Source organism: Pyxicephalus adspersus, chromosome 3 (genome assembly GCF_032062135.1).
Source record: "Pyxicephalus adspersus chromosome 3, UCB_Pads_2.0, whole genome shotgun sequence".
Lineage (NCBI taxonomy): Eukaryota > Metazoa > Chordata > Amphibia > Anura > Pyxicephalidae > Pyxicephalus > Pyxicephalus adspersus.
In genome coordinates, this window is record NC_092860.1 from 29051971 (window position 1) to 29124059 (window position 72089).

Sequence of the window (72089 nt, forward strand, 5' to 3'; positions counted from 1 at the left end):
ATCTGTACATTACTACATCATGAACTTGTAAATGACTAATTCCTATCATGTAGTCATCTGCACAGTAAAAAAAAAGTGTATATTTTTTGTAGGCGATCTATCAATCGCACGTGGACAAGAAAGCATGCCCCTGAGGTTGAGGAGCTGAAAAATGGTGCTGTGCAGACCTCTTCAATTAATGAAGAATTAATGGGTAATTCTCTATATATTTGTATTGCCACCTGTATATACATACTACTATTCTATAGTTATAATTCCTTTTCAACATGCTTTGTTCCAGAAACTACTCTGGAGTCAGTGCAAGCAAGCCAAAATCTTAATTTAAAAAAACTTAAATCATCTGAACTTCGGCTTGCTGATGCAAAACAGAAGATGAGAGAGCTGACACTTAATATCAAAATAAAGGAGGAGCTGATTAATGAGCTCATCAAAACAAGTGAGTTACTATTTCATTTTCCCCATGTATTATCCTTTTGTATTTCTATAGTGCTGACATGTTATGCACATCATAGCTTTTGTACATCCATATATATGGATGTTAGTCTAATAAAAACTTTCTGTCCCTACCCTCAGACAAGATCAAATATCCATAAATGTTAATTAAAAAAAAAAAAATACACACATATATATATATATATATATATATATATTATACTTGTGTGGTTATTTTAACTGCATATTGGCAAATACTGTATACGCATCTGAATTGCTCATATTGAAATGTGTGTTTGTGTCCAAATCTGTTGTTTCTTTCTATTTATCAATTTCATGTAAATTGTAAATAGAACCTTCAGTTAAAAAAAAAAGTTATGCTTTGCTGCATCGCTCAATTAAAAAATAATGTATGGTTTTGTTTTTTAATTTTTTACTAATTCCTCTGCATAGTCCCACAAATGCTGGTTGTGCCTTACAGTGGTGTTCACCAAACGCAGCTTCCTGTGATGGTGTAACAGTGACACAGCACTGCCCACCAATTTGGAGCAGAATTGTCTCCCCTGTTTGGCGTACCTGCTTTTACTAAAGTAGGATGATTTTTTTTATTGTTAAGGCTCCTTGACAGTCAATTGTCAATTAGCACCTGACTTTCTGGATTAACAGCACTGTCACAAATGAGGATTTGACCCAAGAAACGAAGGAACATTTATGAAGCTTGTTCATAACACAGTCTCTGAATTTGGAACTTGTTTAGACTTTCATTAGGGAGTCTTTAGTTGTACTATAACATATTTCTAACTAAGTCAGTTGTCATCTTGTAGTACCAAAGTGGGGACTTTAGACATGCATGTAGTCCCTGGATTACATACAAGATACAGACTGTAGGTTTTGTTAAGTTAAATTTGTATGTAAGTTGGAAAAGGTACATTATTTTAATAAATGCAGTTAGGACAGACATTTGTCTCAACATATTATTAGCTTTTACCTTTCTGTTCATGCATTGCGTGGTGTCAGTTACTGTATAAAATCCTCACGGTGAGTTAATCAAAAACAAAGCAAAAAAAAAAAAAAACACTTTATGGAGCCTAGACATTCATTAACTTCCTGGGAACGCTGTGCTTTGATATGCAAAAAGAAACAATTGCAGAGTTTGTCTTGGTCATTAAAGAGTTACAAGATGTTGCAGAAGAGCTCACCCCCATAAGATCACCCACAACCACAGCTGTGTATAGCAAAAGATTTCTTCTGCAAGTCATGCAAACTGCCCCTTACCCTTCATCAAGCCCCTGTCCTGCATACAAGTGAGCAGGGAAGCCCTGTTCCTTATGTAGGGGTTGTCTGTTTGTGGGATGTCCTTAACTATCTGTGCCTTCCAATTGATCCTACACCACCATCTTCGGTGTCTGCAGTTAGCTGTCTGTTCCTCATCATCTGAAACTGGCCTCCCTGATAATGCCAGATATTGCACGTGTGTCTTTTTTCTTCTTTAGGTAATTAATGGAAAGGTTGTAAATGTGGATTCATTTTTTAAGATATCAATAAATATCCATCAGTTCCATATGCAGAGATTTTCTTAGCTATCATTTTTACCAGTTTTTGAATGTTTCCCTCATTCTTTGTAAGACCTCACTTCAATACCCCCCTATGTAGGACCATTAACGTCAAAGTAAAGAGGCAAAAAGGCCCTTTAGATGTAATTATCTGTGCTTATGTAAATTGTTAAGTTGCATTGTGTTCCCAGGAATCAGTACATAATTACAATAATTATGTAATTTATCATTATCTAATTTTATATAACTTCCGTTCTTTAGGGGAAATTTAGTTCATGACCATGATGGCAAGGAGAATAATTTAGTATATAGTAATAGCACTTTTCAGGCCTCCTTGAGCTGTGTATAGTTTTTCTATGGGAAGAGTGTATCTGTTTTTTTAACTTCCTAGTAAGAGCTGGGAATGAGCATCAACAATAGAAGTAAAAATTTTACATTGCATTGTTTTTCCGGTTTTAATGCAATATGATTGGCTCAAAAATGTTTAGACACACGGGAAAAGATCTTTATTTTTAGCTATGTGGCTGTAATTCTCAAATTGTTATTTTTTATTTAAAAAAATGAATTAAAACTCATTTTTTTACCTGCATTTTGTTGTTTTTTTAATGTTATATTTGTATTTATTTTCGGAGAATGTTACAAAAATAAAAAAATTGTTATTCTTTATCAAACTATGATGTTGTACAAACATTGACTCTGCGGGTAGGGTAAACAAGGAAAGACGGGCATAGCTTTAGTCTTTAAAGTGGTGAGGTAGCACAATTCATGCATTTCATTGTTTAAAAGACACTGATCCATCATAAGACAGAACCTTTTGACCTCTCTATTACCTAAGTCACATTTATAGGCAATAATAATCTACTTCTTTCCTGGAGAATTTCTGAATTGCTAGTAGTTTTCATTCTGAATTTAATTTCTTTACTCAAGGCTACTTGTTGGGATTACTTTGCAGTGTGGTCATTTATCATCCAAGAGCTTCAATTATTATAACTGTAGAATTACTTTATTATTTTTTACTTGAATTTGGGGTGAAAGGTCATAAAGGAAAAGGTTGAAAAACAGATTGTCCGAAATATTTTTGAATAAGGATCTCAATGCCAGAATGGGCAGCTTGAAGAGAACAATTGATTGACGGAAGACTTTACTTTTACTGACTTTAGGTGTACCTTTAGCCAAAATGTATTTTGTTTTAGAGAATGAAAGGGCTAAAATTACACAAATGAAAATGTCATTAATGTAAAGAGGAGACCCTGTTCCTAATATTTTGTTGTCAAACCTTTAATTCTCAATGTGAATTTTGCACATGTTAAAATTTTTTTAAGTTTTTCTGAGCAAACTGCTCCAGCTGAGTCAGGTTTGAAGGGTGTCTTCTACAGACTGCATGTTTCAGTTCTTTCCGTAGGTGTTTATTATGGTCACTTCAGATAAATTATGGTTTTGATCTTAGCCTTTCTTGGGTTTTTAGCTGTGTGTTTTTGGCCATTATATTGACACAGGACAGTATTTTTGCTCTCAATAATGTTTTGATAGGTTTAGGATGTTTAGGTTTAGGATGATAGGTTTAGTTTTGAATGTTTTGATTTGAGTTTAGGTTTTCATTGTTCTTTGCACATACATAAGACACCCTTGCTGCATGCAGCAAAACACCCCCCCCCCCCCCAAAAAAAAAAACAAAAACAAAGCCTGTTCCATCTTTTCCAGTACATATGGCGTTCTTTTTTTTTGAAAACCTCAATTTTTGTGGACATAGAGCTGGTGTGAGTTTTGTCTCACCTGTCCAATGAATATTTTACCAGAAATAGTGCAGTTTGTCAATATATATTTTTGCAAATTCCAGTCTGTCGTTTTGTGTTTTTCAGTGTGGATCATTTTCTTCTTTTTACCATACTGCCACGGAAAAAGTGATGGATGGTACAATCAGAAACTGGTGAATGTTGACCTTGGCATTCAGCTTATATCTGTTTGGAAGTTTTTTTAAAGCAGAGTTAAACCCTACCTTACTCACCTGTCCCCGTTCCCTCGCAGGGTGACGCCACTTCCTATGCTCCCTCCTGGTGATTTCGGCCATCTAGATTGGCTGGGATGGGATAGTGGCCTGCACAGGGTCATTCATTCCTGGCACATGCAGAAACAGCCGGGGATACTGGTTATCCTGTCAATCAAAACTGTGGGTATCCTGACAAAGCAAACACGGTGCATGTGCACCTCAGCTTTTTTTGACAGAAACCCAGGTCGATCAGGCCCAGGTAGGAGAAATTACAGCGCTTGTCCCTTTCTGCAATAATGACCTGTCTTATCATGTATTTTTGGAACTTCCTCGTTAAATTTTATACACACGTACGATAATAGGGTGTAAATCTGACATATACACAGCAGTTCCTCTGCCATGGTAGATTGATAAATGTCACATCAACAACCACTGATCACTCCTAAAGACTTTTTTTTTTTTCTTTTTTTACTTGTTCACCTATCAAGGGCATGCAGGTTTACATGAAATTATAGCTTTTAATTTTTTCAGTTTTCAGAAGACGTAGGGCATTTTTCCAGTGAACTGTAAAGGTAGCAACAATTTTATCTACAACTGTATATCATAAGCAATATTGTTTAGTTAAAATAATTTTGAGACTTAATAAAGTAAAGCTCCCTTAAGCTCCATAGGCTCCTTTTATAATACAGTACATTTATTTTCCAATACAAATGTATTAAACTTTAATACATTTTCTAAAGACTTGTAAAAAGAAGCTTACCGCTGTATATTTTCCATCTCTAATTGAAAGCAGATTTTTTGTGCATCCTATTCACTAATAAAAAATAACACTGGGAACAATATTAGACTGCTAGCTTGCATGGCACAACCTCAAGGTACTTCCATTTTCTGTAATTCTAATAGATTAGAACACCTTTTGAGCAGGACCTCATTTCAATATATTTCCATGTATATGGTTTTCAAGGCTTCTGAGATATAATGCATGTAAGCTTGTCATTTTATTGTACGGAGCTGGAGAATATTTTCTCATTAGTAAAGTTTACAGATAATTTCCTTCAGTTTGCTCATGTGAAGTCAGCCTTTTCTATATTTTAGAAAAACCCCATGGAGACATGGATTGAACCTGCCAGTATCCACTCAAATTTGTCTTTATAATACTAATAATAATTATATAATCAATAAAATATAATAATATAATACTATTAGTAATACTCTAGTAATATTTAGGAGTCATTATATCAAGTACAAGAGGTGGGATTCATTGCATACACGATTAAATGAAGGTAACTAACAATATGGCTGAAGAGCAAGCTCCAAAATGTGCCCACAAGTGTATTATTAGTTCATCTACAAAGCCAGGATAACTCCTTCATGCCACCTGCCCTGCATCCCACCAATCAGCATTTGAAGACTGTTGCTTTCTGTTGGTGTTCCCATTGATTTGTGAATTACACAGAGATAATCCTGTATCTCCTTGTAATGGTCATGTGTGCCTTTTATTCAGTAATAGGGGAGAGTGCATACTTTACATTCTGTACAGAGACCCTTTAGCATGAGCAGAGGGATATACATACTTTGAATGCTTGTTGCTAAAATAAACATTTCAGGTAATGTAGCATCTATTACTGGCCACATTTTTTAAAAAGGTGGTTTTTAACATTATATTTAAAAATTGCCTGTGTAGCAGTTACTGTATGTAACATTTTTAATAAAGATGGAGTTTTATTAATGATTAAAATAAATACTGCGCTTGAAGATTGTAAGGACATATTATCTTTGTGTCAGGCCCTGAGGAAAGGTAGTAAATTGATGGAATTGTATGTTTACTATACAGTTGTTGTTTTTTTTCACTTTATAACTTATAGTAAGCCCAAATGGGCAAAATCTATGCCTCCTATAACTCCATACCAGGCAACACAGTGTGTGTGTGTGTGTGTGTGTGTGTGTATATATATATATATATATATATATATATATATATATATATATATATACACTATAAACTGGATCCTGGAAGCAGTGCAGTAAATGTAACATTGCTGCAGAACCTAATGATTTTAAACCTAAAACTACAGTTACTTTTTAATATAGGAAGGAATCAAAAAACAAAACGATATTTTTTTTCATACAAATGCACAAATTTATTGTAGAGATCACCAGAGACTTGAAGAACTGCACATCGGTAGCTTGTACACATACTTGACAAGAAGTACTGCAGTCCTTCAAGAGAGTCTATTACTGCTACAATGAATAAGGCTTTAACTTTGATTATGTATAATTGAACATATCCTTATAGAAACAGACAACTAACTCATTCCAAACACTCAAAGATCAAAGACAATTAAAATACATACACTAATATTAAATGTATTGTTTCTGAATATATATAAATGATCCCTCATACAGGACATCTGAATTTACTTGTCAAATATATCAACTTGTTTAGTCCAGATGTTTTAGACTTCAGGTCATTTAATAAACATCTGTTGTGGTGGCATTTTCATAAACAGTAAATTTCCCTGATGTAAGAGTCAAAAGGTAACCAATAGTAGAGAATAGTGACTTTTAAACACCCGTCTGTAAATTAGTCTTTCTGAAACATTTTACCCCAAGGAGCACATAAAATAATATAATCTCAGGGAAAGCCTGCTAAAAGTTTGCAATATAGTTTGGTCTGGAATAAAACAATCATTTTTTTGTAACGGAATACTCTTTATGAAAACCCCCACATCAAACTACCCAACACCTGGGTATGCGTGCCCACTCTTATTTTGCTAAGAATTATTTGGTAGTCCATGGCCAGAGCCACGGACCAAGTGTCCCGTATGGAATTTCGGGGTGGTGGGCGTGTTGTCTCTCTGAACACCACCTGTCCACTCTCCCAACGCAGGTCTAAGCCTGCGATGGGGTAGTGGGAGGGTTCTGGTATCATGACGTCACTCTGGGGGAAGTTTCTTCCCCTTTGAGTGACACACAGGCAGGGGTGTATTAGGGCGGGCACATTTACATAACAATCATGTGCATGCGCTTGCCATGGATAGTGCCATGCCCACTCTTTTTTGACGACTACAGCCTTGCTGCTTAGGTGCTATATACACATATGTTCCTTAGTACTTAGAAAAGCTACATTTTGCCATCAGTAACATGGTTTCTTTTGGGGGTACACTTTTATATTTTGCAGTTCCATGTGTTTTTTTTATAGCTTACAAACCGTATCCACCACTATCAAAGACACCTGCTGTTGATGAATAAGGCATTGCCCTCTGTATCATGTGCAGCGATACATGCACATAGATGTCAGTACACCATTCGTCTATGCATCACTTCCTTCCTCCAGAATTACAACATACTTTCAATTTTGTCTCCCCACCTATTTCGAGGGGGCTTCCATCCTTAAAAGCCATCATTAGAAGATGAGGGACATAGGAAAAGTCTCTACCAGTCCCATGTTGCTTTGCTCTGCAATGATGTTCCCTGTGGAAGCAGTGTCGGGTAGAATAATTTACCAGTTTCCTAGAAACCTCTGAAAGAATTCTGGTTTAAAAAACATATTGTATATCTTTATTGGTCTTCAAATTTTCTACTAGTTGACAGGCATTAAGCTAAGGTCAAAATAATTAGTGAGAGAACTGATTCAGTGTAGTGATTTATGTTTACACTGAAAAGGTTTGGAAGTCCCCTATCACCACTGAAAGGTATGGCACTCAAACCAACAAGAACGCCACCTATGCACACTGCATTGCAGCCCTTAATTTTTGGCTAGTGAGGTCATTCATCACATAAAGTATCACATAGTTTGGTAAGAGTTGGGTAAGTGTCACATTGTTTGGTAAGAGAGGACAGTAGGATGAAGAATGCCAGTAAGTACAAGTTTACATATGGAGCAGAATCCCTTTATGTAAATATACCTGTGGTTTATACAGCCATTGTCAAGTGCCCTTTATAGTATTATGGCAGGCTCTTCTATTTTCTTCTATTCATATCAATATGTAATTGCTGACTTTTGCCACAATGTCCTTCCCTGTACATTTTCTGTGGTTCATTGTATTATCTATTGATGTGATGAGCAACTTCACTCACCCGTAGCGAGGCTGGGAAGTCCTTGAATAATATGTTACAAGGATTTATTCTTTTTGGAATGGTCTTCCTCACATCCAAAATCAACTTGGTTAAGCTCTGCCAAAGTTTCTACTTATAAAGTAAACCAGTACCTACTGGCTTGCCCCATTCCATTCTCTTCTTACCAAAATAATAACCCCTTGATGAGTGATCCCCCCCAATCACTCATGCAAAGATATGCCAAGAACATAAAACCCAGAATGTTGTACTTATGTATATTATGGATCATAATGATTGGTTTTGATAATTGTGCAACACTTCAACACATCCAGATACTGAACAGTGTAACCTTTGTGTAAGGTATTGGTGCTGAGTCTGTGAACAAGAAATATTCTGTGAGGATTGCCCAGCTGGAACAAGAAGCAGAGCAGGCAAAAACAGAACTTTCTGAAGCTCAGAAACAGCTGCAAGAACTGGAGAACAAAGAGCTGAGAGATCAGGCACAGAAAGCAAAGTTGCAGAGAGACTTCCGTAAGAAGATGGAGGCTGCAAAATTAAAAATGCAGGTATGATTTTTTACATTTGTATCACTGAGCTTGTTATGTTTGCTAAAAAAAAACATTACTTTCAGCAATGTGATTATTCTTTTCAGCTTTGATTGCTTAAAATACTGATTATTAAGGTATATAAAAATCACTAAAACTTGGTGAATTTGGCCTTATTGATAACAAATTGAACCATGCTTTAGAACAGGGGTCAGCAAACTCTGGCCTTTAGGCCATATACAGCCTAGCCGATAGTTTGTTCCAGGCTAACGCCCCCTTGGCCGATCCGGCCTAATCCCGGCCAGCAACCCGCGATGTAGCCAGAACAAACTACCGGAGCCACATGCAGCTCTTGAGCCTCCGTGTGGTGGCTCCCTTCCCTATTTACCTCGTCCGGCTTTTACACTTTCACCACCGGGGTAAAGAGAGAACATTCATACATATGCATACAATGCATACGGAAGAGAGGGATTTACCTTCAGGGGGCGTTCCTGGTGGGGGCCAGAGCCATTATGGCGGCACTCGAGGGGGAGTCCGGCCTAGTGTGCTCCTGCTCACCCCAGAAATGGCCTAGTGGCCGAAAAGTTTGCTGACCTCTGCTTTAGAGAATGTCTTAAGTTGTACTTTTTGTTGTCTGGAAAAATTGAGCATTTACATTCAATGAGCACCATATGAAAGCTCCAAATGATTTTTTATCCAAAAAAAAAAAAATTGTTTTCATTTGTTTTGTTTGTTTTTATTGTGTACGCTTAGCTAGTTTTATCCGTTTTGTAAAATGTGTAGTTGTGTACGTTTAGCTAGTTTTATCCTAAGGTGGTCAAACTATTTAAAACGAGTTGGCTTTCTTCAGCTGCCTTGGACTTATATGTGACATGAATGTTTATTTTACTCCACAGGTACTACAGGACAAACAGCAAGACACAAAAAAACTTGTTAGTCTTTCTGTTCAGAATGATAAGTGTGTATCAGATCTAGAAAAAAACATTCTGAACATGAGACAGCAACAAAGTCAGCTACAGAAAAAGCTAAAAATGGAGACCGAGAAGAAAAAGAAACTAGAACTGGCAGTTCAAAAGGACCAACAGCAAATCAAGGTAAATTATGGTACAAATGCTGTGCTGACCTGAAATCTTCAGCCATTTGAGGCAGAATCAACAAGCATTTAGATGTTTGTGTGCAAGAAGCCTACACAACAGTATCAAAATGAACAAAAATAAGAAATTTCTTTTATCTCTATATATTATAAACTATAAACTATGTCTGTGGCTGCTTCTGTAAATTTTATTTTTATTTACTGATAGTAATACAGTACAGAATTTGTATCTTTAAATACGTTATTGAAATTACCTAATCTGTTGCAAACCTGGGAAGTTTTAACTGAGCACTTGCCAAAGATGTTATGTTCTATGAAAATTGTGTGTAGAAATATGAGAATAATAGAAAATATAAATAAAAAAATATGAACCTGAAAATGCTATTAGAAAAAGACTCACCTTTCAAAGTCGGGTCATACCAGTAAATGGTGCTATGGTCTCATGTAAAGTGAGTAACAAACATTTGCCTTCCTAGACTTTATTACGGTTTGTTACATACTTTACATGATGACACAATGCCATCTACTGGTGGGCAGCAATAATGCACAAAAAGATTATCTAAGAGGCAGTGTACATTAGTTTTACTGATTTTTCCTGAGAATTTGAGAGTATTAAATTTAAAAAAAATAGGGTCCTGTTTATAAGGGTGAGGGAATAACTGTTTTATCTTCAGCTTCCGATAAATTTTAGGACTTTTTTGTGCAGTTAGATTTTTGAATTCAGAAAGCAACCATGAGAAAAGAGGTTGTTGAAAGTGAAAATATCCATTTGACCTTGTATTAATGGCATTCATGCATCTGTTTTCACATTTACACCTTGAATTGAAAAAACTTTTTAAACTCAAATAAGCACACGAATGTTGTTTGACATGTTGTAGCCAAAATTCCTAACTATTGAAAATAGTCTAAATCCCTATCATAATATGTTTAGCTTTGAAAATTTTAAATATTTTTTGTTCAGGAGCTTCAATCAAAGACTGAACAGCAGCAGAAGATGCTGAAACTGAAAAATGAGGAGATTGCAGCTATTCGAAGACGGAAGAGCAGTTCCAGTATACCAGACCAGCTTCAACTAGTAAGTCTTATCACTAATTTAATTTTAACTACAATGTGCCTGTGTTTTGTTCAATAACAGTGGTCATAAAACAGTTTAGTTCAGGTTAATTTAAAGTGAAACTGCCATCACATCATAAGCCTTGTATCTTACACCCAGATGGCTCACCATATGGTATCTGCAAATGTTTTTATTACAAAATTTGCTAATTCTTTTCTGTACAAAAGGTTATTAGACACTTTCAAAGTTATGTTATAAAATACATATCACACCTTTATTAACTTTAGTTCCTTGGTTGCCATTGCAACATAACAGGATAATTTTAAATCTATTTTGGTAATTATGTATTACCAGCCAGTTTTGTAGGAATACATTTCAAAATAGGTGCATTAAAACTGTATTAATTAAACATAAAATATGCAATAAAAAACTAATAAAAATGTTTCACTTTACCTATAAAGTGAACTTTTATGAATGCAATATACATTAAAATATTTCATATTTTTATCAAGTAGAAAATGAGCTTTGAAACAATCCCTTACTGACTTCGCCTTACTGGCTGCAGAAACCCTGGAGGAATTCATCCTAAAAGTTCACAGTATAAAGTCCTTCTCTCTCTCATTTCCAGGAAAAGATGCTCAGTATTTTCATTGGGGATTGCAAGGCTTCTGTGTCACTGCTGGTAGGGAGGGGGGTTCAGAAGGTGAAATTGGCTGCTGAGAAAACAGCGGTGTTCCTGTTAGTTTTGTTAATGAATTGCTGCACAGTATCTGCAGCTACCAAGGTCAGTGAAGATTTTTTAAGGATGTTATTTCTGTGCCTGGGAATTTCCTGATTCTGTATGCACCGTATGTACAAAGACTGTATCTTCTGCTACCCTTTTGGCTAATCTTGGACTTCACCATTTTAAAATCCTGTGCCAGAACCTTAGTTCTCAATAATGGCAATCTGGATGGTTCATAATTGCTTGTTGTTGAGTAGGCAGAGGTTACATCTCTACATAGTGATTGGGGGTCGCATATAAACTATCAGAACATGTAGAATCTAAAAATTAGTGTGTGACAGCCATAGCCTATCCCAAAGCCTCATAATTTAAATGGAATGAAAAGAAAAACGTCCTTACTTTTCCTCCCATGAGTGAATCCAATTCTCTTTTATTTGTGCCTTACATTCCCTTCCTCCCAGGTACTGGATCTCATGGTTTAAGCAACCAAGCCAGTGTTGTCAATCCAGAAACCAATGGGCTGGGCTAGGTGTGGCAAACTGTTGATTGACACACTATAGGCTTTAGTATAACGATTCGAGTAATCATGCCCCCTTCCTTTGCCACTGTACACACAGGCAGAGCCTAAACGAGGGTAACAATGCTGCTTTGAATGCAGGCGTAGTCTTGTTCCCCCCTCCAACAGAAAGCTGCATTAAATCAACTGGGTTTTTTTTTTTTTAGCTTTACAAGGTGCTGTACGGTACAAGGAAAAACCATAATTCTTCATGTTTTACACAATATTGTGTTACAGTGTTCATTTTAAAGTTCTGCCTAGTATAGCATGTATTGTATTTTTGTGTAGATAATAAAAAAAAAAAACTTAACCAATATATTTCATTAGAAAATGGAAGAACAGAAGAAGTGGCTTGATGAGGAGGTTGACAAGGTATTAAAGGAACGTCAAGCACTGAGTGAACTGGAAGAAGACTTAAAGAAAAGGGAAGAGAGTGTTGCCAAGATGGAAGCCATGCTTAAAGAGAAGAGCCAACTTGAGATTAAAAAGCTGCGTTCAAGCCAGGTATCTAAGAATACCACCCGAGTTTAAATACCGTATGTCTTTTCGGAAATACTTTGTCTTATAATTATATTCAATTCTCATTCTCATTTTGCTGTTGTAGTGGGGTGTAAAGGGGTTTTCAGGCCATAGGATCAAACGGTCTCTAGGTATTCCAAGACTTTATGAAGTCAGTAGGGATATACAGTCCACTCCAAACTATTAGTAAACCAGAAGATTCTGTGCATATGATATGTTTATTTTGGACCTATTGTGAAAAGTATTGTAAAGTTTATGGTAATATGTTAGATACACAGGACCTTGAAAGCATTTTTAATATATTTTGCTATTTTTATGAAGTTATATTTATTGCTTTCACAGTTTGGTCCCCTCTGTTACTGCTGCTCCACATCCAGAAAAAAAAAACATTTCAGCCATCTTCCTTGAATTAGAGCATTTCACTTTGTTTTCTGTAGATTTAATTTATAAATGTGTTCTGTGCCTTAATCAATTTTTACAGATTTGACATATATATGAAATATAAAAAAGATACTAAGATTTTAACATAACTTAAACATAAGTGCCGAGCAGTTTATTTAGGTTGAAAATAAAAACAAAAATGATGTTGGGTATTATTCACTTTTCTAGGCATTAAACAGTGACATGCTGAGGTTGTCAATACGGCTAAATACATTAGAGAATGAACTAAAGGATAAGAGTAAGGAATTGCACAGCGGTAATACTGAAGCCCAAAGGAGAATATCTGAGGAAGTCAAAGTCCTGCAGAAGGAGCGGGATCATCTCCTACAGAGGAGAGACAGCCTAGATGAGAAACTAAAGAATGGCACAGTGCTGTCACCAGAGGTAAGCTGTACACCTAACTTTGTTTTGGCAGTCACTGTCAAATAGACAAATCCACTACTTCAAGAGTCCTAAAATACCTCATGCTAGTAATAAAACATTTGCAAATCCGAGGTATGAAGACAGTGAAGTAATATATATGGGTGACTTCGTGGGTTTTCAACAAATAGTCCTGTCAAAAACTTTAAACTGGGCACTTTAGCCAAGTAATACAAGACTTTTACAGGCTTCATAAACATATACCTGTGTCTTATAGGAGCTTACAGGTTACAAAACTACAATATTCGAAATGGTCCATAGAAATTGCTTAAAAAAAGAAAAGTATATTAGTTTATGGTTATCCAAAAGTAATGGACCTATAATGATTCAAATTACTAGCATGTGTGCAGCAAAACCGAATATGTGTTACTATGCCCACAAACATTTCTAGGTGTCTGCATGCATTGTGTATGAGAGGAGGTCTTTTTTTTTTTCTTTTCTTTTCTTTTTTTTAAATATTCTTGGAAAAAATATTTTAATTGTTTTAATATCTTACCTCAACCAACCAATAAACAGATGTGAAGCAAAAGTGCTTTCGCCTATCATGGGTTTACAACTATGTGGAAGGATTACCTTCTGTAATATTTCTGTTTACAGAGGGCCAGCACTCCAAGCTTACCGTTACATACACAACTCATTCTTTATTGGACAGCATTAAAGATAAGACAAGGCAATAGCTTAGGCAGACAGTTATGCTATCTTTTTAGCTATCCCTATTGCTATGATAATGATTGTCATGTAATAACTATTTATTTATAATTAAGGTAATCTGTAGGAATGTGTCAATATATCTTGAAAACAAAAACACATAATAATTTAAAAATATATAAACTTAAAAAAAGCCCCAAACCCACAAGAGTTTTCTTTTAGACTGTGTTAATGACATATGATTATGGCAGAGACATTAGATTGTGAGTGCCTTTTAGGGACAGTTAGTGGACCATGGACTTTTTAAAGGTCTGCGTAGTATGTTGGCACTATATAAATACAAGTTATAATATTAATAGTCCTGCGATTAAACCATTCATTTGTTTTGTAATCTGTTGACTAGGTATTCCTAAATGGGCATGTAGTTTTAAATGGACTTTAAGTATAAAAGAACCAAAAGCCTGCCTCCAAGTATCACTTTTTATGCCATACCAGCTGCCTATATAAATAAAGGGTGATCATTGTAAGCACCCATGGTTTATCCCAAACCTGTAATTTTATCTTTTCCTGGACAACTTTTTCCGCATGTATAGGTGGAAAATATAAATACCTATATATAAATTTAAAAAAAAACAAACTGCTAAATAGTACCAGTACAGCTATTGACACCATAGAATTATCAATATACAATATGTTTCATTAAAATTATCCCTCAGCACACAGTAGACAGGCTTTAGACATTTGTAGAATTCCCAACAAAAGCTGTTTTGACAGTTGTTTCTGAAAATGTAAGTGAATAAATGAATCTTCTGCACAAAGTTATAGTAGAAAATTGTTGAGTGCCTGATGTACTTTCTTCTACAGGAAGAGCACATCTTGTTCCAGTTAGAAGAGGGAATAGAAGCCTTGGAAGCAGCCATTGAGTACAAAAATGAATGTATACAGAGCCAGCAGCGAGCCTTAAAAGATTCCTCTCAGATCCTTACACAGAGTGAAAACAATGTCATTGAAAAGTTCAGCTTCTTGTCTGCTGCTGAGACGAGATCTATCCTTGTCGTGTTCTTCAGAAAGGTAGGAGTGGGTAAATGTTGCTCAATAACATTATTTAAAGCTTCTGGAAAAATAATGTTACACATTGTTTGGTAGTTTTATTTTGTATCACTATGTATTCTAAATGCATGCTGACCTATGTCTTCATTTAAATTAAATTTGAACTTTCAAACTACTAGATCCACTGGCATTAGGATGTAATGTTTGCCCAAATACTATTTTTGTTTTAACTAAAAATGTATTTTATCTAAAAGTAAATTTATCCCCATTTAATGTACAATGCTGCATAATATGTTAGTGCTATATAAACAGTGTTTAATAATATAAATGTCAGCTTTAGGATAAGCAAAGATACTATAAAAAATTTAAACCCCACCTTCCTTCTACACTATTGTTGCAGGCACTCTTGAGTGTAGAAATGTACAGTACCTTTACCGAGACTCTAAGCATTATCAAGAGTGTGTACCACAAGATAGGATGAAGTGGTTGATTTAGATTTTTTATTTGTATGAAAGGTTTGCTACAACTCGCTGAGACCTGAGGAAAGCTTACTTAAGGCTGCACACAATACTTCCATGAGAGTTTTTGGTTTCCCCCTCTGATTGTAGCTAAAAAGTACTTTGAGGGTATTAACCAAGCTACATAATGCCTTATAAATGCTTGATGCTACTTGCTTCCCTTAGACTAGCATTTACAAGTAATAATGAAAAAAAGCACACTTGTGTTTAGGGGCTAAAACTATAAAGAAGTAGAAATTTCCTAACACCATTCTATTACTAGTACTACTACCGCTATGATCACAGTGTTTTATTCAAATAGGCAAATGTAAAATAATGTCTTCATAATGTGCATGACTGGTAGTTAAAGCAAACTATGCATGATTTATGGAGTAATGTTTTTGCATAGGTTAATCCATACCACCTGGCAAAATTATAACCACTTAAAGGGGGTCCTAAAAATAAATACAAGTTAGAAAATTAAGATACCACTGCAAATATGTGATTTTGTTTTATTATTTGAGTAGGTTTTTGGCACATAGAAATTTGTTTTCGTTTTTTTACACAGGTTGTAAGCCTGCGAGAGACAGAACGGAAGCTGCAGCTGCAGTGCCAAGAGCTGTCTATGAAAGTATCAGAGCAGGAAAGTATAGTGAGAGAGTTAGAGTCTGCTTTGGAGCATCTTACACTGCAAACTGACAGGAGGATGACCCAGCAACATAAAGAGCATGAACAAAAGACGCAGCTTCTTCTACAACACTTTAAAGGTTAGATGGCTGTCATCATATATACTGCAGGTTGTTTCATCCTTCTCATCATAGGCATGTACAGCTAGTGGTATTTGTGCATTATGTTGATTGTATTATCTACATTTAGTTTTTTATGTATAAACTTCTATTTATCCCCTCTGTGGCACAAAACAATAGTCCTTACAGTTGAAAAGATGGGAGGTGATCGTGACCCTTCTGGAATATCTATGTTACAGTAAGAAAAGGGGTCAGGGGTTAGGAAGGGTTGAAGGGTTTCACATAATCAGGTCTTATAAATGAAAATCTTCCCAGCATTTAAATGTGACAAAGTGCCAGCTACACAATTATGTCTATAGGTAGTTCTTGTAGTTGTTGCATGGTATCTGAACATCTAACAACTATTTGCTCAACCCTATCTTAACCATAGTGCTAGCACCTTCAGTAATTTCACTGATAAATGCTAAACTACATACACACAAACAATAATTGTCGTTGGAAAGGATCTTTCACGATCCTTTCCAACGGCTAACAACTACACGATCCAGCACCATTCTGCTCTATGAAGAGGGGAGGGGGAGAACAACAGAGCTGCACCCTCCCCCCCTTCCCTTGCATTAGGATTGTTCGTTGTCCATCATCCATGGATCCACCAGGACGAACGCTTGGACAATGGGCGCTGTGCACTCGCCAGATTCTCATCCAATATCGGGCCTGAGCCGTTTATCAGACGAGAACCATTGGACGTGTGTATCCAGCCTAAGGCTTCAGTTTAATTAGGGTTACAGCTAGGATAGAGCTGGTGGTTGGCAGTTGTGTACTTGTCCCATAAATTCTGCCAAAACTGCCCAGGTAATGAAATCACTCAGTAACAAAGTGATAGGTGCACATCGCTGGGCAATGCAGCACAGGTACAAGAAATGTTCAGTATTTCATCTGGCTAAGCTGGTTGAAAAAAAACAAAACAAATTACAAACTTAAGCATTTCCGAAAAAAAAAATGTAATTATTTGCAAATAAATATATAATGTGTAAAGTGCCACATAAAGCACTTGTAGTTTAAGTCTAAACCATGTGAAGACCTAAACTAGGATACATATAGTAATAAATACATTGAAAGCACTCTTACTGTAGTTGTAGCTGCATTTAGGTACATAAGCCAGAGATAAAATAAATGGATGCAGGTTGGTATTCAGCAGTGCACATACCTCTATTTATTTGGGTATCAGCCTCTTACATTTTTTTGTCAATAGAATTTAGACTTGTAGAGGGAGAAGCCCAATTGTCAATCATTTCTGCTGTAGTGCTCATGCGTTAATAAGAAGCATTCAGATAGGTGGAGAACAGTGATTCTGCTGATTCTCTTTTCAGAAAGGCACAAGCTGGAGGAAGGACTGTTAACTGCCATGGACAAACATAAGGTCTTCCATCTTGCCAGGCCAGCGTGTGTGGTGTATCAGAGCTGTATAAATGTGTTCTGATGCTCTGCCTGAAACACATCCTGAATCATTGACCCAGAATATGTATAAAGCTCAGATGTTAAACTAACTGCGTCACAACTTGTCACATAATCTACATTCTTGTGTGATTGAACCTAAAGATCTGCTTTACATCTAGGCAATTATCATTTTTTACAATGAGTTTACCAATGACAGGTTACACGATCTCTAAATTTTGATCCTCTTCAAAGGGCTGCAATTTGGATTCATTAAAATGAATGTATATGCACACTACAGATACACTACTATGCAATGAATTTCATGCTCTAAAAACAATGTTGATGTATCTCTCAGCTTTAGTGATTCGGTAGATGATTTTTTATATAACTATATATATATATATATATATATATATATATATGTATGTATGTATGTATGCAACAGAAACTGCTTTGTATTTATTGCTACAGTTTATCCTTTTTTAGATAATGACAGTGGGGTCACTGCAGAAAACACCAAGGCATATGAAGCAAAAATTGAGGACCTGGAAAAGGAACTTTACTTTTATAAGACTACCAGTCGAGAATTGAGAAAGAAGCTGAGGGACCTGGTTGGAGAATCTAATATGACAGCTTCTAAAAGTAGGTTCTTTTTAATAATATTACATTGTGTTGTCCTTCAAGACATTGATGTATGAAACGATGGAAAGGACATATTTTTAACAACTGTTGCTGCTTTGCATGATTTTTCAGACTGGAGGGTGAACTACTAATAAATTATTTGCATGTCAGATTTGATAGAGACTGTTGACCCAGTAAGCATCCAATTGCCTCATGGAATCAGGAAGGATTTTGTTTCCCCTGTTGGGGCAAGTTTTTTTGCCTTTTTTCTGATCCAACTATGTTATTGTTTTTTTTATCTGGGATATGTTTATATCCCTAGTGGTTGACCTTGATGGACTTAAGTCTTTTTTTTACCTGACTTACTTTGTAACTATGAGTGCAGCATCCCTTGCTTGTTATACAGCATACATGTGATGTTGGGGAGCCTGTTTAACTCTTGTACCTTGATGTGATCACATATGTAGCTCATCCTGTAATTATATATACATAAATAGATCTTCTTTTTTTTCCTTAAGACTATAGCTCTAGTGACACGCATCAAAACAAAGATGAAGCAGCTTCAGCAACAACTAAGGAAGATAAATGGGCATCTAAGATCGAAAACAACAAAGCCAACAGAAAATCAAAGGACAATACAAATAACAGGATCCAACATAACACTTCCAGACACAGAGATCTTGCTGGAGCTGGTGAACAAGTCTCAGAAGCACATAGGCAAATTGGAAGGCACTTCTCAAATGCAGATGATTCAGACGACTTTGAAGAGTCCCAACATTTAAAGCCTCAAGGCCAGCTTCTTCCTTCAGTGACAAAAGTAGAAGTAAACAGATCACCCCTCATAGTAAATCCGGTGAAATTGTCTCGTCGGGAAGTGCGGCAGATCCCTGCGGCAGATCTCTTAACGAGACGCTCTAGCGTTAGCTCTGTGTTTGTAGATTCAATCGAACTTGCACAAAAGCCAACAGACTTTAAGGTGTAAGGGGAAAAAATGTATCCAAAATAGCACTTCTGGATTTTTGTTGTTAGGAAAGAATTGTTTAAAAGCCACTTGGCAGACCAGGAAACAACAATATGAAAGGTGCCTTTCTGACCTTTTGAAAACAAAATTTTCTTTCTTGTCACTAACCCAAAATATGTATCAAGTGAAGTTCTAGTGAAGCCAGAACTCTTGATCAGTTTCAGGTCAGTAATGGAAAGTTTTGAAGACATTGGATCAGCACATAAGCTGGGTATCTAGCTCCTTGCAAAGGTTGGACATTAAAGCAGCCCATTCCTAATATAAGTTTCCTTCAAAATTAAAAAGCCAGCACTAACTTCTAGACTACATTTTTTTGTGTTCCCACTGTGTATTTAAGATGTGTTATGTAAATTAATGTGTGTAATTATTTATGATTTGATATAGAAAACCAGCAAGTAACATGACGCTTTTTTATGTGGTACAAAATTAAAAATGCCAGCTGAAATCTCTTGTGAGCAGAGTTAAAGGGCTACTACCCCTTAAGACACTGAAGTCTACATTGATGTTACTTTCAAATGGTTGTAAATGCCCATACCATCTTTGAATTTGTTTCTGGGTATTTATACAATTTTTGGCATTTTAATCAGGAATTCAAAAAAACAAATATGCAAAAATATGAGTTCATGGAAGCCTTTATAAGCAATTGTAAATGCTTGTAAACATTTATTGGTATTTAGAAATGTTTAAAACATTTCTTTAACTTTTACAAATGTCAGATCAAAAAAAAAACTCTTTGTTGCAAATTGGCCCATTGGAATATATGGGAATTTCATATATGGATGTTTAAAGGATAAACAGACTGTGTAGACTTTGCCTTACTTACATAAAACTTAGGTAACCAAACGCATGCAAATACTGTTATGTTCAGTAAATGCTCCCAGACTTGATATAACCTGAAAAATTAAAATTTAATGTGAAGCAAGTTTCAAATTATTGTCCTTATTTTTTCTGCCTTCTAAACAATTGTTATCCACTTGACAATGTGAAAGCAATACACAATGTATGTGTGTATTATTTTAGGAGATTATAATTTCTAGACAGTAAGAGACAGTCATTCTATATTTGTGTAATTTTCAGGTTTTCAAGGAACCCCTGCTATAATTACTATATACACAACTCACAATATATTAGTGTGCTGATCAGTAGGAAGAATGCCTTTGGAGCAGTGGTTGCCAACATTTCAGACCTCGTAGACCACTAAATTCATAATTTGAAATTTACCACCAGGTCCAAAATCCAGAACCGTGTGTCACTCAAAGGGGAAGAAACTTCCCCCAGAATGATGTCATGATGCCAGAACCCACCCACTCTCCCATCGCAGGCTCAGACCTGCTTACTAAATATGCTCGGGGGGACAGTAGCGCAACTTTTGTTGTGTCCATACAGGGACATGATCAGTGAGGTCAGAAGGACCCCACCGGCGGGCACGCTAACCAGTGCCGTGGACCACCAAAATTTTTTCGGGGACTACTGGTTGGTGAGCGCTGCTCTGGAGGAACCCTGGTTGAGAAACACTGATCTTTCCACTTTGGTAGCCTTAGAGAAAACTGACTCCAGTGTTGTTCAACAGAATTTGCATGTCCAATCTACTGTGGTATTAGAAGGTTAATTTTCTCCCCTGGATTCAGTCCAACCTTTTTGGAGAAAGTTCTGTGCTGCCCTGGTTAATGTTGAAAGGAGCAGACAAAGCAACTAACCTGCAATTTGAAATGTAGAAATAGAAAAGCCAAGCAGACAGAAATATCTTGGTTTTTGGAGATCCTGATCTATCACATACAGTGTGGTTACCTGGGGGCAATCCATAAGAAGCAGCTGGTAAAGTAACCCTGTAACTTTTTTCTTTTAAACAAAATTAAGATTCATATATTTTATGCATCTTTTCTATCTGTAAAGCCTACATGGTAGACATCAAAAATCTCTAAGATTGCTGCCATTTTGGATGTGATATCCACGCCAACAGCTGTCACTCAAGTAAAAGTGTAAAATGTAAAAACAAGACCCCCCAATATTTTCAAATACAAAAAAGTGTACACCTAATTTTCCATCGGGGGTCATCTCATATGACCTGGGGGGGGGGGGGGGGGTTAATAGCAATGCATTACCAAAACCAGTTTACATACTTACATACCTGTAGATTTCTAAGGTACAGGTTAGCCATAAAATAATACATTTTCTGGATTTTTTCCTCCTGATTCTCAATCATTATGTATATCTGTTTTCTGATTGTATTTTGAACTTGCCAGCTATGTGGTATGATAAAATCATTTTAGAAGAAGCATGTATTTATGTCAACAGGAAATAAATGTTATTTTTGGAACCTAAAAGAAACAATATTATTTATGTATATATACTATCCATTGCTATCCCCCTTCAAATAGACTGCTAGACTGTGAGAAGGGGATTTTCTCATTCCTCTCTCGGACCTCACACAGAATGCTGATCTGCTTAGCAGCCTCTAAAACCTAGCAGCATTTATAGAGACCCCTTATGAGGCACCATCTAGTGGTAGCTGGCAGAATCACAACTAAACCATTAGGTTCTGCAGGTTTTGCAGTTTAGAGGAGTACCATGGGGCCTGCCAGTCCAGTTTTTTAGGACGTTTTAGTATGTAGCCCAACCAAAAGGCAGGATGTTACTAGTAGTACCTCATCTGATGGGGCACACTGGTTCATCGCTATTCTTGATAAGATAGTACTGGTAGTACCTTATCAGGGTAAAACACCTACTAGGTGTTTATTAGGCTGCGATCCACCGCCACCTCCGCCACCTCCTGTAAAGGTTAAAAATCTGGTTCTTTAAGAACCTTGCCAGCTGCCTAGAGCCATAGGAGATATACATAAACACCTCTTACTGTACTACTGTGCGAATGAATGTGGTCTGTGTGTTTCTGCCCAGACAACTACCCCATTCATTTCTTGTTCAGGTATCCCAGAGATAAAATATGATAACATTCTCCAGTGAGACTACAGGTGGTAATTAAAGTCAGTGCCTTAAGCTACGTACACACGTCAGATTTTTATCGCCCGATAATCGGCATCGGCCAATTATCGGGCGAAAATCTTCCATGTGTACAGTCGGTGTCGTCCATCATCCGGACGACCGACCTGCCGGATCCACGGATGATGGATGACAGCCGATCGTAATGAAAGGGAAGGGGAGAGCGCGCAGCAGGGTGCCGCTCCGTCGCTCTCCCCCTCCCCTCTCCATAGAGCATGAACGGTGCTGTATGTACAGCATCGTTCATGCATCTTGCAGCCCCTTGTCGTTGGAAAGGATCGTGAAAGATCCTTTCCAACGACAAAAATTGCAAGTGTGTACGCAGCTTTAGAAATAAAGCTTTTGTTTTTAAGATGTTAAAGTGGACATAGTATTAGATATATTTTTCATGTTTTATTCCTTACATGCATGCTTTGTAATGTGTCACATATTGTACCGTTGATATATATTGCTATGTATTTGATAAATTATAACTATATATGATATAATCTACATTTTGATGTGATACAACCCACAGTGCTTACCATTCCTGGGCACCTATTATCCACAGCCATGCATCCAAGCGTGGTTGGTTTTTGCAGACATTTGCAAATGCTTGTATGGGCAGCACAGTCAGTGGCTCTGAGGTTAGCACTCTGACCTTTGCAGTGCTAAGTACCAGATTCGAATCTCGGCCAGGCCACTATCTTCATGAAAGGTACCCATGTTACAAAAAAATAGGCGTTAATAATTCCTTTCAAAACAGTGTGGCTTGGGACCTTCCTAGATTGGAAATGGGACTGCAGAATAGTGTGTCCCCTCTCCGAACCATAAAAGATTCGGTGGCATCTGGCTTGACAAAGAAGAAAGGCGGCAACAAGTATGTAGCCCCTTTTGTCAAAACACAGAGCTCTGCCCTCCCCAATAGTACCAATGGCTATTGTTAGTGGAAAGCCCCTGCTTTCTATGTTACTCCTGAGTGGTGGGGGTTTGTGAACAGTAACCCTTTTAATAAGCCCCAGATATCCAACCCCACACCCTGAGGAATGAGTACAGGGGGTATGTAGTACCCTTTACCCATTCGTAAAAAGAAAGGCACTACAGAAATATAGAATAATTTTATTTGTTTCTTAATAATGTTTGCAAGCTTCAGTGATGTCTACAAAAGATCCCACAATGATCCACCCAATGCCAGATGTCCCTGCTGCACAATGACTCTGTTAAGGTTGGCAGAGCAGCTGTCATTGCATTCAGCTAATCCAGAAAGAGGGCAGCCAAAGTTAGCGGTTATCTTGACTGATTTATAGGTGATCACATGTAAAGAATAGCAGGAGATTTTCTTTTCCCCTAGATAGCAGTGGTGATCGTTTTATTGCACTGTGATCATTTTGAGGAGTTCCTGTTGTTTTTTTTTTTTTTGTACATGTATATGTACTCCCCCTCCATTAATGAACTAAAAACCTGGGGGAACCTTTGCAAATGGACTCTTCCATACAGCTCCAATCTGTTCACAAAGCTGCAGGGGATGGGATTTGCTCCTCAGGCTGGGAAGAAAGGAAACTTTAAAGGCCCTTTTCCTCATATATGTTAGTTCAGACATTGCTATGCTCTGCATTATGCCGCCTAATGCAGCAAATCAGTCCATAAGATAAAACCCTCAGTGTTTTCAATGTGCGCTGGGTGCTATATGAAATTAAGAAATACACACTGGGGCTGTTTTACTGACAGGTGACAAGATACTTACTGGAAACACTATTACTATCAGGTATTTAATGTACAGCGCTGCGTAATATGTTGGCGCTATATAAATCCTGTTTAATAATAATAAAGGTGACCGGCTTCTGATTGGCATCAGTGTTTTTTTTTTCTCCTAATAAAAGGTTCTGCTTCCTTCTTACTAGGAATGGGCAAAATTGAGAATACAGTTAGTCCCCAATTTAAGGACATCCAACATATGGTCTACTGCTAGATACCAAAGAACTGGTGCTTCCCTGCTCATTTGTGTGCAGGCTTGTAGGGGGAAGGTATGCTTTTCAGGACTTGCAGAATTAGTCTTTTGCTGTTCTACAACATCTTGTAACTCTTTAATGACCATGACAAACTCTGCAGTTGTTTCTTTTTGCATATCAAAGCACAGCTTGCTCCAGAAGTTAATGAATGTCTATGTTCCATAAAATGTGGGGGTTTTTTTTGCTTTGTTTGTGATAAACTCACAGTGAGGATATTATACAGTAACTGACACCATGCTGCCTAATATTATGTTGAGACAAATATCTGTCCTAATTGCATTTATTAAAATATCCTACCTGTTCCGACTCACATACAAATGCAACTTAAGAACAAACCTACAGTCCCTATCTCGTGTGTAACCTGGGGACTACCTGTATTGAAGTTCATGAATAGCATAATATTGTCATAATACATTGAAGACTGGCCCCTGACTTTTAACGTTCGTAGGGGGGCTCAGAACATGTGGACTCCCAAATACTTGGCTGGACAGTGAGCATGGTTCCTTCCCCTAACATTTGCACGGCACATAAAAGAAAGTGTATCATCCTCACAACCTGTCTCTAAAATGATTGTGGGGTTTTAAGGCGAAAAGGATTTCTTTAAGGAGCACTCAGCTTTCCCATCACCATAAGGAGTGTTGGGGTACAAAGTACCTCTTCCAGAAATGTGTATAAAAGACTTAAAATGCCACAAGGAAATAAAATGTATTAAAATAACTAAATAAAATGCTGGGAACACAACTTTGTGAAAATTGCTAGCTTCTCCATCCCTGCAGGCTGAATAGAGCTGTCCTTTCATTCACAGGCAGTTTGTAGGCGTTTTCCCCAATATTTAACCTATAAAAGCCCATGTTTGAAATCCCCATGCAATCCAATAGGCTAATTTACACCAGGACGTTTCCTTGCGGCACGTTTATGGCTGGGTCTACACGGACGTTTTTAAAACGGCATGCAAATGTTCCTACTGCGTTTATATGCATTCCTATGCACTTTTATTAGCGTTTTAAAGCTTGCCTTTAAAAAGCTGGAAACCGTCCATGCCATGTTTTCCTGTGTGTACATTTCAAGTGCTTTTAAATGTCAGAAAATGCGGAAAAAAGCCCCATTTATAGCAATGGAAGCGTTTACCCGCCTTTTAATTTTTCAGACGTTGCAAGCAGTGTTATAGAAAACGCTCATAAACATGCCTGAAGGAAATGTCCTGGTGTAGATTAATCCATTGCAATGCATGGGGATTTCAAACATGGGCTTTTAAAGGTAAACGCTGGGGAAAACGCCCGTGTAGACTAGGCATATGAGTGTTATCTACAACGCTGCTTGCAACGTTTAAAAAAATTAAAACGGTTTTATTTGAGGCGTTTTCCTGCGTGCATAAGCGCTCAAAATGAAAACGCGGCATAGACTCTTTCCAGCGTTTTAAAGGCAAGCTTTAAAACCTTAATAAAAGTGCGTAAAAACGCATATACATGTAGTAGGAACGTTTACACGCGTTTTTTTTCTTTTTTTAATAACGTCCGTATAGCCCCAACCTAAACCAAAAAACTGTTATTGTTCTCGTCCACTAAAATCCATTGCCTGCAACAAGCACCATCATCCTCCCTCAGCCAAGGCCCCGCCCCCTCTGCGTTCTGTCTCCAGCTAACAGAAGCCCACGGCTGGTCCAGGCAGTTCACACTGCGCGTGCTCCGGAGGACTCGGTACGGACTGCAAATCCCGGCGTCCTTTTGGATGGACACAATGAAAGCGGGGGGCGCTGTCTGTCAGAGGATTCTGGGTAATGTAGTCCGGGTTGACGCAGGTTGTACTCTTCAGCAGGAAACCTAAACACTCCGGAGTGCGGCCCTTACTGACTGTGGTGAGTACAATTACTGACAGCCGCAAGCTGAGGTGAGCGGTCTTTAATGGGTTGATGTCTGTTCTCCAAGAGGTCGCTGTATAGTGGGAAAGTGGAGAGTCTGGGCTGGGTAACAAAAGATTAGGGAAACGGGATACAAAAACACAGTCGTGCCACCAAAGTGCTTTGTGTATATTGGTAGGTGGCTGACAGCCAGGGGTAACGGCATTGTCACTACAATGGGGTCTGGATGGGAGCCAGGTGCACAGTCTGTGTAACTACAATGGAGATGGGAGCCAGGTGCACAGTATGTGTCACTACAATGGAGATGGGAGCCAGGTGCACAGTATGTGTCACTACAATGGGGTCTGGATGGGAGCCAGCTACAATGGGGTCTGGATGGGAGCCAGGTGCACAGTATGTGTCACTACAATGGAGATGGGAGCCAGGTGCACAGTATGTGTCACTACAATGGGGTGTAGATGGGAGCCAGGTGCACAGTCTGTGTCACTACAATGGAGATGGGAGCCAGGTGCACAGTCTGTGTCACTACAATGGGGTGTAGATGGGAGCCAGGTGCACAGTCTGTCACTGGGAATGTGTAGAGGTGGCAGCCAGGTTTGATGGTAATCTCATTGCAATGATATATATCCAATCTTGGCAGAGTTTGGACATTGTGATTCTGATCAGCGGTGTCCCATTGCCTGCACACACATCACATACATTTTCCTGCTTTTGTCACTCCATCTCATTCCTAATGAGGTTCCCAGATATGACAATAGCTGAAAGAAAATACAAACACCTGAAAGCCCCCAATCACAATGTATTCCAGCTGAATTTATCTTGCCCTGTTGTAAACTTGTTGTATATATCTTTATTGTGTCAGTCATTTGTGGAGTTTGTGTTCCCTCCCTTGAAGCTGTGACTTTTGTGTCCGCCATGTCTCCGTACTGACCATATGTGTGTGTGCAGCTGCTTCCAGAGACAGCTGTCAGTTCTGCACTACAGGCAGACATCGATTTGTCGGATCACTTTCCACTTTTAGTTTACATGGGCTGAGTGTACAAGTGACTCTGCATAACCAGAGCTCCTCCGACCCAGAGAGATCCACACTGTGTGCCAGGAACAGTGACAGGGACCGTGTGTATCAGACGGGGGACACATCCCATACACTGAAATCACCACATCGCCTCTGGACTGGAAGTAAAGGTGTCACTGGTACGGTGGGTTACACAGTCCATGTACTGCTGAGAGGTAGAACAAATCTACAGTTGGGTAAAACTACATCTAGAGTTACAGAATTATTAGATCTGCAGGAGGAATGGGGTGGGTAATAGTGCAGAAGGGATAATTGTGTATTCCTGTGCAGAAGGGACAATTGTGTATTCCTAGGTAGTCCCCGGGGTACATACGAGATAGGGACTAAAGGTTTGTTCTTAAGCAAGAACAAAAAAACTGCCTACATCTGGGAATACAAAGTATTGGTGATTGGTCATCTTTGAGAAAAGAAACTGAAACAGTTTGTAGTCTTTCATTTCTCCCTGTCATTGTTGTATTCAGCTCTTTCATTTGCCCTCTAGTGCCAAATATTTATTGATGCTAATAAATTAATTCCTTTTCGTGACTATTTACTTCCCAAAAGTTGAATAACATCCTTTATTTGTCCCAGCCTTAGTGCAATGTAGCAGTTAGTCAGTGTGGGATGTATGTATGTATTAATATTAATATTATTAATAAACAGAATGTATATAGCGCCAACATATTACGCAGCGCTGTACATTAAATAAGTTGCAAATGACAGACAAATACAGACAGTGACACAGGAGGAGAGGACCCTGCCCCGAAGAGCTTACAATGTTTTACAAATATTTTACCTCTTGTGTCTATTGTTACAAACATTTTCAGTTTGTAAAGTTTTCTAATGACTGCCTAGTACTACATCAGTAGTTGTTCTGTATTACAGGCAGCACAGTTAGATTTGGGCTGATTTTATTAGGTTATTAGTAGATTATTAGTTATTAATAGATTGCAGTTTCCCTTCATGGATTTTGATTGTGAAGTGACAACATCATTTTGTATTCTGCAGGGAGATTCTTTCACAATGGCTTCTGCCGTGGCAAGTTTAGTGCCCACTACTGCCTCCCGCTTTGCTCTGCTGCAAGTAGACAGTAGCAGCGATTCTGATTCGGAGAAGACTAAAGTACCACGTGGTTCTGGAAAATCACGAAGTGCATCTGGTGCAGGAGGTAAAAGCAATGCAAATGAGAAAAAGAGGGAAAAAAGGAAGAAGAAGAAAGAACAGCAACAAAGTGAGGCTAATGAGGTAATGACATCTTTGTGCTAAAATATACTTGTACCTAGGATACTCCTAATTTATCATACCGTTCAGATTTCTAATACACAGAATGAATCTACTATTTCTTGATATTATTGTCCTAGGCTGATGTGTAGTTTTCTTTTCTCCCATCATCTACAGGTAAGGTAGGGAAGGAAAATCTCCCAGATAGGACTAAACAATTCACTGGGATTTGAAAGCAGACCTATTAAGAAAAAATAGATTATTCTTTACTGTAATCCCCCCACACACAATATAAAAACCCAACCTTTTGTAATTATTTGTCTAAACTTACTTAACAATAATAATTTGGATTCAACTCTCCACCGTCTTGATTCTCAAGCAGACAGCAAGGACATGTCAGAGGTGACGTCATGGACCATCTTTTCCTGACATGTCGACAGTGGGCAGTCTTTAATTCGTGACAGAGGTGTGTTCATGTCGTGTACTGTAGCCAGTGTAATGATGCAAAGATTGCATGATGCAAAGATTAGTGTCAATGATTGTCCGGGAATACAGAAAATAGAACGAATGTATCTATCACACAGCCTAAAAGAGGATCTAAACTGGATGAAAGAAGGCAGTAGAGAAGAGGAGAGTATTACTGATGAAGCCTTGATCATTTGATGATAGAAGAACATTGTACATCATGTAATTTATTAAGTTATGTAAATAAAATGGAAAGGTTTTATTTAAGTAGCATGTTGATTAGGAAAAAGGGACTGGGGGGGGGGGGTCAAGTTTTAAACAAATTAAATTTCAGCTTCAATTAGGTCACCCAATGTTATCATTTATATTTATTGCTAGATACTTACTGTCAAATACTTTCTTAAAAGTTAAGGAATCTAGCATTTAAGAAGATTCCCCAGAAACCTTCTCATGGCACAGGTGGATCTCAACAGGAGTCTGCGTCGCACAGTATAGCTAAAGAGGCTCAGGAAGAAGACTGGCAGCAGTGGCGACAGAGGGATGAACAGGTCTGTGTCTTTTTTTTTTTTTTATGTTTTTTTTCTTCCTTTTAATTAATTACTCATTACATAGTGAGTTATCTTGAAATTGTACATTGGGTGTCACAAGGGAGCCAGACAGAAACATTCAGTACTTCATACTATTAAATGCTTGGTGTCCTCTTCTTGACTTTCTGAATGCCACTATTCATTTTGTTTTTAAAGTTTTTAAAAGCTAATACTATAAAGCAGAAGAGGAGATATAAACGCAGTTTGTTAATTTCTATGGCAAACATTGCATTCCAGACATGGAAACCTTCCAAATGGTCGTAGATAATTTTTCAGGGGGGTTGATCAGGCAATCAGAAAGCTAACATATATGTAAAGTTGAATATATTTTATTGTAAGTAGCTGATAATAGCATTTAATATTGATCAGCAGAGCCTTCTATAAAAAGGTTTCCTTTAATAAGTTCTTACTCCACAGAAATCAAATGTTATACATCTAAAGTTAAAGATGATGTGTTTCAGTTAAGCAATGTGGGTACGGTAACACAGCAGAAAGGGACATGTCTGAGCAATAAAAAAAATGCTCTATCAGCATTTTTAGTAAACTTTCTGTAATCATTTATCTATGCATCCTTGCAAGCTAATATTGCTGTATGTTTCTTGTTCCAGCTGACATCTGATATGTATGAAGCAGATCTTGAAAAAGCCTTGATACTGAGTAAGCTAGAATATGAGGAACAAAAAAAGGTATATTTTCCAAGTTGTATTTTACAATGATACATTTTTGATGTGATGTTTAACAGTTAAGATGCAAGGTAAAAAAAATCCATGTGCTTTATAGCTATCCATTATTTTGTTATTATAATTATTCTTTAAAAGAGAAAACTGAACAAATAGGGATTTGTCTGGCAATTCAAACCTCAGCTTCTGCTTGTCAAACTCATAATGACAATGTGTGATCCTGGGGTAAAATACCATAAGCAAGACTTGACAGTGAAAGAGCACGGATTCTTAAAGCAGAACGTTACTTCACAAAATATCCTATAAAGCAATTATCTTGTTCCTAATTGGTTAATCACAATTGAAACTTGCAGAATGTCCTTTAAAAGTCTATGAAATTGCAGCCTTAGAACTGCACATTCACCAAACATTTGACATCCGTGTCATACCAGAACAAGAACCAGATCCAATTCAGAGTGCAGACTGCAAGCAATGTGCTCAATGTGCATGGGAACTCCTTGTAATGTAAAGAGTGGGCATGACGAGATGGCATTGAAGATTGAAGTATGGTGCTGGATCAGAAAAAAAGGAGGCTGCACACCTTTATTTAACTGTGAACTGTGAGGTTCAGTTTTTTTGCAGCTCTGCTGATTATTAGGGATTAGCTGGTTTAGTAAGTATTCAACCAAATGTTGTCACTGTACAGTTATATATTACATGTTTCGCTATTTTTTTTTTATTTAAAATTTAATAATAAATATTGGACATATTTTGGTGAGTTATGCCTAAGAATTAAAGCCTACAATGTAAAATTAATTTCCATGCAAAAAAAATGTAACACTTTTTGCATGGAAATATGGACAGAATTAGAATGCTAGAGGGGTTAAACTAACACAAGATAAACCTTCTTTATTTAGAAACAATAAGGATTATTACAAGAACAAATTAGGAAATACACAAAAAAACAGAAATAAAAACAATACCCTGAGTAAAAAAAAAACAACTACATTACTTTATAACAACCGGGGGGGGGGGGGGTGGACAGACAGGGATGTGGTGAAAAAATGGGGCATGGGTGCAAAGCCAAATCCAATATGGTGTACATAAATCTGCTGAGAATCCATGAAGGTTCAACCCATTACTATATATGTAGGAGTAGGAACAGGACCACTAGGTCCATAATAATGCTTGTATTTAGGAGGCAGCGGTGATCAAGTGTCTGAGGAGAGATATCCTAAAGGTAGATATCCTAAAGGTAGAAGCAGTATTTGGGTATGGTGAAGCAAAAAGAAGGTCGGATCCATGGGGGCCCAGCAATCTTTGACCTTTCCTTTAAGCTCTGGAAACTTATTCTAGTAGGACTTCAGAACTGGGCAGGACAAGAACATATGAAGCAGTGGCATATGATGCCACTTGAATTGTGACATCCTCAATACTACTCTGGGTCCTGCTGGGGTCACTTTTAGAGAAACTGATAAATTGCTAAATATGGCAGTTAAGGAATATTATTTATAAGCAGCAATATTTTTTGCATTCTGCAAATCAACATAACTATAAATATTGGTATAATTTTATTTAGTATTTCTTAGTATTTCCTACTTATTTTGTTTTAGTATTATGTGCTTGTTGTGCCAAACTGCTGCCAGGAAGTTCCTATGGTGTAATGCCTAAATCACAATTAAAGCAATAATTCTCTGTACAAAATGGGGTGCTTAACATAGATTCCCATTACAGTTTGAGACCTCCGTCCTGGGATTGAAAAGCATTGCATTGACTAGGTCCTGTACACAAACTTTTGGATTGTTCCCTGTGCTGAATTAAACACAATAATGCTGTAGTCCTAATTTTCAGGATCTACATTTATGGCAGTCAATTTAGTGCACGTTCCAAAGGATAGGGCACTGAAAGTCCTCTTTGGTAAAACTGGTAACAATATTTCCAGCGTTTAGCATTGTATCAGAAGTACATCTTTAACATTTGTTCTTTTTTTTTTTGTGTAAGGAAAATGACAGTGGAGGGAATGTATCTCCTCAATCAAAAAAAGGTGGCAAAAAAGATAAACGCAAGAATCAACAAGGAAAGGACAAACCTCTTACAGTATCCCTAAAAGACTTTCAATCAGAAGGTGACTTTACCACAGAGTTTATATTCACATTATATGTTGTATGTAGTATAGGGGCGCTTGTGGACTAGATTTGAGGGCCACATACAGCCCTGAATATGATATAAACAAAGTTGTTTTCTGACTCTTTGTAAACAATTCAAAAATGTGTGCAGATCCTGGCCTTCGAGGACTGGAGTTGAGGATCACAGCTTAAAACTGTAATTTGTAAAGTGGTAAAAGAGATTATCTTTTCCACTTGGGGGTCTATAAAGCAGTGAATCTGACATTCAAGAATGTTTCAATGAATGGCAGATTCACTGCTTTCATTATTACACAGTATTTATATAGTGCCAACATATTACACAGCGCTGCACAAAGTTCGTAGTCATGTTACTAGCTGTCCCTTAAAGGGGCTCACAGTCTAATGTCCCTACCTTAGTCTAATGTCTTTCATACAGTCATACAGGTCATTTTTAGGGGGAAGCCAAATAACCTAACTGCATGTTTTTCGGAATGTGAAATGAAATCGGAGTACCCGGAGGTAACCCATGCAAATACAGGGAGAACTTGCAAACTCCTTCCAGATAGTGTTCCGGCTGAGATTTGAATCTGGGACCTAGCGCTGCAGGTGTAAGGCCAGAGTGTTAACCTCTTCATAAACATGTAATTCAAAGTAGAAAAAACAATATAATCCCTTAGAGAAAGACATGTTTTTCAGTGTTTAGAAGCAAGGGATTTACATACAGAAAACTATGGTCATTTTAGAGCCTCCAAAAAGGGCCACTATCAAAGATGAGATTTACTGTTATCAAAATTTGCAACAAATGTAACAATAAATGAATTATTGTTACAAACCAAAGTAAAAGTATACAAAATTTGCAACAAATGTAACAATAAATGAATTATTGTTACAAACCAAAGTAAAAGTATACAAAATTTGCAACAAATGTAGGTATTAGTTCGTTTCAAATTAGACTTTTTCATTTACCATTCACACCTGTCAGCAAAAAAATTAAAAGGATGAAGGGTGAAGTGAGAAATACTGACTATCTGATTCTGATGGCACCTGGCAAGGACTGAGATATCTAGCATTAATATATCTATAGAGCAGGTGTTCCTGGTGTGTCTTCTGCAGTGTTCCTGGTGTGCAATTGTTTGTAACTACCAAAAGTGGAGTAAGGGAGGGAAAAAAAGTTGAATGAGTGTATTGAGTTCCAAAATGTGTAACATCTTTACATCTTTTTCTTTTACAGAACAGCACACTAAGAAAACAGAGGCGAGTCCACCATTTTTTTTATTGTATAGATTTATACATGTATACTTTTTTATTATCTGTCATTTATTTAAGTTTAAAGTGTAGATTTAGACTATTGCTATGTGTAGACTATTGCTATATTGTGTATTATTGACACATACTTTGTTTAGTATTTTTTTTTTATTTATTTTTTTTTAGGAATTAAAGTCGCCTTCTTTGTTACCACATGATCGTGGCTTTTTTAATAAATTGGAAGATGATGTCAACAAAATACTTCTGAAAGAAAAGAGAAAAGATCAAAATACCATTTCAGACTTATCAGAAAATTTGTCTTCTCCTGATTACGGCACAGTATGTAAAATATTCTGGTTCTGACTAAAGCTGCGTACACACTTGCAATTTTTGTCGTTGGAAAAGATCTTTCACGATCCTTTCCAACGACAAGCAAGTGCACGATGCATGAACGGTGCTGTACATACAGCACCGTTCATGCTCTATGGAGAGGGTGGGGGGAAGCGACGGAGCGGCACCCTGCAGCGCGCTCTCCCCTTCCCTTTCATTAGGATCGGCTGTCGTCCATCGTCCGTGGATCCGGCAGGTCGGTCGTCCGGACGATGGACGACACCAACTGTACACACGGCAGATTTTCGCCCGATATCTGGCCGATGCATAAATCTGACGTGTGTACGTAGCTTAAGTCTGTTGTCAGCATAAAATATTAGTTTTTTTCTACTCCATTAGATTTCCCTTTTACTATTTTGGTGACAACAGTTTCACCAAACAAATGAGGGATAATGTTCACCATCAACTCCTGAAATGGGGGCTGTTAAAAAAGGAACTACTATCATTCTTTTACATTTTCATTGAGAACATTTAAATGTATCCAGGTCAATGTGTAGGGTCCTAAGCATACAATCTAAAATGAATAAATTTGTGTCATTGTCCAAATATATATGGACCTAAATGTAAATCTGCAAAAACCTTAGTTGTTTTTTTAGATATTCTATTAATTCTATCCATGTGTATAATAAATTCAGAAACTGTGAATCACTTTAGTGTTTTATCACCTAGGAACGAGTACTGAAAGACGGCAGAACAGAGTTACTTAAGTTGGAGCTAGAAAAGAAGGACACTGAGATACAACATTTAAAAAGCATCATTACTCAGTGGGAGGTATACATTGTGATGTTTATTTACATTTCATTTCAAGTTTGCAAAAGTAAAATGGTGCAAATTCAGTGTTTATCATATGCTTCTACCCAAAAAGGCAAAATACAAAGAAGTGAAAGCCAGGAATGCCCAAGTGCTGAAGATGCTGCAAGAAGGTGAAAGTAAGTGGGGAAAGGATAATTGCTTTATGTAAAAGGTATTTTCTTATGTTAATGGTGTCAGGTCAATTTTGTTTATGTTGTAAATATATATATATATATATATATATATTTTTTAATACAGAACAAATGAATCCCAAAGGATTAGGTTGGTTATGGGGACCAGCACAAAGAATGCCTCCTGGTCCTTGTTTTAATCCAACCTACAATCTGATGATTTGTATAAAGACTATACAGTGTATGGAGCTTCACTTCTCTCAGGTTTTTTCTTTTGGATTTGCCCCATTTTTCTGTCTCTGTGACAGTAGTCACTAGTACAAATGTATCTTTCTGGGACAGAGACGGTAACAATAACTTAACAAAGGGTCTCTTTCATACTACATCCACGACAAAAAAAGAATTCTCATACATTACTGTGTGTAAATTGCAGCGTATGCTATGCAGACTACAGTTGGTGAAAATTGAGTCAAGAGCTCTACCTGCTGGCTTAATACACAATATGTTTTTACCCAATTGGTAATTGTTTAACGCCCTCATTGACATGAAAATGTAAAAAATCCACAAAAAATTACATTACATAAGGTTTAGTGCTTACATAGTAAAGTAATACACAGGGACCTCCTTCCTGTGCTGTTGCTGTAATTCCTGATTCAATTTTAAACCACCTACTTTCAACTTATTTGTTTGGCTGTGGAATTTATGGAAAGTTCATATAAAAATCACTTTCTGATTGTTTTATTATCAATATTTAACACTACAGATTAACCTTTTTAAGTTAAGTAAAGCTATAAAAGGTTTTAAGTGGGTCGACAATCTGACTTTACATTGTTAAGAGTACATTAAATGTTTGCTGTTCAATACCTTCAAGTTGGCATTTGCAGGTAAGGGTTGTAACGGTTCCCTCTAGTGCAGGTATGTGAATCTTTTAGAGGACAGAGCTGAACAGAGTAAAATATTTCCACAAGGGGCTATAGTAATTGATTCCAAAATTGGCACACTGTAATTTACATAATGAGTGACATAATCTAGATCTGAACACAATGCACAAAACCTTCCAATGTATTTGCTGTGTGGGCTGTTTGGATGTCAAATAAGTCTAGTGTGCAGTGTGTTCAGTGAAGGGAAATAAGTGATAAAAACAATAAAGCTTGTTAAAGACCAGCAGAAGTCTTTGGGTGATGTACCAAAGTTAATAAGCAGCACTACTAGGTAAGGAACAGAGACTGCATACTCTGTTGTAAATATGGTTCACAATGTGTCTATAGAGCAAAATTCAAACTACACAAAAATCTTTAAAGGAATATATATTAATAATTGACAGTACTGAGAGCCATACATTCTGCAATGTCAACACATCTGCTTTTGTCACAAGCAGAGTTTAAAGTGAATATTGTTTTAATAACTGGGCAGTAATCTGACGTGAATAATGCACACATAGAGGCCTAACATAAGGCTTTACCTCTACATTTCCAAATTACATGAGTTACATAAAGAAACATTCCTCAACATTAGTGATGGGGCAGATAAAAATGATTGGAGAGGTGTCTGGTGATTTCCTTCTAACACTATTCCATGGTAACCTGAGAACTCTTAACTAAGGTTAATTGTATTTTACATTTGTACAAACCGTTATATTTGTAAGTAAAACCACACTACTGTGCTAACCAAATACACGTGTACAAAATTGGTTTTGTTTGATATTCAGTAAATATCACGAAACGTGATATCATACACACTCTATCCACTAGCTATAAGTATAAACAATACAGAGTGATATATTTACCTTTAGGGCATGGAAATCAATGTTGCCGTCTGCTACTTATTGTTGTTCTAAATGATTTAGTCTATATTTAATTGTAGCTGTGGAGTTTATCTACTTGTTTAAGATGAACAAGTTATTTTTTGTATCTTCTTGTTTTATTAGAAATATATTCCTTCATTTTCTTCCTTTTTCTCAATTCAGTGAAAGACAAAGCTGAAATCCTCTTACAAGTTGATGAATTGCTGACAATTAAAAATGAATTAACTTTACAGGTGAGTCTAGCAAAGCTACATTAGAATCTGTGTTAAAACACCAGAGTTTAAAAGTAAAAAGGCTAAAAGATCATTTAGAATAGTTTTCTTAGTTTTAGTAGCAGTTCATTGTTAATCTGTTTCATGAATCCTAAAAATCATGTAAGGAAAAAAAGCATACTTTGTATCAATGATATAAAAATGCAAAAAAAAAAAAAAATGATTAAATTGCATACCGTATTTTTCGGACCATTAGACGCTCCGGACTATAAGACGCACCAGGTTTTCCGCACGGGAAAACAAGAAAAAAAAAATTCATTTGATTTCCCCTGAGATCCAGCGTGCGGCACTTGTGCCCGCCCATGAAGGCGGGGCACTTGTGCCCGCCCATGAAGGCGGCGCCGATCGGCATTCATTAAATCAATCGGCGCTGCCTTCGTGGGCGGGCACAAGTGCCGCACGCTGGGACACAGGAACACAGAGGAGGACACTGGCTGCGGGGACCGTTGGGGATACAGGTAAGTAAAAAAATATGCATTCGGACCATAAGACGCGCCCCGATTTTCCCCCCACTTTAGGGGGAAAAAAAGTGCGTCTTATGGTCCGAAAAATACGGTACTTATCAACATTAATGTATCAGTACAGCTCTAGGAAATAAGTACATTATTCATAAATATAAAGTTCATCCAATTGCCCAGTAAGTCCCCACAGAGATGTGTTATCCAGCAATCTTCAAGTAAAAAAAAAACACCAAGAATGCACAGCATGCCTTCTTTTACTTCAAAGGACCAGCACTCTTCCTTTGTATTGGACCTATACTGTATGCAAACAACATAGTCAAACGCTTTTTAATCCATTTTAGTTAGAGCTAAATCATTCAGCTCAGTTAGAGCTGACCATCTTTCCTAGCTCTCTCCATACATTGGGGTCTCATTCTTCTCATGTTTCTATTTCCCCTGTTATATTCTTGGGAATATAAACTACCGGTAAATTATGAATCCAATATTCACTGGGTCATAGAATTATCCTTGCAGTGTAAATATTGGGGAAACTCAAGATAAGTAGTATCAGGTTTGTATTACCTGATGTGTTAAGAGCAAAGTAAAAGCCTGTAGTCATGGTTGCATTTTCATAGGAGGGGGTATACACTTTCCACAAAAGGACAGTTTTGGAGGAAAAATGACAAGAGGCATTAGTATGGCTGTGTAGCAAGTGTGAACAATATCCTCTCTTCCTCTATTTGAAAAAAACAGGAGAAGTGAAAGGCACATAATTGCATTTTCCTATATCTTGCTTTCCACTTGGCAGATCTTTCTGAGTATGCTCCAGTGATGTATGCATCTTTGAGAATGTAGCCTGCTTTGGAGCCACATATTCCTAAGTCATCATTACACAGTTTTCATGTGTAATTACATCACACAGAACTTTTCTGCAGAGACAAATTATTGTTCTGTCTGTTCTGATTTCTTTGAGGTTTTGTTTTTGTTGTTTCCTGTGTCATTGTAATTCTTCCTATTCTAGGTCACCACTCTGCATGCTGCTTTAGAGCAAGAACGATCAAAAGTAAAGAATTTACAAGCAGAGCTTGTGAAATACCAGGTATGTATGCGACAGCTCCTAATAATTATATTATATATTGACATTCAATAAGCCATAATATGTTACTATAGTAAATGGTGATTGGAGTAATATAAATGACAAAATACATTTTTGTTGCAGGGTTTCTAAAATTGCTCAAGTTTATGACAAGTTAACATATTTATAGATAGATAGATAGATTAGTTTTGGGGTGGATCCTAACTGTTGACAGAACCCCTCTATTGTCTTGTTAAATTCACCATTTTCCTATTTAGGGAATAGGAAGAAAGTAACTTAACTTTCCACTACACCAGTGGTCACCAACCTTTTCAGACCCACGGACCACTAAATTTATGGGCTCTGGACCGCACATGCTGGGAGCCATGTGTCACTCAAAGGGGAAGAAACTTCCCCCCAGAGTGACGTCATGATGCCAGAACCCACCCACTCTCCCATTGCAGATCTAAACCCGTGATGGGAGAGTGGGCTGGTTGTGTTCAGAGACATAACCTGCCCACTTCCCTGACCCTCCAATCCATACACGAGACATGGTCCGTGGCTCTGGCCGGTGCGCTTGGCCAGAGCCTCGGACCACCAAAATTTTCTTGTGGACCACCAGTTGGTGACCCCTGCACTGCAGCACACAATACATTCCTCTTTTGTTGCTCTCCCATTATTCTGATTAACTACCAGGAAATAACTGATATGGGTGAGCGTGTGTTTCCCTCCACTTCTTTTACTAGCTTATGACTGGCCAAATGCCGTCTCAAGAAAGTGGGGAAAGAGTAAAAATAAACATTAATGTTCTGACTAGTCTGCTTAGAACCTACCCAGGGCATTCTTTTCTAAGTCCCAAAATAGATTTTGGAGATAATTGCTGGTGTGAAATATGATTTTTTTGAAATCTGGATTATAGACTTTTTTTTTTTTTTCAACAGGGCGGTAAAAAAGGTAAAAGAAATTCTGAATCTGAGCATGGACGATGATAAAACATTTCACAGATGGAGAAGGAATATTTTGTAAAAAGCACTAACTTTTCTGCAGCATTGAAATACTGTTGTTCCAATGCCATACATTAGTTTTTCATGATTTAATAAAACTTATTCTTCCATAAAAGTACTTGATTTTAAATCATACTTTAATTCAAATTATAGGATATGCATTTTAAGAATATGATACAAGCTGATTTCTATCAGAAAATGAATTGGATATGCAGAGGGGGCCAACCAGGAGCTGATAGTCACCCAGGTATAGAGAATGTGTGGAAGTGTGATTTTAGTTTGAAATGAGGACACCAGGGTACAAACTAATTGTAGGTGGTAGGGGTTACAAAGACAGGGAGGAGGATCGGATCATGTCTGGGAATTGTAGTCCTGTCATATTTTGTAGCGTGTATAGTGGGGAGGAGCTCCCACAGAATGTTGTGAGGTGTTGGAGAGAGCGGATAGAGAGTGTACTGAACACAAGTGAAGATGAGCTGCCAAAGAATGTAGTGCGGAGAATAAAGGAGAGCTGCCACAGAATGTAGTACGAAGAATGGGGGAGAGCTGCTACAGAATGGAATGTAGTGCGGAGAATATGGGAGAGCTGTCACAGAATAAAGTACGAAGAATAGGGGAGAGCTGCTACGGAATGTAGTGCGGAGAATAGAGGAGAGCTGCCACAGAATGTATTGTGTAGAATAGGGGAGAGCTGCCACAGATTGTAGTGCGGAAAATGGGGGAGAGCTGCCACAGAATGTAGTGTGGAAAATAGGGGGGAGAGCTGCCACAGAATGTAGTGCAAAGAATAGGGAAGAGCTGTAACAGATTGTAGTACGAAGAATAGGGGAGAACTGCCACAGAATGTAGTGTGGAGAATAGAGGAGAGCTACCACATAATGTAGTGCGGAGAATAGGGGAGAGCTGCCACAGATTGTAGTGCGGAAAATAGGGGAGAGCTGCCACAGAATGTAGTGCGGAGAATAGAGGAGAGCTACCACAGAATGTAATGTGTAGAATAGGGGAGAGCTACCACAGAATGTAGTGCAGAAAATAGGGGAGAGCTGTCACGGAATGTAGTGCGGAAAATAGGGGGGAGAGCTGCCACAGAGGAAAAAAGGGTCACTGCAAAGAAGGCCCTCCAACTTTTCTGATCTGCATGTGTGTGTGTGTCAGTAACTCAAATTTTATGAAGTCAATGGATTAGCAAACCAGCCAGGCAGCTAACATTTTCAGAACAAGTCAGCAATGGCAGCCGTGTATCTGTTTCATCAAGGTTTACATCAGATGTTGGCAAGCCCATATGGGATTGGTTCACTAATGCCACAAATCCCTGAGGTATGGAAGCATTTGTTTTCTCTGGATTGCATCAGAGTGCCTATGGCATCACCCTTACCTTGGCACCCTGGGGGCAGCAACCAGGGTGTAAGATGAGTATATTTTCCACTATTCTAAATTTTTTTTTTCAATGTAATTCTACAGTTTTTTATGCATGGCAGGGGTCTACAGAATATGTTGACCTTACATTTCAGGTGGCTGAATACTTTTAAAAGATTTATTTTTGTTTAAATGTTTGGATCCTACCAATTTGTGCCCGACTTTTCATCTTTAGATTCAAAGGTGGATTGTAGTATCTTTGTGACTTCCAGCTTGTGAGTGTGCACATAACATTGTTTTACATTCTTCTTTACCATGGGAGGGGTGGCCTAAAAATGTGGAGGACATTTTCTGAGGTGAGAGGGGTTAAGTGGAGCATCATCTGCTGGACATAGGGTGACCTCCTAATTTATGTGGGACAGTCCCATTCAGCATAGTGCCAAATCTTTATAATTTAACCACCTACCCCCCTAATCCCCTTTTGTCCCTGATTTTTATTTTATTTCAGATTATCCGTGCTTCCACTCCTCGTCCCTTTCAGCATGTATAGTATACTCTATCATATTATACATTGCCTTTTTCTTAATAGCAGAATTTTATTAATATATTTTCTTTTTCAATGTTTAGGGGAAGGAAACATATTTTTTTTCTCTACAACACAGATCATCCAGACCAGGTGACCTGGGGTGTAATCTTTAATTCATTGATAAATAATATGTGTAGATTTGGAAGGTACAGAATACAATTTGAGAAATTGTAAGATCATACAACTGAAATTCCTTTTTCTCTTTATTTTCAAGACTTTGAGACAGGAAGTGAGTGAAATTTCCATAATACATGGAGGGCAATAAAAAAAAATAGAGCATTAACCCTCATTCTTTCCATATCGAAGAGTTTGATACACCTTATTACTTAATGGACCAAGATTAAGGGTTCACTGTGGTCCAGGTTTTACCAGGCCAGTACTGCAGTACCTGATTAACATTGCAGCCACGATTATTAGTGCTGCAGATTTTTTTTTCCAAACCAACAAAATGGCCGCCGCATTATACCAGCGACATATTTTGAGCAAGTCTTCCCGCCCCCCCAGCTCTCACGCCAGTGTTTCTGGAATGCTGTGCTGTTCTAGCAGTTTCTATGACACTGCATGCGTCATCATAGCGCGACTGCAGCTTTTTTTTTACCTGTGTATGACCACCTTTACGGGAAATAAGCTGTTGGTTTACCCGGAGCTACCGCTAGTGGTTGTACTGCCTTAGGGCACCTTATTGTAGGTCAGCTCGCAAATATTAAAAAACGACAATAGGCTACAGTGAGGAGAGGCCGGCAAGCACGGCTGTCCCATAGTGCAGTGCGGTGACGTAGCGGTGACGCTGTGGTATGAGGAAGAGCTGTTAGTGCGGCCTGAGCTGCGCCAGCACCGCCCGATAGCCCCAAGCACCTCACACATGGTGTACATAGAGCCGGCTGTATAGGAGACATCTCACCCGGGTCCTTGTCACCTCACTGTCCCCGCCATCACCTGACAGACTAAGCGACTCCTCCAACCTACCCGGCACAGTCATGTCCGACCCCCCCGCCGCCGCCGCCTCCTCCGACTCTCCCAGGATTATTAAAGTCACCGTGAAAACCCCCAAGGAGAAAGAGGAGTTCGCGGTGCCGGAGAACAGCAGCGTCAAAGAGGTGAGGATCCCTTGTGTCAGCGGTGCCAGATGTGCCTAGATTGTCAGCTCTTCGGGTCAGAGTCCTCTCCTCCTGTGTCACTGCCTGTATTTGTCATTTATAGCCCTATATATTGTACAGCTCTGCGTTATATGTTGGCGCTATATAACTCCTGTCTATTAATAATCACACCATGGTGTCACCTGGCAGACATAGGTGAAAGGAAATTCTCCCCAGTAAGTCAATGAATTTGTGTTTTGTGATGGGTTAGAGAATGGCCAAACCATTTATTATCATCGCCATTATTATGTCATCTGTGTACCATTGGGGGGATTTCCCTTCATTTCCTGACCAGCAGGCAAAACAGGAAGTGAACATAAATTGTGAGGGGATCTTAGTTGTCACCCCATCATAGGGAGGGAATAGTATATTCATCCATATCGTGTGTGAATGTGTATATAGAAAGCTCTAGTTGTGTCCTCATCATAGGGAGTGAATATGTTATTCACCCATATAGTGTGTGAATGTATATGGAAGGCTCTAGCTGTGTCCTCATCATTGGGAGGGAATATTTTATTCATCCATATATTGTGTGAATGTGTATATGGAAGGCTCTAGCTGTGTCCCCATCACATTTCCTCTCTTCCTGTTTCGGTGACAGCTCAACATGTTGGCTTTTCCCTTACTTCTCATTCCTATGACATCATTCACCAAGACAATTGGAGTGAATCTCTCTAAGCAGAGCACAGACAGCTGTAGAAACGTAGGATGGGGTCTTTTCACACTTTTATGAAGATAAAGCATTGTTGGGCTGACATGATCTCCAGATACATATTTTAGGATTGCAGTGCACAGGAACATGAGGGTGTCATCGCTCCCAGCAATGTCTGTGGACATCAGGGCAGTTGTTTGATGACAGAAAAGCATTGGGGTAAAGAGAAAGGTGGATGCTGATTGGTTGCAGTGGTGCCATGTGATCAGGGCATACGTGTACCCTTCCTATAGCTGCATTCCAGATTTTCTGGTGCCGCTCCGGGCTGCCAGATCACATGACTGCAGCCCGTCAACAGATCTATACTAAAGAGCTTTTATTAAAGTGTATGTCAGTACAAAACACAATGTCATGTGTGAGCATTTCCCTATGTTGTATATCTATACCAATCATGTACAGGGAAATACCTGCTGATCCTGCCAGAATGGTGCTCAGATTTTGTTTCCTGTTGTGGGCTGAATGTGTATTGGTTTTACTAAAATCGCAGACCAAATGTAAACAAATATGTTCATTGGTTTTTTTCTACACTTTAATTGTCAAACAATTGTTTTTCAGAATACCCATAGACAAAATTTGGTTCCTGTTAGACTTGTGTCTGTTATATTAAAAAACAACTCCAGCTAAAATGAGTGCTACTATTATAAGGAGTTACCTTCTGCAGTGTCCTCAGCAACATCCCTATTGCAGTGAATTTGTAGAAACTTCCCCAGCTTGGTGCCAGGAATGAGTAAAGCTCTGCTGTACCTCCAGAACTCTTAACTCCTATTGTGTGATACTTCCCCCACCTCCTAGATTGTAAGCTCTTTGGGGCAGGGTCCTCTCTTGTGTCACTGTCTGTATCTGTCTGTCATTTGCAAGCCCTATTTAATGTACAGCGCTGCGTAATATGTTGGCGCTACATACATCCTGTTTAATAATAATTATAATAACAAGGAGAGTGGGGGGTGCACTTTTTACTTCCTTGACCAATCACTGGGCACCTTGTCTTCTAATACTAGTGAAGTGCAGAAGGGGGTTCAAATGACAAACTTGTATCACTAAATGAGCAGAGCTTTACTTTTCACCATCTCTAATCTAGGGATGTTTCTACCACTGCACAGAGACATTGTTGAGGACATGTGTACCGGTTGAACCTGCCAAACATACATTTTGATTGTAACATCATGTTTTCAAAGCTGAAATATCGAAGAACGTTTTAGTTTTCCCAGTTATAGTCTGTAAACTACAGAGCACATCTTGCCCCTATCATTTAGCAAAAAAACAAGAGCAGAGGAGTTGTCTGGATTTTCTTTGTAAATGTTGCATAAATGTGGAATAAGATAAATTTCCATAAACCAATACATCGCTCCTCTTGTTGCAAGCACAGAGATTCACACAATACATGGTAAGAGTCCTGTACTTGGTGTTTCAGTAGCTACAGCAGTATTTTACTGTCATCTGTGGCAAATGTAAACACAAATCAAAGTGATTCTAGTGCAAGCTACAAACATTGAGATGAAATAACTGCTTAGATGTATCTGTACAGTGCAAAGATGGACAAATAAAGAATATATATATATATATATATATATATATATAAAAAACAATAACACAGATGAAAATGTCAGACAGGAATGATGGGACGTAGAACCTGATGTTTTTTTGTCCATCTTTCAGGGGCAACCATTGTACCAAGTGATTCCTTTAGCTCTCAGTGGGATTCTTCCTGAGTGGGCCGGATATGTTAGGTTTAAAGGTCCCTCTCCATTCTGCATTATTTCTTTCCATGGATGTTTCAATGCATTGCAAGACCAATCATAGTTTTGTTCTTAGTTATTTTTCAGTGTTTTGGGCTTTGTGCTCCTGTTGGAGGATTTGTTACCTGTGAATGAGATAGAACTATAGGACACTGAGCATTACATTGGTACAGAGTGTCTTGTTATTTCCTTGTTCACCGCTCGTACTTAAGACACCATATGCTAGAATCAGCAAAGCAGAGGCTAAACATACACAAGCTTCCTCCATGTTGTACAGCAGGTATGGCGTTCTTTTCTTTGTCTTATGTTTTTGTCTGTGGACATAGCGCTGACGTGAATTGCCAAAAGCTCCAGGTGTCCAATAGAAATTTTCCTAGGAGAATTGTGATTTGTCAGCATACATTTTAGCAAATTCCAGTGTAACTTTGTGTTTCTTACAGCAATAAGGTATCCCATAGTAATTTTTTCAATTAGTCCGCTCAATAAAATAGAGATGCATGGTGCAGTCAGACAGAGGAGCCTGGACCTCCTTTGGAAGTTGTCCTTGGTCTTTTGTCGGCCCTTCTCACTATCTGTCTGCTCATTCTAAGGTCAATTTTCCTTTGCGGCCACATCCAGAAAGTGTGGCTACAGTCACATGGAATTTTAATATTTGAAACTGTCGTTAAAGGAACATCAAGATAACTGGAGATGGTCATATAGCCTTTGCCTTTAACATACTAACTATAGTCTTTAGTTTTATTTCTAATTTTCTCAAACAACTCTCTCCTTTGCTTTCTCTGGTCCATGATTATTGTGGAACCGGACACCTAATGATACCAAACATCAGAATAATTGCTGTTCTTTATTTAAATAGTCTGAACAGTTATACAATTGTGAAATTTGCCCATACTGTCCAAGGCTCAGTTATAGTACACAATCAAAAATATTGGTCTGTGGTCCTAGGTTTCCCCTACTGAACATCAGTTTTACTTATGACTGTGCTGCTTTTCGAAAGATTATCTCATAGTATGGATGACATTTTTACGTAAAAGGAAATATAGGAATCCCTCTATAAGAGCCACCCACTGCAGTATAACCGAACAAAGCTTCTAATCCTTTTCAGCACCAAAATGGAAAAAAAAATTTCTGTATAGATACAGTTCCTCACTAGGATTACTAGATTCCCCTGCCATAGCTTGGTATGGAGATCAGGCATGAAAACATCAGCTTGTAGAGAACCCTTTTTTGTAGGGTAAAAATTCAGGGTTTTTTTTTTAGGTGCAACACCCCTTTTAAAAAAAAAAAAAAGGCGTAGCACCGCCCCCTAATTCTCGCCCGACTAGGCAGTCAAGACTGAATGTGTGCGCAAAGTTCCCCGGGATACCTACATCAGGCATGCCGGGAGGCTCTTAGGCGCTCCTTCCACGCATGCCTGAGCCTTTTTGTTCAAAGAAAAACCTTTTTTTTGTTTTTTTGTTTTTTTTTCATTCTGCGTCACCCAATCTGCTTAGTACCTGGGTCGCTTAACGTAGGATGAAGAACCCGGAAGATAAGACGAAGATGGTGGCGCCCAGAGCACTGGATCCGGGACGGTTGTCGAGATGACGCGGGACCAGATGCAGGGCACCTGCGGAGTGATCGGTCTGCCCTGCTAGATTTATGGTGTCTTTTTCTTTTTGTTTGTTTTTTTTTTGTTTTGTGTTTTAAGTATAGTTCCTCTTTAACCACCTGAGTGTTAAACCCGACATAGTTCGGGGTAAAAACACTTGGAAAAAGTGTTAAACCCGAACTTTTCCCAGGTGGTTAAAAATATAAACAAACGTTATATTGCAATCCGATTGTCGTACATAGTATGACAATCGGATTACAACTGTAAGAAAATACTTACCCGGTCCCCGCAGCTCCTCCGGACACGTCTTCTCTCTTCCTTCTTCTCCCGGCGAGTGCAGTGACGATCTCCGGGGTTTCCTGGTGACGTTGCTGCATGCGTCGGTGCGGGAAATTCAAATTACTTTGTATTGAACTCAGTACAAAGAAGCTGTATTGAGTCAAATACAAAGAAATCCTTATATAATATATATTTAATTGTATCATATATATATATTGTAATGTACCTGTACAGTAGCTTATATATTATACACTATTTTTTTTAAAGATTTTTTTTTTATGTTTTATAAAAAAAAAATTTAATAATAAATTTATAAAATTTTGGACATATTTTGGTGAGTTATGCGGTAATTCTGTGAATTATAAGTAATTATTGAGTAATTCGGTGAATTATAGCCTACAATCTAAAGTAAATTTCCATGCAAAAAATGAAACACTTTTTGCATGGAAGTACAGAAGTTCGGAAAGAATTAGAACACCCGGTGTTCGCATACGCGTCCCTCGGCGATTCCTGATGATGTCAGTGCATGCGCCCGTCGATGGGGGTCGTAGTGGGAAATTCAAATATTTTTTATTGGATTCAATACAAAGTCCTGTATCCAATCCAATACAAAATAATACAAAATATATTTATGTGGTTTTGTCTATAGGTATGTGACGGACACTAGGGAGGTGTTTTAGAAAAATATATTACTATACAGTATACCGAATTATTATTATTTTTTTTTTTTTTTACATGATTGTGTGTTTCAAACTTTTTTTATATTCATGATATCTACTAGACCCTTGTTCGGACATATTTCTGTAAGTTACAGGACTACAATTTAAAAAAAAAATTTCATGAAAAACAGTGTACCGCTTTTGGTACAGAAATCTAGACATCAGTGTAACGCCCAGGTGGTTATAGCTAAACTGCATTTTGTGTGAATACTAGCCCCTGCATTTTCTGAGTTTGAATACTAAAAAAAAAAGCCAAAAGTTACCAAAATATGATATTGTACAGAATATATTTGCATTCGGTGCAGGAAAGCTGTGGTCCAGGTAATGTGTTTTCTAGTGCTCCTAGCTGTTTACCAACCCCTATATTTTGTTATAGCTTTTTACCCCCGAACGTCCCAATTCCCCATCTCTCTTCTCTTATGCTGTTCCTGTTTTGTGTCCCATTTTTTAATCTATACAGGTACCCCAGGTCTCCCTTTGTGGCCTTTTTGCTATCTGTATGGGTGACATTCTTCCCACTGACCACCATGCTAATATATATGAAATATGTATTTAGTAATTATAGAAGGAGTTCCCTCATGTTGAAACATTTGAGAAAGTCTGTGATAGATGGTACCCAGCTCTATGTAGAAGCCAAGAGCAGGTTTTCAGTGAGAGACTGCCTGTCAGCTCTGCTTTCAGAGGTTCCAAGTGAAAAGGATACAAACTTACAAAAATATATAACATACAGATCTTCAGATGCTGCAGCCTCAACTTTTTCTTGCCTTGTAAAAAAAACTTTTTTTTTTTTTAGCTTTGTGTAGTAGTGAATGGTAATAACCTGTTGGGTTTTCTTTTTGATGTGTATGTCCTGCTGTTGTGATTTATCATTCCAGTCTTATCTCTAGGAAAGCACAAGAAATAATAGCTGTACAACTGAAAGTTAGGGGAATTCCCTCCTAAGCAGTTGTCCCCATTGGTAGATTTCCCCTGTATTCTTGATTCTGTGACAACTTTAAAAAGGAGAATTATTAATAAAAAAAAAGTGTTCAAATCCTACTCTCTGCTCTCATCTCAATCTGTTCTGTAGACATCAAATAATAGTACTTCAATAAATGTTACCTTTACCTTGGGAAACACAGTAGACCAAGGTATACATATAATATTTTATTTTTTACAAAATATTTTAATTAGTTTTTCAATGAAAAATGATAGTAACAGCATTGTAACATGAATTGAATGAATTGGACACAAAAAAGCGGTAATAAAGAAAATATCAGTATAGAATCAATAACACAATGGGCCCAGTATAGTACAACATAGTATAGTATAGTACAGTTACAGAATGTATTCAACAGCAATACTCTCCCCTGCCAGTCCAGATTAAGAAACTAAAAAGAAATCCGTTTTATTGTAGAGAATGTGGTGATTTAATAAACATAAATCTTACTAAACTGTCTATCGTAGTGGACTCTCATTGGCTCATACTAGCCATGGAACGATATGATACTAACAAAGGATTAGGTGATAGTTGCCCAAAAGGCGGTAGGCGTACCAGGCAGTCATTTCTAAAGTAGAAAGAACTCTTTTTCGTGTGTCAATTGGTAGGGTAGCTATATATGAGTCCCAGACTTCAAAGAAACACCTAACCCACGATTCCTTAGATAAATATAAAATATTTTTACGTTACAGTATTAAAGTTATCTTGTTTTCTTTTCAGTTCAAGGATGACATATCAAAACGCTTCAAAACCAGTACAGAGCAGCTTGTGCTGATATTTGCTGGAAAGATATTAAAGGACCAAGACACGCTTAGTCAGCATGGCATCCATGACGGACTCACTGTTCATCTTGTCATTAAAACACAGAACAGGTACATTGTTACGATTTCTCATTTCTGTGAAATTTCGATGCATTGAAAAATAACCTGTTGAATTCATTTCTACTTCTTCCCTCGATACAGACCACAAGCTTCTCCTGCTGCCACTTCTCAACCCAACAGCCCTAGCAGTCCAACATCAACTTCTACAACTTCCAGCAGCACATCTACTAGCTCATCCACCACAAGTGCTCCTTTTGGTTTAGGTAAGTTGTTGGTGCAAGGAGATCTGTCATAGGAAAAATGCATAAGCCGTCAATAGCAGATGGCTGTCAAGAGTGGCTTGGCATTGTAGTGTCCAATATACAATCAATAATTCTAGCACATTAAGATTGTAACTCTTTTTATTTGCTTGACTTTTGTTTGGTTGCTGTGACTCTGAAGTGATAAAGCAGAGCTCCAGTAAAGGCTACATAGGAATTTATCGCCCCATTTTATATATAGGAAAATGTTTTTGCTGGGGCAGTGCACTAACCACACTTCTGCAGCTGAAATCACTTGCTTTCTTTTGCCTTTATGGGTAATGCATTGCAGGGGCCAGATCTATTTTCCAAGCACTTCATTATATTATCTCCCCATTGTTTTTTTCTCCTATAGAGGGTTGGTGTATTTGTGAGTAAAAATGGGCAAAACTTTGTTAAACTATTACATATAACACAGATGAGTTTAGTAGCCTTCCTTTTAGGTGGGAATTTACATATTACAAAAAGCATGGATTATACCTCCCCCCAATCTTTTATTTTTACCTATCCTGTCCTAAGCTAACAAGTCACAAAAACTGTACTGTCCCTGGGGAAGTGGCATTGCCAACCCAGAACAACAAGTTTATTATAACTGCAGTCACTTTCCTTAAATTCATAACCATCTGTGTACTCTAGTCCTAATTTACTTTCTGTTCTTGGGTGACAATACTCATGGAGACTTCATGGATACATTACAGTTTATGAACAGTGCTAATACATAAGTCAGCTGTGGCAGGGGACACAGGAAGGAAGTTACCAGTTCACATGATTTTATATGAACACAACATGTATTTTCTTGCACTTTATCAAACCTATAACACAACACAATGTGTAACAGGCCTAAATTGACAAAATCAAATGTATTTATTGATGTTGTTATGTTGTAACTTTTGTTTTCTACTAAGTGGTAACACATTGTATTCTGTTTTCTAGGGGGACTTGGTGGTCTGGCTGGGCTCAGTAGTTTGGGTATGAATGCATCAAACTTTTCTGAGCTACAGAGCCAGATGCAGAGACAGCTTATGTCCAACCCAGAGATGATGGTTCAGATCATGGAAAACCCATTTGTACAGAGCATGTTGTCTAACCCTGACTTGATGCGGCAACTAATTATGGCCAATCCACAAATGCAGCAATTAATCCAGAGAAATCCTGAGATCAGTCACATGCTCAATAATCCAGACATAATGCGACAAGTATGTTTTTTTTTTTTTTTTGTTTTTTATGGAAGACAAAGCTGTCCTTTCATGAAATATTTACTATTTTCTTTTAGCAGAAATATTCGTTTAGTCTAAAAATACAAAAGTTAGATTTCATCTGTCATTGTAAGGGACTTGGAGCACAAATGAAGCAACTAATATTACATCTAAGCAGCAAGTTACATATCAAATCAATTTGTTGTTATATTAAACATGTATTATTACTACTTGCCACTGAAGAGATTCACCTTGGCATATGTTTTAACCAACCTCACTGAATTCAAAAATAAGAATTTGCAGGTATTCTACTTGACGTGATGAAATGTGAAACGTAGTTCAGTAACCCCTCACCTTTGGTCGGGAATGTGTCTCTATAAAGTAATATTTGCTGCAGCAGACTGCATTATTTTAATTATGTTTTTTACTATTGGATGCTTTACTGTCAGTTGTGAGCAAATATAGCAAGGCAACATATCTCCTCATTCTGAAAGTGTCTTAGAGCATTTTAGAATCAGATGTTACTATACTTTTCTTCATGACAGGGCCATTGGAGATTTTTTTTTTTTTTTTAATTATGTCCTGATGTGTGATGAAAGAGGGTGTACTTTCTTTTTCTCATGACTGGGTCATAAAGCATACCAAATATAAATAATAGATTGTCAGATATTAACGCTGAGTTGCATTTGATATGTGTATATGTTATGCAGTTCTAGGAGCTAAGCAAGATTGACTTATCTTTTATATGTTCCAAAGACCTTAGAGCTGGCTCGAAATCCAGCAATGATGCAAGAAATGATGAGGAATCAAGACCGAGCCTTGAGCAATCTGGAAAGTATCCCAGGAGGCTACAATGCGCTTCGCAGAATGTACACAGACATTCAAGAGCCAATGCTAAATGCTGCTCAAGAACAGGTATTTCTCCTAAAATCCAGAGCTAGAGTTCCAGTCCATAAAATTCATGAATTGACTAAAGTGTGGAAATGATTGTTGGTTAATCATAAGTGATATGTGTTATTTTAGTTTGGAGGCAACCCATTCGCTTCACTAATGAGCAACTCGGCAAATTCTGGAAATCAGCCATCAAGGACAGAAAACCGCGATCCCTTACCCAATCCCTGGGCTCCTCAGCCTGGGTCACCTTCATCAGCAGGTGGAGCAAACCAAACAGGCACCAACAGTGGAGGCAGCACTACCTCAACACCAGGCACCACTTTACCCAATCTGTCTTCAGGTCTGGGAGGTAAGTTCACTGATGATTTTTAATACCACATAATTGAGCATTTAAAGCAAAGCAAAGAAAATTTTTTTGGCAGAGGTCTTTAGAATTTATGTAGTTGCCGTGCTTTGACATGTACAACCTTTCTATGTTTACTTATCTGAAAAAAATCAAAAGCTGCTATGAAAATTGTTCTAATTGTAAGGTTGAATACAGATTGTTAAGATCTAATACAAATTTTAGATGTCAGTGGTAATGTCATCGAACACAAACAAGAGGGGATGGTGGGCAGAACCACACACATCAAGCAAGCAACTTATTCCTTTCATTTTTTTCTTTGTTCAGAGTTCTTTGATTCTTATTGGTGTACAACTCTATGAAGTGGGGGGGGGGGGGTCTTTAGAAGGGATCCATCTAAGATTGCTAGTGGAGCTATCCATTGATCTCCAAAAACCACATATAAATACACTGATACACGTGTAAAATTTAAACAGTACCATGTAATGTTATCTAATTAACATTTTATTAAACTTTTTTTCTTTTACAGCTGGGATGTTTAATACGCCCGGTATGCAGAGCCTGATGCAGCAAATATCTGAAAATCCCCAGTTAATGCAGAATATGTTATCTGCCCCATATATGAGAAATATGATGCAGTCTCTCAGCCAGAATCCAGAACTTGCAGCCCAGGTAAAGGAGGAAAAACGTATTTTTCTATTGATTAGACATTTCCAGAAATACAGCTTTTTGTTACTGAAAAGGTGCTGACACAGGGTTTTGATTCAATATTCAAACACACGTTGCAGTTAAAGATGTGTTAACCCAAAGCATGTCGGCTCAAGGATATAGGTTCATTGCTGTGCATTGCCATTCATTTTAAATAGCTCCTGAATTTCCATATACACTATATGAATGTGAACTGTGCATTGTGATATGTGGGATGGGATATTAGGCAAACCTTTTTTGTGTTGCAAATAAATGCCCTAAACAAACAAAAGTTAACACCCCATATACAATGTGAACAGGTCCCTAAAATTTTGCTTCAGGTGTTAGGTTTTTTTTTTTACAAAGTAGAAAAGGTTTAGAATCTTTAATCACTGTGTGTGTGTCCCTGCTAGGAAGATTAACAGTTATTTCCCATTCTAGAGGCAGAGAATCACATACCATATATACATAAATCTAAACGGATCCGAATATAAACTGTCATCCTTTTTTTTTTTTTTTTTTTTTCACAGAAAATCTGCTTTGCCTTCAGCATAAACTCAAGGCACAAAATACCTCCATCACTACTAACATTTAAAACCGTAATCTGTAGAAATACAGTGATCAAATAAATCAGTGGTGTGATATTTTGAAAACGTAAAAGTGGTAAAAAAAATAAAATAAACTCACATGGACTATGTCTGTATTTCTAAGGGCAGATTCACACCTCACTTTGAGAGAGGCAGCAGTTCCTGGTGGGAGGAAGTCTGCAAACTTACTGCAGATGTGAATTCAGTCTAGTACTTTGTACTTTTCAGTTGGGTATGATGGATCACTTGCTCTTAAATGAATTGTTATTCAGATCACTAATTTACATTCTGCAGCAGAAAATCAGGTGGACGAATGAGTATAGATTTCAGCATTTTGACAAAAGGATTGAGAATGCATATGGGGGTTCGGGAAGATAGTTTGGGGTAAATACAAAAGCAGGGGTGCCAAATCTGGCCTGCAACATTCATTTTTTTGGCCCCCAAAGGAATCCCAAATATGAATTGCAGTTGGCCTGCTGCTGCATTGAGATGCAGTGCCGCTACTACAATTCCAGTCATCACTCCTGTCTAAAGACCAGCGGCCTCTCTGCCTATGCATGGCCCTGCATTGGACTGTTTTATAGACGCCGCTACTACGATTGCCGGCATTATTTGCATCACTCACGCCTATAGACCAGCGGGCTTTCTGCCTATGCGTGGCCTTGCATTGGACTGTTTTATAAACGCAGGGAATTGTAGTAGCGGTGGTATTTCAGTTTCAAGTTTGTTCTGCTACTTTGTCTTAAGTTTTAATTTTGGCTCACTGTGTTTTTGAGTTTGACACCTCTGTTGTAGAGCACAAAACTGAAAGATTAGCACACAACTTTTTGACCCTTTGCAGCAGATCTTATTCTTTTCTATTTGAAAGATTATGTCTAGTTACTGTGAACAACATCTCTGGTTTTTTGTAAACTGCTGCATCAGATTTTGTATTAACAGTTGCTGTGCACCGTCTAACATCAAGCACATTAAAACAGCAGCTTTTTACATGCCTGTGATTTTAGCTGCTTTATCCCTTATGTCTGTACTTTGTTGAAACCACAACATAACTAATGTTTTTCTTATCAGATGTTGCAAAATAATCCTCTCTTTGCTGGAAACCCTCAACTTCAAGATCAAATGAGACAGCAGTTGCCAATTTTCCTACAACAGGTATGCGAGTAGATCATCAGGTGAAGCTTCTGTAAACATTAACATACATTGCCCTCTTCAGTGAACACTGAACCTTTGGTCTTGGTTCACTTTACATCAATGTTACCCAAGCTCTTCCCACCATGTAAAGCTACTCAGAAACTGCTACATCCGCATGTTTCTCTGGTGAATTATTAAAAAGAAAAAAAACGTGGCTGTTAGGAGGGCATAGATTTCAGTGCAGCCATTAAGGAGAAAGTTGAGCCAACGTTGTTCTGTCTTATGATTCACTCACCTCCACCATACTCCACAACAGACTAGTGAAGCCTCTCCATCCTCATTCAGATTTCTAGATTCTTTTGTCATCCTTTGATTTATATTTAACAGAAAAAAAAAATAGATGACAAATGAATTTAGTAAGCAGAACTCAAGAAGTGTGTTGACAGGACAGGATTACAAGTCATTTCCATTAATCTATATGACCCCTGCTTTTTTAATAATCAGATAAATTATGTTACGTATCTTTTTGCATTTTAAACCATATTCAGGGTCTTTTTTTATCTTTTTCTTTTTAGATGCAGAATCCAGAAACTTTGTCAGCTATGTCCAACCCCAGAGCAATGCAAGCCTTATTACAGATCCAGCAGGGACTTCAGACTTTGGCTACTGAAGCCCCTTCTCTTGTCCCAGGGTAATTCCCCTTTTTAATAGCATGTTTAATATCTGTAAGTGACCAAAACTGCATTGTCATATAGATGCTGATTTTGAAACTATACATTTTATGTTCTTGTCACACACAGCTTGGTGATGTAATAAAATGTAGCAGCGTTTCCATTGTAGCTTCTGACATACTTGGCATTTTAGTTTTTTGTAAAGGGCAGCTTAAAAGAAATATGTTGTTTCATTTTCTTTTTCATTAGATAAATAATTTAGTTTCTCTTCCTGCTGTCCCTTAGCTCTACTCCCTTTGGCGGCATAGGTGGTTCAGCCAGCCCACCTTCCACAACTGTGCCCACCCCTGGACCAACTGAGAACACAACTCCTTTGTCTGGAATCTCTGAGCCAGGGCACCAGCAGTTTATTCAGCAGATGCTGCAAGCCTTGTCAGGTGCTAATCCACAGGTAATGTTCACCATGACACAGAAACTTTGGATATTTCTGAGAATTACTAGAGAATTACATTTTCATTGGTAATGTAACAACAAAGCTAACTATTCACAAACCTTTGTAAATTTAAACTGAGCATATGATGGAACATTTCTTAAGCAGAAGGAAAAGCAGAATATCAAGGTTAGGCTTGACATTATCTGCACCCTCCCATCCCTGAAATGTACGGTTAGTAATAATTTAGTGTACACAAATTCCAAAAAATGAGGTTGAGTCAAGCATTTAGATATCAAAAATGTCTGTTCCAGCCAATTCTGTCAAATTTAAACCTCCTCCTCAACCAACTGAAGAAGCTTAGAATATTTACATATAAGATGAAGATTTCATATAACTAATGCTTCCCTTACTGTTGGTGCTGTGGATTGTTCTAGCATGCAGTTTTAAACATTACTTAACGTGTGTGTGTGTGTGTGTGTGTTTACTGACGGATAGATATTTTTAATAATGGATTCCAACCAAAAACTGTGACATCATTGAGCTCTTTTCAAATGAGATGTGTAGACTTTCCAACATCCAAGGAAGGCTGCAGACTGTTTATAGACATGACACAATTGACCAGGGTGATGTACAGAGCTGGATGAAGAAGTTTAAAATGGGGAAACCAGCACTGAAGACAAACCATGCAGCAAGGGACCATCAACTCATTACTGTCATCCATCCTTTGTCACCAGCTCAATGACGGCACATTGCTGCTGCTTGGAATTCATTATTCAGCTGCAGTAAAATAATAAGATTCTGAAACAGATGTACAGAGGACATACTTTCAATAATCATGTCTATATCTATATTGCATTGTTAACAGGTCCAGAATCCAGAAATTCGATTCCAGCCACAGCTGGAGCAGCTCAGTGCAATGGGTTTCCTAAATAGAGAAGCAAATCTACAAGCTTTAATAGCAACTGGAGGAGACATCAATGCAGCTATCGAACGACTACTGGGGTCCCAACCTTCATAGCAATCCTTCCCAATCCAGAAAAAAAATTGTAATTTATTTTTGATAATGGCTTTTAAGTCTCGATAAAACACCTGCTTTATTTCGGTTTGACTCCTGGAGTTCCTTGTCATAACAAACTAAACCTGAAGCATTTAAATCTGGATGATGTGCAGTAGTTTATCTGAAACTGTGGGAATCAAAGCTTTTATTTTTTTTTTTTTTTTGGACTTGTTGCATGTAGTACAGACCATCTACTCCCACACTGCATTGCTTGTGATTTTCCAATGAATAGCTTCTGCAGTTGGCGAACAGGTTTCAGTTAACTTTTTCATCCGTCATGGGGTATAGGCTGTGGTAGTAATTTATGTAGATTACAAACAAACAACACCGGAAGTCAAATAGATAAGGTTATAATTAGTGATACACTATCTCTCTTTGTGACTTTAGCTTGTATTTTTGCTAGCATAATGCTGTAAGATTCATACTGCTTGAGTTCATTTAGCCTTATGTTTTCCCTCCAACCTTTATATAAACATGAATCATTTTGCTGCAATTCATTGACAGTAGTTATAACTGCACACCCACGGAAAAGAAACTTGGTATATAGTTCAATGAGGAATAATAGCATTTACAACAGAATTATTGCTGGGACTATGCTCCTGCAGCAGTGGAGATCAGGAACCTGACTGTGCTCTCTGGCTAGGGGCATCAGGAGCAGAAGATTTGCTTTCAGAAGTACTAATACCTTTTAACAGGTAAACCATTGCCAATCTATGCAGCTATGTATTTAGCTGCGTGCCTGAGGTTCGGCTTTAAGGCAGTGTTGGGTAAACTACAAGCTGCAGAGTGATGAGGTTGGTAGTTTCCTGACACCTGTAGGATCCTTGTCATTAGTGATGTGTTTTGCTGAGATTTGATTTGAAATGATCTTGGCATCCTCTGTACACACTGCCAGAGATCATCATGCTTCTAAAGTGCAAGTTAGTGTTTAAACAGATAGGTGACACCACAGTCCAGTTCTGATCCATGTGGCTTGATTTTCGGTGAGAAAGTATGATATGATTTAATAATTTGTAACCACATTGTACAAATAGATAATCTTGCATTTTTATCAGTAGTCCTCTATCCTGTGCACAGGTAATAAATAAATGCCTACAATTCTTCTGTTGCTTGTTTGCTCTTCACTTTATTCTTGTTTAAATGTGGTTTCATGTTTATACAATAATATGTAATGGATCCAAATGCAGATAAATAACTTCCATTATATATTGTGAAAGGGGATGTGGCAAATGATACTATTTTTTAAAGAAGAGGAATAGTCCTTAATTTATATACAATATTGTAACTAAGGACTTCTATTTCTCAATTGTTTAGCCATACAATAAGCTGGATATCACATTTAGATTGCAGTTTATGTAATTTGGAGGCCCAGGAGCCCGGCCTGGGTGTGTATCTCCTTAAATGAACAATAATTGCCTTGGAGTTGTTGAACAAAAACCTCACAATCTAGGCAAGTGAAAGGAAACATGAGCTACTCTAAACTAGTAGATGTAAACATTGACAGAATGTAGTGTAACTCACCAAACCACTTAGTATCATAAACAATTGTGATGTATAAAATTAAAAAACAAACTTTTCTTGACATTTTTCATCCTTTGTTGCACCTCAGTGCTGCTGATCTCCTGCACCTACTTCCTATTCATTGCACTCTAGCATAAACTCTATGGCTTTTCTCAGAGCAGGTTTTCTGATGGTGACAATAATGGACAATGCCTGTGTAATATATGTGTTGAAATGGCCATTTGTACTCGCCTTCAGAGGCTTGAGTGACACGATGACAACATAGAACAGATGAGAGAGAAGGACAGAGTGTTGTTGATGAGTGTCTGATCAGGGACATTCATGCCTGGACCACCCATTTATTTTTTTTACAAAAGCTACAGATTTGAAAATATTAAATAAGTTGGGAATAATCTAATTTATTAAAGTTTATGATAATTTAGGAATTGGGATCTACATATACTTTAACCTCTTAATGCCTGATTAACAATAGATAAAAATGAAAGAAGTTAGAATGTTTTTCAATGGAGTCTTCTATTCTGACAACTGTCTACATGAGTATTTCCCCTCAATTTGCACGCTGATCCCTGCCCTAACGGAGTTCCCCCGGCGGAGAACGTACCTGTAAGTGATCAGAAGGGGATAAATTGGCACAGGGTGATCAGAAGGGGATGAATTGGCACAGAGTGATCAGAAGGGGATAAATTTCAGAATCTTTTTTTCTAGATTTTCCTCCTTTAAAATTGGGTGCGTCTTATATTCCGGAGCGTCTTATACGGCGAAAAATACGGTAAGTAAAAAAAAAACAGAAGAGAGCAGGGTTATTTTGCACAGTGAAAGTTTGTATTATAGATATCAATACATTCTGCAATTATTAACGTGTAACAAAGACAAATTTTATTCATTTGTCATACAGAACAAGTTCAACATACATAAATATACAAATTATTTTTACAAGGAGCAGTTTACAGCATGTCAAGAAATGGCTCTATCCTTGAGTGAGTTCAATGTTGGACAGTCAGGCTATCTGACTATCAGGCTTATCTGACTGTTCAACATTGAAATTGGAAATCTGACTGTAAGAAACATTGTAGTTGGGAAAAAAAATCTTTAAAAAATTGTACAGTGAGTCATGATGCCTGATTGACAACCGATTTTGGGTTTCCATGCAGGACAGATTATATAATTCAGTGTGAGTTTTAAATAGGCCAGACCTCAAATTATTTGGCTCCATCATACCGCCTAAGGAGGGGCAGCGGAGTACACTCTTTGCACTGTACTACTTAACATATAGTTGATACAAAATACTTTTTTCTTTCTAAACAGAATGTGGAAATATCCCCCACAAATGGGAATTGTAGCAGTATACCTTAAGCAGTGTCTAAATGAAAATGCATCAAGGTTGCACCTGAACTCCAGTGAATAAAACAATACTAAATCCAAAGATAAACCTTTCCTAACAGAAACATAGAGAATGAATCTTTTCTGTGGTTCATTACTTAGAATAAGTATACAGATAAAGGTTTCTGACTTGTTACTTGCTGTGTAATATAGCACCAGGTCAGCAGCCAAGCAAGTAGCTATAGCCCCCTTTATATCTCCAAGGAAATGTATGAAGAATATTTGTATAGATCTTGAGTATTGCTTGTGAATGACCATCCATAGCCCAGTGTATACTTTGGACACTAGATACTAGTAAAGTCACTCATGGTTCATTATGCTTCTATTTTTATATTTATTGCTCTAATGTAATTAAAATGTCATTTGTTCCTTGCACCGCTGTGCTGTACAGCTCCACCTCCACCAGAGGGCAGTATGTGAATACAGGCAAGAAAATCTCTACATATGTGATCTCTTTCTAGACATGTATAGTACATATACCTAATAATATTACCGGTATCATTGATTTATATACACTTTTCACAAGAACAGCAATTTATTAAATAAACGTAGGTCCTAATGGCAGAGCAATGATACAACTGTCTTTTTTTAAACCATAGCAGCACATGGTTGATTTAATAAAGGATTAGATTATTCACTTTACAAATAGGATTCAGCAATTAACTGCTTTTTTTTTTTTTTTTTTATTTACATTTCCTCATGTTAACCTTTTAGACAAAGTACAGTAAAATACCCATTTTCTGCTAGATGCTAGACTCTGCTAGTCCTGTTGTGGCCTGACAACACTGCATTTCTTTAGACTGATTTGTATAATCCCTGTCTAGTTGTATTTTTATATGATCTCTCCATAATACTGTTCTCCACAATATAGAGACTGATAATCCTGAAGTCCAATATAAAAACTAGAGGTGATAATTAGACTCCATGAGGGAGTGTGCACAGTGTGTCCAAAGTTCCCAAATCACCAGTATGCACAACTGACCCCCCCAAAAAATGACTTCATTATAGTAACTAAAAATCATAGTGATATAAAGAAGTGGATGAGGTTTTTCAGCTGCACCTGACCTTAGAAACTTTGATTTAAATTATTAAACACTAGGTTACTTTTTTTTTACCTTGGGGGAATCTTAGTCATTTTTTGACCACAAGCTTGTGGTTTATTAGTGTAATCAGTGAGCTGTAGATATACCAACAGATTTGTAGATAACAAAAACAATAAATAATAAATCAATATAAAACATACAAATTTAAACTAATTTAGCGTCAATGCTGAACAAGACATTGTAGCTGGATGAGGAAACAATTCACACATCAATGAACTTGCTGCCACATATGGGAGATTTTACTGGCATGTATTCTAGCCAGGCAAAAGGAGCAAACACACTGAACATTTACTGGCAGCTCTGAGAGGAATTCATTTGTGAACTGAACGGAGCTTGGCAGACATTTCAGAATGGTATACATAAGTGTTACCATTACATATGAGTTTATAAATGTATTATTATAAACATTTAGCATACAAAGAGTCCCAGTCATTTGTATTACAAATATACAATCTTCTGCCTATCATTGTCACAGTAACCTATAAAATGGTCTTCATTACACAGAAACAACAATTCTGTAGCAGTTTACAGAATACAAAGACCATATTAAGTAACCTGGAAAATAGCAGACTAGAAAGCTAATATATGAGAGGGTGCCAAGAAGTTCCTGGCTTTGCCCAGAAAGAAAAGAGCCAGAGTTATGAAATACCACATTTTTTCAACATATTGCCCCTGAGACTGATGCATTTGGTACAGCGTAGTTGCAGCTTTTCTAGACCGTTCTAATAAAAGTCCTTTGGTTGGGTTGCAAACCAGCTCTCAGCAGCATCTTTGACGTCAGAAATGTCCTCAAAACGTTGCCCCTTCAGGTGTTTCTTCAAATTCGGGAACAGATAATAGTCCGAAGAGGCCAGGTCAGGTGAGTAGGGGGGATGGTGGACCATTTGGAAACCCAGGGTGATCAATTTGGCAGCCACAATGTTGGACATGTGCGCAGGTGCATTGTCCTGCAAACAAAAAAGGATCCCTTTGGTCAACTTTCCACAGCGTTTAGTCCTAATTGCCTCCTTCAGCTAGTCCAGGAGGTTAGCATAATACTGTCCGGTAATACTAGAGCCCTGAGGTAGGTAGTCCACCAACAGAATACCGTCTTTGTCCCAGAAAATGGACGCCATGACCCTCTGTGGAGCCATTCCTTTGACTGTTCCTTGGTTTCAGGATCATAGATGTGGAGCCAGGTTTCATCCTCAGTCACTAACACTGTTCAAACATTTTGGCACCCACTTTGCTGAAAGCTTGCGCATGTCTGGGATAGTGGTGATAACAAACCCAACACGCTCCTGTGAGATGTTAAGTATCTGGGCTATGTTTTTTGCGGATTACTGGGTCAGTTGAGGTTGGGGGACGCCCACTGCAGGGCTCATCTTCAACGGTGAAATGCTCAGTCTTGAAACGAGATATCCAGGTTTTGACAGTGCTGTAGGAAGGACACTTCTCCCCCAGTGTTTGTGACATCTCAGTGTGAATGACTTTCGCCGACTTTCCCTGGAGAAACAAAAACTTCATGACAGCCTGTAACTCCAACGACGTGAAACTTGCTTGTGCCTCTGCCATCACAGCTTCTCACTAAAAGAAAAACCAGTTTTAAAAATCACAAACACCTGATATTTGCACAGTTACATACTAAGATATTAGGCTGTCATATGCCCCCACACTCATTTTTCTATTTCAGCTGGAAGAAGGCAAAGCCAGGAACTTCTCAGCACCCCCTCTATTATTGTACCCTAATAATAGAATGCAAAATAGAAAGATGTATGTATGAGAATTTACATACAAAACATGGTGAAAGTTGTGTTCGATCAATAATTGAAATGCTTGGCCTTTTCTTTTCCTTTCATCTAAGTATATCACATTTTTCTGTTTAAATGAAGCTCTAATGTTAGCCTGTTAATGGTTGTGGAAAAAGTCAACAATTTTGCATATACTTTTTCACATGACCATGTATTAGGAAGTTACCTCCATATTACCAGTGAGTTCTGCACTCCCTCCCCATACTTGCATGTGGGGACACACATGATATTTTCCCACAGCACAAACTGCCCCCCCCCCCAGTAATAATGCCACCAGTAAGATGCAGATCACTCAGTAGTAACAGTGTGGTTTTTGTATTGACACAAACAGCTCACTCCCAATATCTACACTACCATTACCTTCCCACTATCCATAACACCAATGAGAACTGCCCACTAGATTGCAGACTGTCTGACCCTTTCCATCAGTAAAATCTGTAATCCAGCACACGCAGCTCCTTCCTCAGTATCCACACCACCGGGAAAAGCTGCACTGAAGTACATACATATCACTATATCCTAGTATCTAAATCACCAGAGAGATCTGTACTGCACTCCCCTCTATAATTGCCTCTGTGACAAGTAGTTCATGGTACAAACTGATTTTATTCTGCAAGTTTAAAGACAACCAGTTTCCCTTTGAGGTGGTGCACAGGATTATGGGAAAAAGTTTCTCAGCCAAATTTTCTGCATTGGTATGCTGAAATAAATGAGCTAACATTAACGCAATACATTGGGCAATTGTGACAGGCAGCTAAAAGTTTTGAGTAAGGTAAAACCTGAGAAGGGTGCTAACCCCTAACTGTTCTATTGAAAACCAAAGTACATATACTCCAGTACAAACTGAGATGTTTTTTGTCCTCATAAAGAATCTTGGTTTATATTGTGGCCAATAGATGGTGTTGTGTTCTCATGTAAAGTGAGAAAGTTTGGAACACTTTACATGAGGACACAGTGCCCTCTACTGGTAGCCAACAATAATTTACAAAAGATGACTTATGACCAAGTGACCCACCATAACTGACCCAAAAGTACAATATACTTTAATTTGTAAAAAAGGGGAAAATATAACCATAATGAGCCATGTTTAAATACATTTTTTAAAAATAACACACCATGAATTTATTCACATATTTTATTGCTTTTTCTATTGATTACTCTTGAATGTTAGCAGGGATGGATGCACTTTGTGTCTTAAGTCTATACTCAAGTCAACACAGTTTACCTATTGTTAGGGTAAAAGTAGATAACTTGATTAGTTTAAAATGTGACAGTTTATATTTAAGCATATAAATTACTTATACCTTATACCACTAAATATATATATGATATCAAAGGTTGGATTTACTCAGGTAACTGCCTTATCATTCATGTATAATAAATCAGTTCTGTGAATAATGCGTTCTGTGATTTACAAAAAGCTGAATCAACAGTAAATGTGAATTGTCTTAAATGTGTTTTGCTTGTTCTATTCAAGTCAACAGTGTTATTTGTAAACGATTTCTATCCAAAGGTAAATAATTAGCAGCAGGGGAAAATGTGTGAACTTTCTATTATGAGATGAACCTGTTTAATAAAATACCAGGTTTTGATGATGGTAATTCTGCCCTTGGTCCTTCAGGCATCGCATAAAAGGGTTTATAAAAGCAAACAACTAAAATGATTTTGGGTAGATTACTAAATCTTAACCCAGATATTGCTATGTGATATTCTCATATGTGGCTATGAAATATGATTGTTCCTAGCCCCTCTAGCATGTTCATTGCAGTCCCTGTAAACCTGCTGGCAATGGTAATGGTATCTGGTCAGCAGAGCAAAATTTACACCATAATGTTTCCTGTCAGAATGAATAAAACATCAGTCACATCTTTTCTTTGTCAATACATATATAATATTTTAGACATGGGAATTCTATATAAAGGACTACAATAAAATAGTAAATTGAGCAGTTTTGCTTTAGTAGTTCCAGAAGTTGTTTTTGACCTGGAACAGACCACTGAAATTGAGCTCAGTAACAAATGTTAACAATGTCACCTAAACTCCTAAATGCTCCGTCCCTTTTTTTTAAAGCAACCGTTACTCCAATTTAATAATGTGTTATTGGAGCAGCAAAGTTTGAATATATGCATTGATTTGCATGCTCAAGCAATCATAAGTCTGTTGAAAGAAAATCTTGCCACGTTACTTAAATGGACTCAGGAAAAGTATGGGTACTGCTATTGTTGTCCTCTCTTTTAAGAACGGTAGTTCTCTCGCTGTTATTTTGTATTATGTAGCTGGAGTAAGCAGATGCATTCTGACATTGCATTAACAGCAGGCTTGTGCCAGGTCTACAGCAATGTACACACTTGCAATGCTTCTCATCCAAAAATCAGCTCAGAGCCGATATCAGACGAGAATCTGGCGTGTGTACAGTGCCTGTCGTCCATCATCTGTACGACTGTCCTGGCAGATCCACGAACGATGGACAACAAACTATCGTAATTGAAGCGAACGGGTAGAGCGAGCAACGGGGTGCTGCTCCGTCGCTCTCCCCCTCCCTTCTCAATAGAGCAGAACTCGTTCATGCATCAGTCAGTCCTTAGTCGTTGGAAAGGATCGTATAAGATCCTTTCCAACGCCAATTATTGGACGTGTGTACCCAGCTTAAAAGTGTGGATGCCAGATGGAATGCAGCGAGGCCAAAGAGGCCCATCAATGGCAACGTTATACTTTTCCTATGACAGAGCCACTTTAAGCTGTTAGGATGGACTTACCAGGCATTCAGTGGTGGCCACATAAATAAGAGGTAAAAAGTGAACACTGGAATATTGGAGCCGTTTGTTGTTATAGGCACTTTCTGTGAGAGGTTACCTCAAACTAGCTTTGATCAGTCCAATTCTTTCTGTGTAAAATGACCTTGTATCTTACTCTCTAACACACCTAGGATTTCTGAAAGTATTTGTGAAACGTCCTTCTCCACATTTACTGTCATGAACTGTTCAGGAGCAACTGGAGGCTCCAATGTGTCAAACTGTGATGCTAACAGTTCCACCGGCATGAAATGTCCTGTCCTCTTCTGTATTCTCCCCGAGATCACTTTCCTTGAACCTTGTAAGTGGATGAAGAATATATCTTGATTCAAACTTTCTTGCTTTGGTCTGTCAGACCTACATGACTCTGGTCCGGAAGCCAGTAATTCCCTGTAGGTTTTCTTCAATGCAGAGCATGCTAGCACCACATGCTGACCACAGGCTTTGTCACTGGGGGAAGAACAAAACATGGCAATCACACCTAGCTTTTCCATCTTTCTGCTTTGATAAAATCATGTTCTGGAACTTTTGTGTTTAATCTGTGAGGAGGTCCTAAAGTCCACCTTTAAAGAAAGAAATATGGGAACTGACACGGCTGATTTCCTTTTGAAAATGCTAGTTAACTGGGTGTCTTGCTGATCCTGCTAAATCTACTGACTTGGAATTTAAAAAGCAGGTGTTCTGACATCACTATGATTTCCTTTTCATGTATGGAACATGAAACTAGAGAAGCCAGAGAACTAACATTATTGTTACGGCCGCCCTTGTGTGTCATTATGGCTTTCCTTTATTTTCTTTCCTTTTTAGATTGCAATAAACAAACAAACAAAGCATACAAAACAAATGCAGGACAGTCTGTATCCATAATATTTTTACTTGGTTTGTTGGAGTTCTATTTGTGTCATTTGTATAACTGTCACTATCATTTCAAAGGTCATGTTCAGATAAGCAGGGAACATAACAGATTGCAATTCTTTGCCAAGCTGTTTAAAGTGACCCAAAGGTCCAGACAAGCAATACCAATCTAAATTGTATGATGGCATATGAAGCTCTTAAGTTTAGTATGGACATTTAAATTCAATGCTAGGTAAAACTTCAGGAGGAGAAATCTTTCCTAAAAGGATATCTAAATACAAACTTTTTTAAAGCTCTTAATACAGTACTGTCAGGTTTCATTTATCTGCCTGTTGTGTCCCAATAAATATATAGATATATTTTTCCCTGTCCTGTAAAATCAACATATTTTTGCATATTTTTTTGCAAAGAGCATATTTTTTAATTATGAGGGAAATACTCTCTTTCCTTTATATATCCTTGGTTTAGTAGTAACTCAGAATTGTGGATTTTCCCTTTCCATCCTGATAAGAGTAAGGTCACTGATGTGTTGTGGTTTTCATGTATGTTACCACAATGGGTGTAGTTTAATTAGTGTATAATCCACGCTGCAACACCATTTTGACCTTGCAAATGTACCTCAACAGGTGCATTTCAGCAAAAACCATCTGTGTTAGGAAACATAAGGGCTCCTGTCCAAATTTCACACTTGTGGACAAACATAGAGGGGGAAATTTCCCAATGAGTACACAGATGTGTTCTGTTCTTTCACAATTTTATCCAAAAAAGGATAAACAGTTTTAGATTTGGATAGTGACAAAGGAATATTACCTGAAGGTTTTTGTTGCCATCTGTGTCCCCTGTAGGAAAGGTTTACTCTCCCTAATTTTTCTGATCACCCACTGGGAATTAAAATTTTAGATTTTCAATGTAACAGAAAATGTAGAGGACTCTTGTTTTTCTTGTATAAGAGGGGATTCCATCACACTCGTCTAGAACACAAGACGTGTGACAGAAATAGTGAAGGTAGCAATGTTCTAAAAGTGGCAATATTTGTTCATTTGAAAGTATTTATATGTATATACATGCATGCAAAAAAGATCAATCACGCAGAAGAACTTGAAAAAGGAGGATAATAGGTACTCCATACAACATGACCAGAATTTTGCAACCAAATTACTAAAATGTATTCACTACAGAGATTTCTGAGCGATGAGAAGTGCACTGGGCTAAAAAATGCGGATTAGGGAGTCTGTGAGAGCCCAAAAGGCGTTTGCACCTATTCTAAGTAATTGACTGTTGCCAAGTCTTGAAAAACTTTTATATATAAATGAGGAAAGAATGGCTCTTTATGGCAACCGCAGTAGTTAGAAAGTGATTGTATTTAACAAAATAGATTTCAAGTATTACAGTGCTCAACTACATTATATGTAGGTATATTTATAATGCATAGTATCAAAAGCATACAATCTTATCTCAATTATTAGCATAGTGCAAAGGTTTGTCTTGGTTTCCAACAAGTTTTGCCATATGGCCTCCTCCAGGGAGGGTAGAGACCGTATTGATAATTTGAGATATGAAGATTGGTTCAATATCAGGGATATAAGGTTTCCATAAGCAGGCTGGTTGGATGGATGCAAGATGTGATGAGAGATTTTTTATATGAGAGGTTGCAGGGGGTGGGGGTAGAGGATGCTTGGATTGTAATTTTACCAGGTATATGGGTGATGATCCAATGAGGTAGTTTACACAGAGTTGGAGCTAAGCCATTCTGTCAATAGGCAATTTTTTAAGGTAATTGCTACTTTATATAAATAAAAATGCAAAATAAATAATGGCATTATTTGTGTATAAGCCCATTTTATGGGCAAACAGCCTGTTTCCTCCATTATAAATTTGTCCTGTAAATTGAAAAAATAAACTGAAATAATAATGTTCAGGTCTGGGTCTCACCATCAGACTATCCAAATGACATAATTAACCACTATGTTGGATAACAAAAGCGTATAATAAAAAACAATATCTGCTTTGGGGTATACTAAACCTTTAAAACTCAAATTCATTCCATACAGCCACTTTTTAAATGGTCAGAATGATTTCTAGCTTACATACCTGTGGGATATTACTGTTCTCTAGTGCAGAAACATGGAATTAAATAAAAGAATAATCACAATACTGAATACTGTACAAGTGTTACGCTTGGCCTAAAATGAGCTTTCCTTTATGGTCACTGATTATTCCTTTGTAGAAAATCCCTGCATGAGCGCTTCATTAATCTCTCCTACGGTGATCAAAACAAAATATTTAGCATTTCAGTATTTGATCAGATTAAGGAAAAGCGCAGTTAAAAATCAATATTATTTTGTAAGTTACGTATTTCACTTTTTTCACTTAGCCATCTGCTTTTGCACAGCTTTCTTCAGGTGACCTAAAAACAACTACCTAAATCATAAAAAGCAAGCATCTGGTTATTCACTACATCATTCTGACCCCTATTTTAGGATGGTGCTACATGAGGGATTGAATTCAGTTTCCCTAAAGTGTAATCATAGGTAACAAAGGAAAGGAAAGATATGATGCATCTATCACCAACAATAACACAGCAGTGTTAATGCTAGTAAAGTACAAGGAAAGTACTTTCTTGTATTAAAGGAGGAATTCACTGCAGGGATGGAGACTACCCTGTACAAAGCATTGGTCAGACCACATCTGGAATATGCAGTCCAGTTTTGGGCACCAGATCATAAAAAGGACATTGTGGAATTGGAGAGAGTGCAGAGAAGGGCAACTAAACTAATACAAGGAATGGAGGAGCTCAGCTATGAGGAGAGATAAGCTGAACTGAATCTATTCTCCCTTGAGAAGCGACGTTTAAGGAGGGATATGATCACCCTGTATAAATATATAAACGGTCCATATAGAGAACTCTTTTCCCCATTATTCACTTTGAGATCATTACAAAGGACAAGAGGGCACTCTTTGCGTCTGGAGGAAAAGAAGTTTAAGCTCCAGATAAGGAAGGGATTCTTCATTGTAAGGTCTGTAAAAATGTGGAATCAGCTCCCTCAGGAAGTAGTTTCAGCAACTACTATAGATTGCTTTAGGAGAAAGCTGGATGCTTTTCTAGAAGCACAGAATATAACTGTGAATTAAAGCTTTACAGAAAGATAACAGATACTGTTGATCCACGAACATCTGATTGCCTCATGGAATCAGGAAGGAATTTTTTCCACTCTTGGAGCAAATTGTACCAGGGTTTTTTTTTCCTTCATCTTGATCAACTATGTCTTATAGGGTTTTATATCTGGTATATGTTTATTTTCCTAGTGGCTTGATGGACTATTTTGGATGTCTTTTTTCAACCTGACTTTCTATGTAACTGTGTGTTTGTTAGTTCTGTAACATGGGTATTACCTATTAGTCCTGTCACTAGATCCCTTATTGTTCCATTAAATGTAACAGGTCAAGCAAAAGTGGAGTTACAATCAATGGTCAGAGCAGTTACTAATCAACCAACAGGGGGCTCTTACTGCATGAACTGAATATTAAGAATGTAAGAAAACAAACTGGCAGGATCAGAAGATATTTATCATTTTTGTTTAAGTTTGCTCACCTCATTATCAACTTGTGCAACTCACAAAGCCAGGGATGCCTATCCTGTTAACAAGAAACAAAATTAACAAATATGTGGGTTAAAACCTAAAGGTAATCATACAGCCATATATTCATTTTGCAATATAATCAGTAATCTCACTACGCTTGTTATAATTATGATTTCAAAACCACTGCACAGCTACCAGATTAGTGAAAAACATTGTACCCAGAATTGAGTGGATTAAAGTGGACATTAGTAAAATTATTTTCTTCTATTTGCATCCATTGACTCCGCTTTCTCTATCCATTTTCTCAGGGGCACAGGAGGTGTGGACGGTTGTCAGTTGAAATGATACTTATTATTGACTAACCTACTGTAAATAATAAATAGATAGCGGGTATCATTTAAAACTCATAAGAAATATTACTGTAATACAGCCTGGCTGCCTTTATGGTAACAAGTCCAATCTTATACAACTCACTCCATCTAATACCCTGTGCTGTGAAGCAATGTGGGAGACCAAGGCTTTCCTACTGTCTGGCTCTCCCAAATGGTGCACCTGTCAGCAGCACTCCCACCACTTGAGCAGCACTTGTTCACTGGATCACTGTAGTCATTATATAATGTATAATTCTGATGTGAAAGTTTTTCATCATATGCACAGTATAAATGTATGGCATTTAATTTTATTATACAACTTTATAACTTGACTTCAAGCAAAACAGCTGCAAGCAAAAAGTCTGGTGTGACCATATTACTTATGGAAATTTTTAGAGGAAAGAAGTACAAGTGAAACTCCCAAGAATTGATTTAGGGCTGTTGTACTGCTTACAGATATTTCTTTCCAAGTATTTTTCTTTGGAGAAGAGCAGTACTTGTCAGATACGATAAAGATGAGTGATAGGTTTGCCAGTTCAGTCTAATATGCTCAGGGACCCCCAGAGGAGATGTCACTATCAGTCAGCATTTATCAGCGCCCAGCTATCACCTCAGCTAACAGTTTAGTCAAGATGGATTGCAGGATGCTGCTGACTTGCTGGGGAGGGCAGATGATTATGTAGGTGAATGTGCAACACACTGAAAACCTATTCAGTTAGGAAGACACAATAAAATGTATGTATAGCAACCACACGCATGTGTTAACATGAGTGGACAGTGTCATTTTTGGGTGTGTGTTGGGGGGGTGTTAGGGAATCCTGTAAAGCTTCTCTAAAACAAATTAATTGAAATGAAAATAGAATTTTATCCTATAAAGTAAAAACGGGAAAACAGGCAGGCATAATAAATCATCCTGATTTTTCTGAAAATAATCATAGGATAGGAGCAGCCACCTGGAACATGCCTGCTCTATGAAGCATAGGGTGAAATTGTATAATTTAACAACTCAGGCTGAATGTAGTTCTACATCCTATGCACCTGGGTGGTGTATCATTTCAGTGGATAAATCATATAATAAGTCGTAATATCCAGCTTATCTGCTGGACAAAGAAGCACTAAAAACAGACTGAAAGGAAAATATTTATACTGTGTACAGACACCAAGCTGATTATGCTCTATTTCCTATAATGCCTTTTATTTAAAGGAAAAAAAATCTGTCTGGAAGCTAAGTAAACATTTTAATTAATGTTTTCAGGAGTGCATGAAGGACAAGGTGACGGTGCTCTGGAAAAAAAGACTCCCCATACTTACTTTATTTTAGTTTCTTTGCAGCTCCTTGCTTTATTACAGCTGGAGCTGTGGACAACCTGTTTACCTAGAACAGTGCCAATGTTTTGTACCCCAGTTATGTGACACAGCTTAGACCCAGCAACTGCTGTCTAGACCAGGGCACTATCATTAAAGAGCCTGTAACATGCTTCTCCATATCCGGAGGAGTTAAGTACTGTTACCAACTGCAGAGTAGCAAGGAGCTAGAAACAAGAACAGAAGAACAGGTAAGGCGAGTATAGTGGGGTAAGTTATGCTCTTTCCCAAAATGCTTGTGTGGACAATTTGACAGTAGCTTCTTAAAGAAAATACAATTGCCATTATAAAGAGCATCCTATATATGAGCTTTTAAAATAAGCATGGTAAAATAACCAGGTGCCCCAGACTGCAGATACATTTCAGGTCCAAAAATGTAGTGCCTGGCTTTCTCTTAAGTCTCACTGTTGGTTCACTACAGCCAAAGGTGACCTTATAGACCAATAGAGGGTGGGGGGTGGGGGGGAATTAGTTAGCGGAACCCCGCTGCACTCTCCTCCCTTCATTTGTATTGCGGTCGTTCATCATTGGTCACTCATAGATTTGTCAGGACGGATCCATAACATTGACACTGGGCGACCTCTATACTTCTCAGATTTTCACCCTA

General features: G+C 37.8%; 4 protein-coding genes across 8 annotated transcripts in view; 3 read left to right on the forward strand and 1 right to left on the reverse strand.

Moving 5' to 3' along the window:
- Window positions 1-20325, forward strand: part of KIF27 (kinesin family member 27) — a 42082-nt gene extending 21757 nt beyond the window's left edge. For both annotated transcript variants that reach the window (XM_072404091.1, XM_072404090.1), the window contains exons 8-18: window positions 93-193; window positions 281-436; window positions 8392-8597; window positions 9473-9670; window positions 10631-10744; window positions 12331-12507; window positions 13132-13347; window positions 14896-15102; window positions 16147-16345; window positions 18248-18403; window positions 18901-20325. In XM_072404091.1, coding sequence (XP_072260192.1) covers window positions 93-193; window positions 281-436; window positions 8392-8597; window positions 9473-9670; window positions 10631-10744; window positions 12331-12507; window positions 13132-13347; window positions 14896-15102; window positions 16147-16345; window positions 18248-18403; window positions 18901-19364 — 2194 coding nt within the window. In that variant the 3' untranslated portion in view covers window positions 19365-20325. The remainder of the gene's footprint in view (window positions 1-92; window positions 194-280; window positions 437-8391; window positions 8598-9472; window positions 9671-10630; window positions 10745-12330; window positions 12508-13131; window positions 13348-14895; window positions 15103-16146; window positions 16346-18247; window positions 18404-18900) is intronic.
- A 5762-nt stretch (window positions 20326-26087) lies between these two features.
- Window positions 26088-39626, forward strand: GKAP1 (G kinase anchoring protein 1). 2 transcript variants are annotated; one of them, XM_072404092.1, is made up of 12 exons: window positions 26088-26243; window positions 28309-28545; window positions 29394-29534; window positions 30182-30259; window positions 32234-32357; window positions 33590-33612; window positions 33790-33942; window positions 34663-34764; window positions 34859-34922; window positions 36883-36953; window positions 38454-38531; window positions 39449-39626. In XM_072404092.1, the coding sequence occupies exons 2-12, from the start codon at window positions 28324-28326 to the stop codon at window positions 39494-39496; spliced, it is 1104 nt and encodes a 367-aa protein (XP_072260193.1). In that variant the 5' UTR covers window positions 26088-26243; window positions 28309-28323; the 3' UTR covers window positions 39497-39626. The 2 variants fall into 2 exon arrangements, with proteins under 2 accessions (XP_072260193.1, XP_072260194.1); XM_072404093.1 differs by lacking the exon at window positions 26088-26243 and adding an exon at window positions 26648-27440.
- A 2443-nt stretch (window positions 39627-42069) lies between these two features.
- UBQLN1 (ubiquilin 1) lies at window positions 42070-57832 on the forward strand. The gene is made up of 11 exons (XM_072404094.1): window positions 42070-42550; window positions 49326-49477; window positions 49568-49689; window positions 50659-50921; window positions 51678-51836; window positions 51945-52164; window positions 52688-52830; window positions 54501-54584; window positions 55139-55254; window positions 55520-55685; window positions 56533-57832. Exons 1-11 carry the CDS (start codon window positions 42431-42433, stop codon window positions 56683-56685), a joined length of 1698 nt encoding a protein of 565 aa, XP_072260195.1. The 5' UTR covers window positions 42070-42430; the 3' UTR covers window positions 56686-57832.
- Window positions 57833-62319: 4487 nt separating this feature from the next.
- The window catches only part of IDNK (IDNK gluconokinase), a 12932-nt gene continuing 3162 nt past the window's right edge, over window positions 62320-72089 (reverse strand). For all 3 annotated transcript variants that reach the window (XM_072404096.1, XM_072404097.1, XM_072404098.1), the window contains 2 exons: window positions 69758-69801; window positions 62320-65760 (listed from right to left, as the gene is read on the reverse strand). In XM_072404096.1, the coding sequence (XP_072260197.1) occupies window positions 65388-65760; window positions 69758-69801 (417 nt within the window). In that variant the 3' untranslated portion in view covers window positions 62320-65387. The remainder of the gene's footprint in view (window positions 65761-69757; window positions 69802-72089) is intronic.

Bases quoted from the DNA above. Each gene is read 5' to 3' on its own strand.
- GKAP1 (XM_072404092.1), top strand. From the start codon at position 28,324: ATGGCTTCTGCCGTGGCAAGTTTAGTGCCCACTACTGCCTCCCGCTTT. The intron at 33,613-33,789 runs GCGAGTCCACCA...ATTTTTTTTTAG, and splicing joins AGCACACTAAGAAAACAGAG to GAATTAAAGTCGCCTTCTTT. The intron at 33,943-34,662 runs GTATGTAAAATA...TTTATCACCTAG, and splicing joins CTTCTCCTGATTACGGCACA to GAACGAGTACTGAAAGACGG.
- UBQLN1 (XM_072404094.1), top strand. From the start codon at position 42,431: ATGTCCGACCCCCCCGCCGCCGCCGCCTCCTCCGACTCTCCCAGGATT. The intron at 52,165-52,687 runs GTAAGTTCACTG...TTTCTTTTACAG, and splicing joins TCTGTCTTCAGGTCTGGGAG to CTGGGATGTTTAATACGCCC. The intron at 52,831-54,500 runs GTAAAGGAGGAA...TTTTCTTATCAG, and splicing joins ATCCAGAACTTGCAGCCCAG to ATGTTGCAAAATAATCCTCT.